The sequence below is a fragment of the Hyperoodon ampullatus genome, assembly GCF_949752795.1.
Source record: "Hyperoodon ampullatus genome assembly, chromosome: 3".
Classification (NCBI taxonomy): domain Eukaryota; kingdom Metazoa; phylum Chordata; class Mammalia; order Artiodactyla; family Ziphiidae; genus Hyperoodon; species Hyperoodon ampullatus.
This window is the reverse complement of record NC_136916.1, coordinates 60,927,509-60,999,597: the sequence shown is the minus strand read 5'-3', so window position 1 is coordinate 60,999,597 and position 72,089 is coordinate 60,927,509.

Below are 72,089 nucleotides of genomic sequence, written 5' to 3'. Positions count from 1 at the left end.
CAATTTGAGCCTAAAAATAAGGAATGATAGTAACAAATCATAAACCATTTCTCTTTTAGAGAAATCCATGTGTCCATACTGATATAAATAAATGACTGAATAAAGGAACAAATGGACATCATGTACCACTTGCTAGGATACAATAAGAACACACCATCCCTTCTGTGATTTTCCTGCTAAAAATGTACAGCCTGAATCTAATCATGAGAAATCTAATCTAATCTAATCATGAGACGAACCCAAACCGAGGGCCATCCTACATAATAAATGGCCTGCACTCTTCAAATATGTCAAGGCCCTGAAAGTCCAAGGAAGACTGAGAAATTATTCCAGATTGAAGGAGACCAAAGAGATAAAACAACTAAATATAACATGTGATTCTGAACTAGATGCTTTCGCTATGAGAATATTCTTGGGACAACTGATGAAATGTGAATGATGTTTGATGGCAGTAATATATCAATATCACTTTGCTGATTTTGATGGATTTACTGTGATTATGTCTGAGAATGTCTCTGTTTATAGGAAATACAGCATGCAGGGGTAATGGTGCATCCCGCTGGCAACTTACTTTCAAATAGTTCAGGAAAAAAATAATTCTGGATACAGGATTTGCATCTTTTCTGTAAATTTGAGACTGTTTCAACATAAAAAATAAAAATAAACCATGTTTATCTATTTGGAGTCCATGGACTGTAATGGGAACTCTTTGGAGACATCTCAGAAAGATGTTCTTCTCTAGCAAAAAGACAGAACAGTGTGCAGGAAATCTCTTCCCTTCCACCTAAGGTAGACATTTATGTGTTGATGCTGATGCCTGGAGCTGTGGCAGTCATCCTGCAAATAGGGAAAAGCCACTAGAAACTCAGAGAACCCATCCCAGAGACTGATGCTGTTGAGCTGCTAAATTAGCAAGCCCACAAACTAGCTACCTCCAGCTTTCTTATGTGTGATTTATTATCAAATTCAAAATTGTTTAAGTTAAAAAAAATCTGCCATTAGGTAGCATTAGCTCTTCTGTTTGAAGAAAGCAGTCCATCAAAGAGTTCAGGACTCTCTTCTTCTATAGGCCGCTCAGCTACCTTTGGCCCTGCATTATTGCCTTCTGTATTTCAGCTTCCCATTCTCCACCTCCTCTGGCCTGAGACTGGAGTTGCTAACATATGAAATACGCTTCCTATTGGCAGGCTGCTAGGGTACAACTCCTCCTTACTGGAAGTCAGTCCCTCCCTTCACCCTACACACACACACACACACACACACACACACACACACACACACACACACACAAAATGGCCCACTGAAACAGAACAAAAATGTACCTTACAGAAATGAGAAGTCACATATATATTTATAGCCAATGTCACAGACCCCATCTAGACTAAGGAAGGTCAAGGATAAAGACGAAGAAACCTGACAACGGTCTTCTTTTGGACTTAAGCCTCATGCTCTCCCCCTTGAATATTTCACCTAGTGCAATCTGCACCTCTCTTTCCACACTTTTCCCTTATGACTACATCCATACTCAGAATTCTTGGCTCTCTTTCCTGCCACCACACCTAAAGGGCATCTCCCACCTGGGTAGCTCTCACTGGTTGGAACTAAGAAATAGACGTTGATACCACACCATTTTCAAATCCTTCCCGTGACCCTGCAGATTCTGGTGAGCAAGGTCAATTTGTTGGGTTGACCTCGTACATGTGAACACAGAATCCACAGAGGCAAGCATGAGGAATCCTGTTGAATCCTTGCGATACAACCCAGTATTTCCATGGCTTTTTTTTTTTCTTTCGAGTGTGAAAATAATGCCCGTACCCTGAGCTCAGAGAAACTTTCACACTGTTTACTATTTTTCCTAAATTATCATGTCTGGCAAGAAACTAAAGATAAGCTTACAGCACAATGCTAGGTGTCAAGGAGAACACCACAAAGGATAAAGGAGGTGAGGTTTTTTAAGCAGACACCCAGCTAGCTAGCACCTCGCAGGTGTGCTTGGAGAGGCAGCTCACACGTGTTCTGGAGACACAGCCAATGTTTCTTGATAATCAGGAGGGAGTAGAGTGTTAAATAGTTGAGAGTGACTGCCCCCCCAACCCCCACAAAATAGATCCAAATCCTAACCCGGGAACCTGTGAATGTGATTTTATTTGGAAAAAGGGTTGTTACAGATGAAAGTAAGGATCCTGAAATAAGACCAGCCTGGATTTAGGGTAACCCTAAATCCAAAGGCAGGTGTCCTTATAAGAGGGAGGTAGAGGTAGATCAGAGTCACAGACACACCAAGAAGAATGCCATGTGAAGAAAGAGGCAGAGATTAGAGGGATGCATCTACAGGGTAAGGAGAGCCACGGATTATCAGCAGCCACCAGAAGCTAGGAGAGAGGCATGGAACAATTCTCCCGCAGGGCCTCCAGAAGGAACCAACCCTGTCAACACCTTGATTTCAGACTCTGCCCTCTGAAACCGTGAGAGAATACATTTCTCTTGTTTCAAACCATCAAGTCTGTGGTCGTTTGTTATAGCAGCCCTAGGACACTCATACAGTGCGCAAGGCAGGGCATTTAGGGGTGGGCTCTGTCCAGAGGAGAAATCATTTTCGCTCCTAGTTATGGTAAAATAAGAACAGCAGGCACAAAGGCTCTGGCATACGAATGAAATGGAACTTTTTAGGGTGTGGCAAAGGTTACTTCTCTGAAGATTCTTTTGGGTGCAGAAGTAGATGGTGAGATAGCAGAGAGCCTCAAACAAACTAGGATGGCAAACACCTTCTGAGACTCAGCACCAGACTTTCTCAGAGGGTCTAGGTGGGCCTGACATCAAAGATCCCAGGAGTTAAATTCACCATGAGGAAAGGGGCATCTAGTTGGTGTCCTGGGCCCCCATCTGTGATGCTGGGTGGGGAAGGCCGCTTCAGGTGCTGCTTACGACTGGGGCTGGGCTCCCTCCAACACAAGGACCTGGCACAGCGCTCATGTGTTGAGAGCAGAGAAAAGTACGTGAGAGTCAGCCAAAGAGGCTGCAACTGTGGGCTGCACCCAGGGGTCACTCTGCAGCCCTGCAGGGTCTGTCCCTGCCAGCATCTCAGGTCAGGGGCAGAAGGGACATGGGGAGCCAGGTGAGGGAGTCTAGAGAGCGGAAGAGGTTGTACCATGTGGAGGTCAGTTCAATGGGAGGTCGGAGAAGGAGAGACACTGATGCTGAGACTGCACTTCCGTTGTCTCTTCTCTCCTGTTCTCAGGCCGTCCCCTGACTCAGGGTCCTCCAGAGTGTCTGCAGCGAGAGGACCACAGGCCTGAGCCCAGGACACACCCCCACTTCTTTATCAGATTCATCGTGTACATGATGCATAGTTCACCCTTCCTACAACAGTCTCTGTAACACAAACGGCCTCTCCGTTCCAACTGCCCAAAGCATACTTTAAAACCTCATCAGGCATCAGGGACTTCCCTGGTGGCACAGTGGTTAAGAATCCGCCTGCCAATGCAGGGGACACGGGTTCATGCCCTGGTCCGGGAAGATCCCACATGCTGCGGAGCAACTAAGCCTGTGCACCATAGCTACTGAGCCTGTGCTCTAAAGCCCACGAGCCACAACTACTGAGCCCACGTGCCACAACTACTGAAGCCGGCGCACCTAGAGCCCGTGCTGCTCTACAAGAGAAGCCACTGCAATGAGAAGCCCGCACACCGCAACAAAGGGTAGCCCCTGAGCACAGCAGTGAAGACTCAATGCAGCCAAAAATAAACAAACAACTAACTAACTAACTAACTAAATTTATAAAAAACAAAAAAATCATCAGCTGCGTTATTTTTAAACTCTAGGAAGAAAATGGAACTGAGCAGATGTTGCTAAATAACATCTGCTGTCCCATTTTTATAAAAAGCATTTCAGTCAATCGATGTATTGGTTTCTCTATCAGGATATCCATCAACCAACCCACTCACCCATGCTTCTGTGTGTGTGTGTGTATGTGTGTGTGTGATGCATCAGTGATGCCTGGAGTTATGTTCACCTACTGTTAACAAGAATTAATTCTCAGTGGTGTAATCTGGAGTGATTTGTTTACTTTCTTCTTGGCTTTCATCTGTATTGTTTGAATTCTTTACATTGGACACGTTACTTTTAGAAAAAAAAATTAAGGCATTCAGGTCATTATTTTAAAAGAAATATAATAAAATTCCCATAAGTGGAAATAAATAGAAAGAAAGGAGGGAAGGAGAGGAAAGAGGAGAGAGGATAAAAAAAGAAAGGAAAGAAAGAAAAAAGAAAAGAAATGAAAAGAAACTGGAGACAGAATGAGACCCACTCAGAAGAAATGGTGACGTCATTATCTAGATACCCACACCTTAGAAACCCGGGTCCCAGTGTAGGCCCTCCTGTCCCATTTTCACAAGTGAACCCCCTTGGAAAGCTTATGGAAGAGTCTCTGCAGGCTCATTAAGGCCCAAACACCGGCCACCTCTCCTGCAAAGGAAAGACTGGGTGGTAGGGTAACGGGAGGCCACCACAGCCAAGGCCAGCCAGAGGGCGGGCAGCACAGTGAGCTTCCCATGCCGCGTGGAAAGGGCCACACGTCCTGGTTCCTCTAGCTCATCCCCTTGAGGATTTAGTTTGAGAGGCCAGAACCTTTCAACTTCAGGGTGGCTGACATTTTAGACTCTCTGGTTCAAGCTCTCACTTAGGGTTCCAGGACTTCTACCATATCTTGGACTTCAAAGTGTCCTTCCACAAGTCCCTTAACTTCTTGGAGCCTCAGGTTCCTCATCTATGAAGCAGGGATAGGAGACCCATCCTAGCAAAGGGTCAAATCCACCATGTACCTTAGCAGGCAGGTCACGCTGCCCTTCCTCAGCAAACCCAGGCTGGTCAGGACTCATAACACAAAGCAGATCAGCACACATCTACTGAGACCATGCTAAGCTCCGCAGCTGTAATGGAGCCTAGAGATCAGATCAACGACAACAATAATAAACAGAGAAACCACAACACTGAGCAATTATGTGCTTTATACATCTTTGCCATTTAATCCTCACAACATGCCTAGGAGGTGGGTTCGTTAATTGTTCCCATTTTATAAGTTAGGAAGTTGAGGCACAGGGAAGTTAAGAACGCGTCTCAAGTCACAAAGCTTGCAAACGGTAGTGCTGGGATTTTAATCTAAGTAATCCATCTCTTACATACTATACCTTATGCCTACTTGATAATAAATAATATATGGCTCTCATTTTTAATGAGGTTACATTTTTAGATAGGGACAAGGCACTTAAATATAAAATAATGCACCGTGATCAGTTTAACAGGACATGTGTGCTAACCCAGGGGGGAAATAATAAAATATCTGAGAAGGTCAAGGAAGATCTCCTAAGAGTGATGAAACTCAATCTGGGTTTTGAAGGATGAATGGAAGATTTTCTGGGTTAAAAAATAAAGAAATCAACAGGAGGCAGAAGCAAGAGTTTGGATAGGCAGAGGCAAAAGAAAAAAAGAAAAAAAAAAGCAAGAAACAGTACAGAACACTGAAAAAGTTTAAGGAGATGAAACATGCTAAGAATGCTAAAATGCTACGAAGAGCAGGGCACAGTGCACAGAGGGAGTGATATCTCAAGGGCTGAAAACAAGGCTGACAAAAAGATCCAGGATCCAGGATGAGATCAGGACAAGATGGCCTGGAAGGAGGCAAGCCTCAGAGACGGCCAGCGGCTGGAGCGACACAGGGTGACCGCCCTGCAAGAAGCTTATCCTATAAACACTGGCCACACAGGCCTAGGGGTGACCCCTAGGACAGACGGGTAGCCCCAGAACCCTGATCCTGGTTTCTAGACAGTGGCTGGACTCTGGCCTCAGCTCTGGCCACACCAAACTGGAGACTGCAGTCTTCGCCAGGCCCACTCTGGTGGTTCAGGTTGGACGTACTTTTCTATTTTGTCCCATTTATCTCTTCTCTTACCTCCCAAGAAGTGTCGGTTACTGCAAGAGGCTGGTTATGAGTGCCTTTTCCTTCTAATAATCTCAGTTTTCCATCACCGATTAAGCAAACCCGAACAATAGAATTTGCTCAGAAACAAAAAGCTGAACTCCAGCCCTTTTGAGCCAAAGGCACGTGCCTGTGTAACTCCTCAGTCAACGGCCTCCTAACCTCCCTGTCTTTCTCTAAAGAGACACCATAAAAGGAGAAATCAGAGCCGAAAGAACCTCACTGTGGAGGAGATCAGCGTATTAATTTATACAGTCCGCATACTCTTGGCATTACCTCACGGCCTGATTCTAGGTTCCACATGTGAGTAGGAACTGGAGTGGCATGAAGCTCCCTGATGTGCAAGGCTGGCTTAGACACAGGTCCAAAGAACACTGACCGTGCAGCGTGTGAGCAGACGACTTTTGGAGTCTCCCGCGCTACTGCAGAGAGCTCGGAGAGGTCAGGGCAGGAGGGCTGGAGCCACCACCAAGGAATCCTGACATGTCAAAGCACACCAAGATTGCAGGACTGGCTCAAGGTTGCTCAGCCAAGGAGGGAAGCTAGGATTCAAAGCCCAAACTTCTGATGCTTCAATGTTAAAAACCATACTTTGAACCCAGTTCTTGGGGAAATAAGGTGATAGCATTTGAGAAGGAGAGGATGGGGCAGTTTAAGAGCAGCACTGGGAAGGGAAATGTGGACAGCAGCCTTTGCTGGGTACCGCTGGGTGATAAACTGTGTTTACCACAGTTCTGTTAATCCTCACAATCCTTCAAGGAGGTCGTCAGTGCCCCCATTTATTTATCCAGGGAGGGAGCTGAGGTTGAGAAAGGCACAGAGACTGGACCACAGTCAGTTAGTGAATGAGAGTCCAGATTAGAACTCAGTCTGACCTTCAAATGAGCATTCTGCCTACATCACACCACATCCGGGAGTCACTTTACTAACCCTCAAGCCTTCCAGGCATGTCTCCAGGTGCCTCAGCCCTCCATCAGGTCCATGTGGGGCATCCAACACGCACAGCCTTATCTTCCAGCCTGGCTGGGGCCTCTCTGGCCTGGGGCCCAGGCTTCCGAGACCTCCAGGGTTGAACAGAGACTTGCTGCATGGATGGCCTGCCTGGGCAGAATGTCCGAGGGCTCTCTCACCCCATTCCTGGCTGGGAGACCCTTTTGCTATTTATCAGGCCAGACCAGTTTATCCAGTTCCTATTTAGGATGACTCTTTACCCGTTAACTAGTTGATTCTTGTAAGGTTTTGCTCACACGGCAAGTATTTGTGGTTTTGTTCCTGGGGCAACAGACACTGAATAACTGGGGCCAGGCCCTCCAGGGCCAGGTTTCCTCCCAGCTCCCTTGGGCTCAGCCGGCTCCTCCCTCTTAGGGCCACCAGGGGCCATGGGGCCTGGCTCTACTCGTCCACCTGGACCCTAACACAGCCGCCAGGTTCTCTGGGCCTCCAGGCTGGGTCCACTGTCCATTCCTCAGGCTTGGTAGCTTCAGGGACGACCACCCCCTACAGTTCTCTCTTGGGTTGGGAAATGGCCACTCAGCTTTGGAGCAGTTCTTATGGGTGCAACTAGAGAGCAACTGAGTGCTGTATCCAGTCGAGCCACGTCCATATCCACAGATGTCCTCTGCCTAGCCCAGGACTAGGTGGTCATTCCAGCCCTTCTCCTTCTTCCCCTCTTTCCCCTCCCCACCAGACAGACACGTATGCACACACAATCTGATCTGTCCTAAGATCTGGAAGGGCTGGGCAGATAACAAAAGGCCCTCAAGCAAACGGTACCCATGTAAATAACACCCTTGCTTCCCTAAGGCATATGCTTAAATAGGACCAAAGTCACCTCTAGGTGACCTTAATAAATAGCATTTTCCCTGATGGTGTGAACACCTCGCTCATTTTGACAGGTTTGACAGGTTTGACAGGTTTGTGCATCATTCTTAGAATTTCACCCACTTCCTACAGAAAAATTAGATTGCGGTTCAATCTGTTTGCTGCTTCAGAAACTGAACCTGAATGACCAAATAAGAGAAAATATGTTATGAATTTTTTTTTTTTTTTTGCGGTACACGGGCCCCTCACTGTTGTGGCCTCTCCCGTTGCACAGCACGGGCTCCAGACGCGCAGGCTCAGCAGCCATGGCTCACGGGCCTAGCCGCTCCGCGGCATGTGGGATCTTCCTGGACTGGGGCACGAACCCGTGTCCCCTGCATCGGCAGGCGGACTCTCAACCACTGCGCCACCAGGGAAGCCCTGTTATGCATTTAAAAAAATCTTTTGAGGAAGAGAAATGATGAGTTGCTAGATTAGGGTTTTGAACGCATGTCTTACAGAAATTTAATACTTTATGCCTTTTAAAAAAATCTAATTCTGTGAGATCTATTGTTTCTTTGCACATATGGTACTTTAAAACAAATGGAGACATGGTTCTATGTGGAATTTAATTAATGATTAGTGGTAACACCAACTGTTCCACGTACTGATCATCAACTTTAAGAAAAGCAATCACACCCAAATGACCACTTTACTTTCTTCCTTACATGTTAAAATGACGAAGTAAAGAATTCCTTGCTTCAGGGCTTCCCTGGTGGCGCAGTGGTTGAGGGTCCGCCTGCCGATGCAGGGGACACGGGTTCGTGCCCCGGTCCGGGAAGATCCCACATGCCGCGGAGCAGCTGGGCCCGTGAGCCATGGCCGCTGAGCCTGTGCGTCCGGAGCCTGTGCTCCGCAACGGGAGAGGCCACAACAGTGAGAGGCCCGCGTACCGCGAAAAAAAAAAAAAAAAAAAAAAAAAAAAAAAAAAAAAAAAAAAAGAATTCCTTGCTTCAAATATTGCTAATAGAAATTTTAACTTTTCGGTAACTTGAATTTGAATTTGTTTTATGTTTAAATGAATTTCAGATTCAACAAAATATTACAAACTTCTAATAAAAGGGTATTCATATATTTATTAGAGGCCTCTTCTTTCCATGCATCATGGAGAGATACACCACTCAGACTAAGGCTGTAATATTAAAAGTTGAAAAACTATTGCCCTAAATCATTTAACTGTTTAAATAGGTTCTAGAAGTGTGAGCATTTGTGGGAGAGAGAAAGAGAGAGTGCCTGCATGTCTCACACATAGGGGTATGGCAGCCGTCACTATAGTGCCCCTCCCTAATGAATTAAAATTGAAAAGCCATCCACTGAGGTGATTTCTCCCCAGTTTGAGAATTTTTAAAAATTCATTGTGCTTTGCTGCAGTCCAGCCCCTCAAGTTTGGCCTTCCACATCATTCCTTTACAACCCACCCCCGTGCCCTTCCAAGAAGAAGGATGACCTCAAGTGGGAAACAGTCTCCAGCATCTGCTTGGGGCTTTGATTTTGTAGGTTTATTTTACACATCCTAATTCTGCGGGAAACTCCCTGCAGATGTGGAGGAGCCCTCAATAACTGACCTCTTGTTAAAAGACAAACAGCCAGAAACCAGAAACATGACCGGGAAGACAAACAGCTGCTCAGGTCTCAGCTGTTTGCCAGAATGGCAACATCTTCAGAAATGAGCCTCATACTCATCTTGATGGAGGAGGTCAGGGCTTGAGGTTCCTTTGTTTGGTTAGAGATGGTAAAAGCATGGCACATATGCCCTTCCACCCCTCTCCCACACTCATGACAGACATCACTAATCAATCCCTATATCCTTTTCCTCTGAACCTGAAATCAACCCCAGAATTCTTCTCAAAACGGAGTACAGCCAGAATCCACGGTACCAGATTAATTCTATTTGCCATCCTGGAGTCTAGGTTCGAAAGGGTGAGGATTATACAAAAATCCTCATGAGGAAGGGGGTACTTCGTTCAATTCCTAAACTTCGTTCAATTTGTTCTGTTTCGTTGAAGTACCATCTCCGAACCCAACAATGCTGATTTAAGCAAAGAGCCTTCAGCTAAAAGATGCTGGTGCTGATGTGTTTGCATTTACTGAACGTGAGCTGTGTGCCAGGCATGTGTGTGCTGAGCACCTCACATGTACTGTCTCATTTAATTAATAAAAGATGATTCTGACGCTAACATGACCCAGGATCCAAGACTCATTTCTCAGATCCAACATGTTTCACAGATGAGTGTAGCACAAGTCACACAGGACAGCTGCATGCCAAGAGTGCTCTCAGCCTCCCAGGACCTAAGCTCCATTAATTCTGCTCAAGGAGGAGGGCCTTTCTAAAATCCAGCGCAGCCCTGGCGCATCTGTTCCAGTCTGTCACTTAGCCACATTATATTTCTGAATAAGCAGCTTCAGAAAGCAGCACACTTTGTAACACAGTCCACCTTTGCCCCAGATGAACAGCACAGCTTCCATGGAGAACATACATTTTCCTTCCTCCACCTACCATATCTGATGACATTTCTGAGAGCTGTGAGGCTGACAAACCTATCCAGCAATCAGATGATGTCAAAGGCTTCATCTCAAAGAACTGGAGACAGGAAAGCTGTTGTGTTTCTTCTCTTGGGCTTGGGTCAGACCCTGGCCTGCTGAGTCATTTGCCCTGATAGGATGGCATTTGGCCACAGACTTGGATCCTGGGTGACAGCCTTGCACCAGCTGCTCCCAGAGCTGTAGAGTGAGAAGATAAGAATGATGATGAAAGTAATAGTAAAAAATGAGAGCTACCAATTTTACTGGATGTTCAGTAAGCACCCTTGCAACGTACCAAATGCTTCACATATACACTCTCATGTTTAATGCCCCAACTCTCTCCTATGACCTATCCATGTAGAAAGGCTGCTAATGTTTATCTCTTGGAGAAACGGTTCTAGAGAAACCATGGATTGGTTTCAAAGCTAGGATTTTGAAGAGGGCCTTTAACTCTGTCTGCCCATTTGCAAGAAGGAGAGAATTCTCTTTGTTTTTCACATATTATATATGCTGAAGAAAAATGATCCACGTGAACATGCTTTGGATGATTTTGTGGAAAGGAGCTAAGTTCTCTGTTTATGACTGTTCTGGTTGTTGATATACTGCTCTGGCTCCCTGTTTGCTGGATGTATCTCATCACACAGTCCTCCATAATGTGAATTCTAAATCTTAAAAGTGGTCATTCTTTAAATACTTTCATTAACCAAACCAGCACCAAAAACAGCAGGCGGGGGGGAGGTTGTGAGTTTCTCGAGGGCAGAGATTGTGTCTTACTCATCTCTGAGTTCCACATATCTGGCATAAAAGAGTCAGGCTAGGGCTTCCCTGGTGGCGCAGTGGTTGAGAGTCCGCCTGCCGATGCAGGGGACACGGGTTTGTGTCCAGGTCCGGGAAGATCCCACAGGCCGCGGAACGGCTGGGCCCGTGAGCCATGGCCGCTGAGCCTGCGCATCCGGAGCCTGTGCTCCGCAACGGGAGAGGCCACAACAGTGAGAGGCCCGCGTACCTCAAAAAAAAAAAAAAAAAAAAAAAAAAAAGAGTCAGGCTAGAAATGTGACTTGAGGATAAAGGACTGGAGGGTAGGAGAGGGAAGGAAACCACAACCTTCGGTAGAATTATCTTGTCAACTAAAGTTCAGACTTTGTCCACAAGCATCTACCAAGCCCTGCAACAGAGAGAGGTTTGTTCATGCTTGGTACCCGCCTTAAAGATCAGATGTTTGACAAAAATGTTACCTCTAATGAGAGGGAAATAGCATTAAGTCAAGTATTAAGTAAAGACTTCATATGTGTCTCTAATGACAAGCACAGCCCCTAGTATCCTAGTCTGGTGGATTCTTGAGAGAATTAAAAGGCCCACCTGATGGCCTGGGATTGTCCTCTAATATCACTGCCCTTCTCAGTGTACCAGTTGCCAGCCACTCAAATCCATACTTTTCCTGTCCAAAATTGTAGATGCCAAAACAACAAGGCTCCTGGCCAAGAAAAAACAAAGGCTCAACCTAATTAGAGCATGTTGAGGGTGAGAAAGCTCAAATCTGAGAGGCCCACACATCAGAAATGGGAAATAAAATAGGCAGCTGTTTGGAGTCCTGATGGGCAATTCTCCACTTCCACGATACATTAACAGTCACAAGGGCAGCAACGAGGGGGCTTTAGGTGGGCTGGGACCCACTCCATAGAATGCATGCCTGATCTGAAAGCTGAACCTTCGTAAACTCCTCCTGACACAATTTCAGCCTGGAGATTCCAAAGGAAGGAAGCCCACTCTCTTGGGTTGAGTTGTTAAAGATTGCATTATACCCCTCTTCTTCAAGCAGAAAGCAGAAAGCACAATGCACAGCGGCTCTCTCCACCATGACCTTGCAGCCAGCAAAGAGGGAAGATGTCCTTCTCAGCCCAGCATCCCAGTCTTCCCATAGAAGCACCACAGTTAGGGAGGCCTAATGGGGGTGGGGTGCTCAAATGGAATCTGGATGAGCTAGATTGGACACCAAACTAACAGTCTGCAACCAATGGATTCATCACTCAAATATTTACTTGAGAGCCTTCTGTGTACCAAGCATGATTCCAGGTATTGATTACACAGCATGGACAAAACAGACAGACATAGCTGCCTTCAGGGATAACGAACCCTGCCTTAACCTTGTGACAGCCCCTGGGTCATAAAATGTTAACCTCGCAAGACTTGAACTGGGGTTCAAATCCCAGGCGTGCTGCATTCTACCTTTGCAACCTCAGGCACCCAGCTTCCCTGGGTTTGTGGGGATGATTAAATTAAGGCAGGAATTTGAAGGACCTAAAGTAGAGTCCTTGCCTCCCCACCGCCCCTGGTCTCCTGATTCCAAGCCTGACATTCTTCCCTCCATATCCTACAGCCAAGAATTGCCACACACACATGGACCCATGCATACAGATACATCATCCTTAAAATAAGATGTCCCATTCTCTACATCTTTGATCTCTTATCCTCCCAGCCACCTGCAGTGTAGGTATCTGTGGCGCCTCTGAGAACGATGTCCTTTGCAGACCTTCATCTACAGGGAGTGTAACAGACCAAGGGCCCCAGATGCTGGGCTCTGAAATTCATCATTGCAGCAGCACTGGCTCTGCAATGAGCTGTGCTTCCTAGAGGCAATGGCTGAACCCAGCAGGGGTACAGAGGCAAGTCTGTTCCTGGGAGACACGGATCCTCTGATAGCCAACTTTGACTCCAGGGCTCCCCGATATGGTCTTCCTTGGAAATCTAGGATCCTTCCCCACAACCTTCCCTCCCTGTCTCCTTCAATCGAGGACAGACTTGCATTGCTGTCTGACCATTCTCCTAGCCCACACGTTTCCCCTAATAAAACCTTTGCCCATTTAATCCTGTCTTGGTGTCTGCTTCTTGTAAGATCCTGACAAACAGAATCTCATTACCTCTGTATTACAGATGCGGAGGCTGAAGTTCAAGAAACAAGCACTGGCCCAGTGTCACAAAAGGGATGAGAAAAGAGCTGCAATTCGATATTAGCTATTTGGGAATCCAAATGACACAGACACCACCCAACCCTCCACAAAGAGCCCCAGAGACAGGGTCTAAGGTGTTTTCTGCAAAGCTGGATGCCTTTACCCCAAGTCCCACAACTGAGTAGTGGTGGGCCAAGACCAAAGCCTAGGTTTTCAGCATCTGAATCTGGGATCCCGCCTCCTGCCCCGCCGTGCTCCAGAGTCAGACCGCATCAGAGCCATCCCAGAGAGAACGCGCCTCTGCCGTTCACCCCGCCCCGTGGAGCCACAGCAGGTTTTTGCATTTAGTAAGTGTGTTTGGAGACAATCATTTCATAAAAGTTGATCGGCTCTGAGTCGGAGCCAGCTGAGACTGATAACTCCAAGTCTCCCCAGACATGGAGTTCAGATGCAAAGCCACATTTCGTCCCAGTGATCTGGCCACCTGAGACCTGACCGTCTTCAGATGAAACCAGGGGCTCATGTGTCCGCATCCAAATACCCTCGGCCTGCCCCAGTTGGAGGTTTCAAAGCTGCTTCTCCAACGCCAGGAGGAGCCTGAGGAAGGGCAGCCACCTCTCCGTCACCACTGCAGGCCAAACACCTAGGTGGCTGGGGGAGGCGCCCAAACACCACCACAGGAAAACCAATCAATGCTGTCTCGATGACTGTAGCAGAAGACTGGAAGGCGAGACAAACAGCTTTGCCAGCCAAAGGCCACTGAGGGGAGTGCAGAAGGGAGCTCAATTCTCTGTCTACGCCCCGGGAGACTCACAGGTGGGAGAGCAAATGAGCACGGCCCTCCTCCCCTCTCGCCAAGGCCAGCTTGCAGGGACAGCTGGTAAACAGGCTAATTAGCGTCCATGCCATTCACACCCCTGATGTGTCAACTGATGATGTCTGTTTTAAGTTACTCACGGAACTAGCCTCTCTCTTACTCTTGGCAGCCAACAGGGCAGTGGACCAGGGTCAGCCACAGCAGAGACAGAGAGAAAAAGTGAGAAAAAGTGAGCGGGTTTATAAAACAGTATGTTAAGTCAGAAGGAACACAGTGCCTGAGCACTACCTTCAATTGGGTCCCAGAAGAACTTAGGGCAGGAAGGAAAGGGTTAACGGTTATTGAGGGCTTTGCTGAGTGCCACACACTGTGCTAACCGATTTACGTGCATTATGTCGTCTAATCCTCACAGTAACTCTAGACAGTCAGTACTATCATTATTTCTACTTTACAGAAGAAGAAACTGAAGTTCAGAGTGGTGAAGCAATGTGCTCAAAGCCTCCCAGCTAATAATCGGTCAGGCCTGGGTTTTAACGTCAGTCTATCGTCGGAGCTTACTCTACCCGGCAAAACAATGCATGATTCCCTGTGTTTTCTGAATACCTACTGTGTACCTGGTGTTTTAATTACACGACCTCATGGAATCCTTACAGTAACCTTACAAAGTCCTTGTCTTACCCATTTCTGAGAAGTGAGAACAAAGACTCAGAAAGATGAATTTAGTAAAAGTCATATAGCTATAGTCACATAGGTGGGGTGGGGCACAGGTTGGAACTGAGTCTGACTGGCTCCATACACCCTAAGTCCTTCCCAGGGGCACCCAGGGGCAGCCACAGCCACTATTCACACGGCCCAGGAGGGCAGTATTACGCTAGCAATGATCCTGAATACTGACTGAGCATTAACAATGGGCTCACTATCAAACCAAGGACTTTGCACATATTAACTTCATGTGATTGTAACCACAGCCCTGCCAGGTAAGTGGCATGACCTCGATTTCACAATCCGACGCTCAGACAGGCAGGGCTGCACAAGTACTGGGAGCAGAGCTGCAGTTCTAACTCAGACCCACAATACTGCCTGCCAGCATGGCGTCTTCCAGGAGACAGATCAACGCAATCATCACCTTTCCACTGAGTTAAAATATGCTTTTTGGCTGGAGAATCCCTTTAAAGCAAGTTGTTAAGGAATCAGCAAAGGAAGTTTCGGGGTTTCATCCTGACCCTAAAAGAACCTTCTAGAAGTTATGGGCAGGGTGGGTCACCTGGACAACTGGCCACTTTTCTGTCCCATTGAACTTTCCTCGGGCCCGAGCCTCCGAGGTCTGCCTCTGACTTCCCAGGACACGGCTCTGGCCTTTCAAGTCAGAGAGATTCCAGCTGAGGCCTGAGCTCATACTCGTCTGGCCCCCTCCCTATCGCCAGGCAGCCAGCTCCTTGTTTTTCCTCCCATGATGATGGATATGACCTGTCAGGAAAGCTGGGAATATTTTAAGCTCCTAACTGATTTTTATCTAAATTTAACTTTGGGCCACAGCATCAGCAGAGTTTGGTCCAGAGGGCAGCCAGCGTTTTCATGGTGACACATCATAACGAAGGCTCGGTATTTCTCAGATGCCCTGGCTGGGCCTGAAGCTAAAAGATGGCAAACGGCTCTTTAGGAAAAAGATCTTGATTTTGTAGGACTAGAGTCATCAGACTGCAGATGGGAAGGGAACCATAGATACTATCCAACACTCCCTCCCGTTTAACAGATGGGGAACCTGAGGCCCAGTGAGCCTGAGTGACTAGAGCCACAAAGCTTGGTCTTGCTTTTTTTCTGTGACAGCGCATTGCCTCTAGGGAACACAGTGAACAAACCAGATGTGACATCCCCAAGGGCCATACTTTTTTATTTTATTTTATTATTATTATTTTTTTTGCGATACAACGGGCTTCTCACTGCTGTGGCCTCTCCCGTTGCGGAGCACAGGCTCCGGATGCGCAGGCTCAGCGGCCATGGCTCACGGGCCCAGCCGCTCCGCGGCACGTGGGATCCTCCCAGACCGGGGCACGAACCCGTGTCCCCTGCATCAGCAGGCGGACTCTCAACCACTGCGCCACCAGGGAAGCCCATACTTTTTTATTTTATAAATCATAAAATCAAATGCTCTGTGTCATGGAACTGAAGTCTGTTGAACCCTGATCTCTAGTCAGCAGCACTGACTGTCTGGTTCAGCATATTTAACGAGCCCATGGAAAGTGGACTTTTTCCAAGGGTTAGGGTTTCTAAAAAATTCCAATCAAAAAATGTCCGTGCCACACATTGTTTTCTCTCCCTTGCTAAAATGCTGGCTTCTGGAGAGCAGGGCATTATCAGTGTAATTCACTGTTCTACTTCCAAAGCCCAGAATAGCACCTGGCACTTGGTGGACAAAGGTTAAATATTTATTAAAAGGCAGACTGGCTGAATGAATGAACAAATGAGTAAATATAAGGAAGAGAATCATCAGGCCAAACTGACTCTTGGTAGGAAGGGGAGAGCAAAGCCACAAGTGAAATAACGTGAAATTACCCTTTTCCCTTCCTGCCACCAAGGTATGCAGCCACTGATAACTTTTAGGAGGATTAGATGAAAAGTTCTTGCATCGTCTTTCAATAAAAGGCAGATTGAAACACCCAAATGGTCACTATCATCCACACAGATGGCTAGATTATATGATTGAAGATTGAATTAAGAAGAAAAAGAAATAAACAGTATGGAGGTTCCTTAAAAAACTAAAAATAGAGCTACCATATGATCCAGCAATCCCACTCCTGGGCAAATATCCGGAAAAGATAAAAACCCTACATCGAAAAGATACAGGCACCCCAATGTTCATAGCAGCACTATTCACAAGAGCCAAGACATGGAAGCAACCTAAATGTCCATTGACAGGTGAAAGGATAAAGAAGATGTGGTGTATGTATATATACAAGGGAATATTGCTCGGCAATAAAAAAGAATGAAATATTGCCATTTGCAACAACATGGATGGACCTAGAGATTATCATACTAACTGAAGTAAGTCAGACAGAGAAAGACAAATGTCATATAATATCACGTACATGTGGAATCTAAAAAGAAAATACAAATGAATTTATTTACAAAACAGAAACAGACTCACAGACATAGAAAACAAACTTACGGTTACCAAAGGAGAAAGGAAGGGGGGAGGGATAAATTAGGAGTATGGGATTAACAGATACATACTACTATATATAAAATAGATAAGCAACAAGGATTTACTATATAGCACAGGAAACTATAGCAATATCTTGTAATATCTTGTAATGGAAAATCTGAAAAAAAAAATATATACATATACATATATATATATATCACTGAATCACTTTGTTATACTCCTGAAACTAACACAATTTTGAAAATCAACTATACTTCAATTTTAAAAAAGAAGAGAAAGAAATAGAAAGAAGAGAAATAAAGACAAGGACAAAAATACAGTGACACAGACTGCTAATAAGAGGGGTCACAGTGGATCCCACAGCCGGATGCAACATTAGTCCAGAGGCCTCTCCTCTGAGTCAGGGTTTTTAATACTTTTAGAGTCAGATCACCTCGGGGTTTGGGAACAGGGGACACACAGCCCAATCAGCAAGGCAGTGAAGAGAGTAGCTTTCTTTTTCATCCTATTCCTCACTTCAGTATCTTTGTGGGGAAAGATACCGGCCTTCGCTACAGTACACTTACTTAAATTAAGAAATTACCATTCTCGGGCTTCCCTGGTGGCGCAGTGGTTGAGAGTCCGCCTGCCGATGCAGGGGACACGGGTTCGTGCCCCGGTCCGGGAAGATCCCACATGCCGCGGAGCGGCTGGGCCCGTGAGCCATGGCCACTGGGCCTGCGCGTCTGTAGCCTGTGCTCCGCAACGCGAGAGACCACAACAGTGAGAGGCCCGCGTACCGCAAAAAAAAAAAAAAAAAAAAAAAAGAAATTACCATTCTCTCACCAACACGACTGAATTAATTAATATATTCTGAGGCTCAGATGGTATCAGGTGTCCCAGGCCCCACATGGTAACAGGTTTATTTTCACAAGCGGGTCACTAAATATATAAACATAAAAGGTTGCATTTGTGTATATTTGAAGGCACACGATACAGAGAGTGAAGTGAAGAAAAAGGACAAGAGAAGAAGCAGGATTTATAAAAAGAGATCCAAATACAGCTTTATTTATCGAATGCCCATTATCTGTTCAGCTCTGAATCATAATGAATTTTTAGGGGGAGGGAATCTGGATAAAAGAAAGCAGATGATATTCAAAAAATAAATATAACAGAGTTCCTGACTTCATAGAGTTTTAATTTGTTAGGGAGACAAAACAAACACATATATAAAATAAATATACATACTTAGCATAGTAAAGCATTAGTGAACTGTTTTATAAAATGCATGATCCAGAAGTCCCAAGAAAGGAAGCTCTAGGTGGGTCAGGTCAGTTAGGGAGGGCTTCCTGAGGGAGGTGACAACAATGTGGTAGATGGAGGCTAAGATTTAGACTGGCAGGAGCTGTTTGAAACAAATGTGGGTGGCAGGACAGTGTGAGCCCCTCCACAAGCATGGGAATTTATGCATTTCATAGGAGGAAAAAAGGCAACCATAAAACAATTAAAAAGAGGAAATGGAATAAAACGTGTGGTCCATTGGAGAGTTCGAATTGTTAATTGAATATCCTTTTCATGAACACAACTACCATTTACTGGGCCTGCCCACCACCAGCTGCTTTCACACATACTGTCTCCTTTGGTCATCACTACAACCTGAAGGGAAGGTCCTGTTCCCATTTCACAGGTGGACAATCGAGAATTACCGAGACTGAATGTCACAGAGCCTACAGAAGATTAGAGGTAAAATGCTGCTTGGTCTGTTGACCTCCCACACCTCTGTTCTTTCTACTCTTTCTCTCTTCTGAAATAGTTTCATTCTGTCCACCCCACCCCTCCTCCAAATTACTATTCTCTTTTCCTGACTCTGCACCTCAGCTATAGCTGCAATACAACCAGAAAATCCCTCCTGATTCATGTTAGCAATACATTTTTTCACTTTCCCATCATCACCACCACCACCACCACCATCACCATTGTCATTATCACTATCACCAAAAGTACCACCATCACCATCAACATCATCACCACCACCATCACCATCAACATCACCATCACCACTATCGTCACCACCACCACCATCATCACCACCACCACCATCACCATCACCACCACCATCATCACCATCATGACCATCACCATTATCATCACCACCATTATCATCACCTGCCATTTATTGAGTGTTCACACTGGACCAGATATCGGCTCTGGATCGGGTATTAACATTAAGCCCTTGACACACATTCACTCACAGAATCCTCACAACAACCCTGTATGGTATATATCATCTATTATCTCCACTTTGTGGATGAGGAAACTGAGGCTTGAAGAAGTTAAATCACCTGCCCCAGGTCACATCAGTGGCTGAATCTGGGTTCAAAATGCATCTTTCCTTTCTCCCACGCCATCTGCTTCATGCTATACCCAACTGACTAAATTCTACCCCGGCAGCTTTGCAGAGCAGTTCCATGAAATTATTAAGCAGATGTTCTTGCTCTACTAGAATGCAACATTTATTACTGAGGCGGAAATTGTTAGAGGATTTGCCATAATGTATTTTACATGCATGTCATTAGAATTACTCAGGGGTGAGAGGAAAAAAGTTCCCAGTAAAAAATTTTATTTCTTTCTGACTTTGATGTCATCAAAAACCCACAGTGGCCCCCTGGACAAACTATCCAGGGGAGATCCTTTTGTTTAATTTACGTCATACTCAGAAGTCAAATGGGCTCTAATTTAGCACTTCCTCGGACTCCTCTCTGATCTGGGCTTGGCATTTCAGAAGCTGAGCCCCAAATGCACAGGTTTGGGAAAAAAAATACCTGTGCAGTCAGTGTTGCTAGCTCACTGTACAGATGTGGAAATCAAGGTTTGCAACAATCACAAATCATGTGATCTTGTGCTCTGACTTGAGTACCAAGGAAGATGGGGGCTATGACATATCCTACATTTGAACCCCCTTAGACCATACTGAGGACCTCTTTTGGTATCAAAGCTCCCTGCCATCTTTTCATCCTCACATTTGCCTCCTTCCTTTCACATACAGAAATGGGCTCTCAGTCATCTGTCTCTCTCCAGTACCAGACTCAGGATGGGCTGGCAACAGCCTGGTACTCAGGGACTATTGCCCTGAGGAATGGAGAGAAAATTCATGGTCGTGAAATCAAAGGGAAAGGAGGCAATCGTCCTGGAGATTACAGATAAGAGTCTGACTCCTATGGATGAGAGAAACGATTCCTGGACATGTGTGAGGAGTTTGTTACAACATTGTGTATAACAAGTAAAACCTGGAAATAATCCCCACATTTTCAGTCATGGCGGATGGTTATATAAATTGTTGTACACTCATATAATGAAATAACATAAAGCTATATAAAATGTTGCTATAGTACATGCAGTGTCACAGGGGGCAAACGTTTGTTCTTGGGAGGTAAAAAAAAAAAACTTAGATATTGCAATTATTTGCAGCCCTCCCAAGAACCATAATATATAATCAGATATACAGTATATCTGTGGTATTAAATTTTCATGGTGGTATTAAAAGGACTCCTCAGTGAAGCAGTAATGAAAAGAAGGCCAAGAAACACTGCTGTAGAAGAATCATTCACGACAGAGGTTGACACTAAAGATGCTACACGAGAAAAGCAGGTAACAGTGGTGTGACACTGCTTTGGTAAAACATATACTCACTGATAGAGTGAGAAATTCACTATCACTGGAAAAAACAAAAGTCATAATTTCAGTAGTATTCTTAGAGTAGTGGGGTTACAGATTATTTTAATTTTCTTCTTGCTTACCTGCATTTTCTAAAGTTCCTATCATCAATATATTCTTTACGAGGAAAAGGGCTCTGTGTGTGTGTTTCTAAGAGTCAGATTCTTGTATTAAGCTTGTGCTAAACCAAAGGGAGCAGCAGAGCCACATAGGCAGCCCTTGATTTTTGCTACTTCATCCTTTTTCTTTTTTTTTTTTTGGCTGCATTGGGTTTTTGTTGCTGCGCGTGGGCTTTCTCTAGTTGTGGCGAGCAGGGGCTACTCTTCGTTGCTGTGCGTGGGCTTCTCATTTTGGTGGCTTCTCTTGCTGTGGAGCAAGGCCTCTAGGTGCGCAGGCTTCAGTAGTTGCAGCAAGTGGTCTCAGTAGTTGTGGTTCGTGGGCTTAGTTGCTCTGTGGCATGTTGGATCTCCCTGGACCAGGGATGGAACCCGTGTCCCCTGAATTGGCAGGTGGATTCTTAAACACTGTGCCACCGGGGAAGTCCAGCTGCTTCATCTTTTATCTTTCTTCCTATCAACCAACTTTTCTCTTGCAACCTTGGGACACTCATGCAACTTAACTGTAAGGAACTGCTACAGCGCCTAAAGCTTTCAGCTCAGGATGACCTTCTTGGAACCCAAACCAGTCAGAAGCTCTATAGCCAGTATTCAGGAAATCTGAGAAAACTGAATGGGCTCCACTCCCCACCCCTCTCCTGCTATGGTCCCCCTCAATTCCTCACTGGCTGTCTGAACAATCTCATCTTCTTTCCAACGGGCCTCACTGGGGTTTAGCTGACTCTTTCTCCTTTTAAGCTGCCACCATCTGTCCATCTCTTAGGCCTCCTGCTCCTGCAATGCTGGTCACAGGACAACAGGGGTTTCTCTACTCTCTTCATGATCTTTAATCCTTTGCTGTGGTAGTCAGCCTCCAAAAGGGCCCCCAAATGATCAATGCCTTCTGTGATTCACCACTCTGTGTAGTCTCCCCACACATGGATCAGGACCAGCCTGTGTAATCAACAGAGGATGACAAAGGTAAACAGTCTATGACTTCCATTACTAGGTCATTAAGGGTGTGGTACTTTACACTTTGCCTCTTTGATTGCCTGCTGTGAAGAAAGCCAGCAACCATGTCAGGAAGATTCTCAGCATCCCTGTGGAAAGGCCCAGGTGGAGAGGAACCGAGGCCTCCTGCCAACAGCCAGGGCCAAATCGCTAGCCCTGCAAGTGAGCTGCTTTGGACATTTATGCTCCCGCCCCAGTCAAGCCTTTAGATGACTTTAGCCCCAGACACCTCATGAGCAAACCAAACACAACCACCCAACCAAGCCACTTCTGAATCCCTGACCCACAGAAATTTTGTAAGATAATAAATATTTATCGTTGTTTTTAAGCCACTCAGTTTGGGGATACTTTGTTATGCAGCAATAGGCAGCTAATACATTTGTGTTTTTAGAATTCTACTACCGCCTCCCCCCCCAGCCAATACTGTGTGAAATAGACAGGGTTGAAAATTTTAAAATAGGAGGAAATCACAATGATTCAACAAACTCATTAAGTTATTCTGATCTTCTCCTTGGATTAAATTTCCTCACTTTTTTCTGACCCTTTTTCCCAGATGGTTCTGATAACCAAATATCCTCTAGCAAGGGCTGAGTTTGTCCAGTCAGCCTACCTATAATCTCAGCCTCCTAGTCTCTTTACCTCATGAAAATGCTCTTTTCCAGGAAGTGAGCCAGTAGGTATAAATCAGGCAGACTAGGGGAACATTTCTTCAAAGTTCCTAAAGAGTCACCTATCCCTTCCAGGCAGAATTCCACAACAATGTTTGGTCTGCAATGGATTTTTTAAAACTATTAGTAATTTTTAAAAACTATTAGTAGGTGCATTTCAATATACTCTGAGATTGATTTCAACTTAATTTGACCCATATTAAAACCCCCAAAAGAAAACTATGTTATCATTTTACTCAGTTCTAAATTTGCCCTTCAGTTCTCACGGATTTTGATTGTTATTAACATTTGCAATTGTTGACTCTGGCTTTTATTTGTTTTAGCTGCTTTTCAAGGTTTTAAGAAATATTTTTGGGCCCCTATTAAATTGACTATAATATTTTAAGATTCTTTTCAACTTTGCTCACATTAGCCCATTTGTTGTTTTAACAGGTCTTAAGTTGTTTCAGCTGTTTTTGGTTAAATAGTTTAACTTAGGGCTTCCCTGGTGGCGCAGTGGTTGAGAGTCTGCCTGCCGATGCAGGGGACGCGGGTTCGTGCCCTGGTCCGGGAGGATCCCACATGCTGCGGAGCGGCTAGGCCCGTGACCCATGGCCGCTGAGCCTGCGTGTCCGGAGCCTGTGCTCCGCAACGGGAGAAGCCACAACAGTGAGACGCCCACGTACAGGAAAAAAAAAAAAGTTTAACTTAAAATTATCATCTGATGTTACAGCATTTTAAGAATGCAATTACATTTATTTCAGTGCTTTTATATTCGTAACTACTTTTAATATTTTAAGACCTTATTTAGTTCTAGCCTATTCTTAGAATATGATTTCAAAATATTGTGGGGAGAGGAAAAATTATTTTAAGAGACTATTTTAACCTTATGTTTTAATACAAAGAGCTGATACAAAAGTTCTGATGAGGTGAGTTCCACCAAAGATCTTGGTCCCAGCTCTGGCTGTCCAGGCAAATAACTGAGTCAAAGTCATCTCACCTCTCCAAGTCTCAGTTTACTCATCTGTAAAATGATGAGGGTCAATTCATCAAGTGGGGTCAACTTCGGAAGGTGGCCTGGCAACTGTTATGACAGCAGTTCCTTCACAATTTTTGCCATCTCATGGACTAAAATTTCAAATTTTTAAAAATTAATTTTCAAAAGAAATTTCATCTTACCCTGTAAGTGGAAAATCCGGTCGCAAGAAAATAAATACAAAAGAAAGCCAAAAGAGGGCTTCCCTGGTGGCACAGTGGTTGAGAGTCCGCCTGCCGATGCAGGGGACACGGGTTCGTGCCCCGGTCCGGGAAGATCCCACATGCCGCGGAGCGGCTGGGCCCGTGAGCCATGGCTGCTGGGCCTGCGCGTCCGGAGTCTGTGCTCCGCAACGGGAGAGGCCACAACAATGAGAGGCCCACGTACCACCAAAAAAAAAAAAAAAAAAAAAAAGAAAGCCAAAAGATGTTATTAAATTTTGGGTGAATACTGTCAAAGGCTAGCTCAGTTTGAGAATTGCTGGAGATAACTAACACCCAACTGAGACATTTTTCTCAATGTTAAAGAAAAAAAAAAAAGATGTATCGTGGGGTTGAAAAAGAACTAAAAAAGGATGACTTTCTCATTCTATGATTCAATGTTAGGTAACTGGGTTTCTTGGTTCCACCTAAAGTCAAGGGATGTGCTACCACCAGCAGTGTGAGTCTCACACTTTCTGAAAAGCTGACGAAAGATACGTGGTGGAGCAAAACATTCAATGATATTCCAGGAATAGGTTTCCGTGGCTATTCAGATCTTCTCTTTTACGTGTTGTCTGTCTCTTTACTAATCTAAGATGGATCGCATTGTATTAAAAGGCCAGAAATGTGAGTTGACCTATTTTAAATCTTAGTAGTATCAGGGACCTTTGAGAAGGGGAATAATTTGTGATATAAAGGAGAGTCCCTTTTTCTAGAAGGCGGTATCCCCACGAAAAGAAGTAAAGGAAAGAGCATGGGAGAAGGGGAGTTGCTGTAATACAGAGACACTCAGCAAACAATTTTGAGGTTGTTTCAGTCTGGGTTAGCTGGTGGTCCTCAGTACCTTCCAAATATACAAAAGTGTTTTATGAACTTCAGTCTTATACCAAATGTAAGGCATTATGGAATTATCCCATTAGACTGTGATGTGGTTATTATGGGTGACAACAGAATGACCTCACCCAGTTTACCCTGATTTGGGACGATGACTCATTAAAAGGCCAGCTTGGGGGAACTGGGGCTCACTAGGGGTGACTCAGCAAACTCTGAGCTCAGCAAACATGAATCCTTAAGTCAGCATTTCCCAAAGCACTTTCTTAAGAATGTTAGTGTCGAGAGATTTCTGTTTAAAAAAAAGCCCAATTAAAAAAAAACTTCTGTGACCCTTTACCCTTTGGTAAAGCCTGGTTACTGCAACTTCCTTTTGAAAATTTATAATTCCCATAAGTAGAGTCAAAGCTTTGAGAAGTCCTATAATAATTTGCTTACCTTTGTTTAAGCACAAGTCTGTTACTTGTTTGCCAAATAAGCTTTCATTAATAGCTTAGCAGAATGCATGTTCAGGGCCACCCTAACTGATTTCTACCAGGGTGCCACCGACAGGGCACTCTGGGACCAGGACAAAGAAAAATGTTGAGGAAGAAATAGTGTTCTGTTTTCTTGAATGCTTTAAGGAAGAGTGTTTTCACTCTGGAATTAATGTAAAAGAGTATTTCCCAGAAATTTTAAGGACCTTGGGATATTTTAGAGATTTTGGAATCCTTGTTTCATGTCAGTGTTTTAGTGTTCCTTGTTTCCTTGATCAGACATAGCAAGAGTGTCCTAAAGAGACCAGTTAGGACCATGGTGTGCTGAAAACAGACTTGGACCAAATATCAACAAATATGATCACTTAAGAGAGGGTTTTGCAAGCACCAAAGTCAGGCACAAGCGCTGTGATCCCCCGAAGGTCTGGCTCTAATTCAGATTCTGCCACTAACTGACATTATGACCCAGGGCGTGGTCACGCCCGTTTTGCAGATGAGGAAACTGAGGCTGAGAAACAAAGCAGCTTGTCCGAGGCCATACACCAAGTTAGGATAGTTCCACTGGCATGTAGGGTACCAGCTCCCAGGTCAGCACTCTCTCCATGGGCTACACTTAGGCCCCTCTGCCTCCTGCTTCCCAGGTTCACACCTGACATCATCTGACCTTTTTCCAGTTAACCTGGATGTCTGTCTTCCTTCTGCCTTAAGTCTTAGATTCACTGTCCCTAGTATCTTGACCTTAGTGGCTTCTACCCCAGAATGAAATGATTCTGTGTGGTTCTGCCGTCTCTGGGGTCCTTCTGATACTGATGGGCTGAGCCCCAGCCTCAGCTACGGGCCCTTGACTCTGTGTTTGTGTTGGTCTGAATGACCTTAACGACTCTGGCCCCATCAGTGACTCTGTGGCCAAACCCTGAGTGCCTCCCAAGAGCTTTGGCCTTTCCCATCAGGATGATTATTCCAAGAGCCTTCATCTTGGACCAGGATTCCAACTCTTTATTAAGATTCTATCTCTCATTGTGGCTCAGGAACAAAAGGCCCAGGTGCAGAGGACACTGAACTAGCCCTGCTTCCAACCACCCTGCCTCCATCCCTCCCACCACTCCCTGACTCCCCCGTCTGTCTGCACACCTGATCTCCTCAGCCTTCATGCTGGTGGCCATTCACGGTGATTGTCCTACTCTATGTTGACCAGGAGGCTTGGCTGTTTCAAGTCCTTGCCTTTCCAAATTCACTGCTTTGTCTCTGGCTCATGGCATGCCTCCTGTGAAGGGCCTCTGTAACAACTTCCCCCATGGGAGGCCCAAGCAGATTAGGAACACATAACTCCACGCTTCCTGAAACTTTCCTCCCTCTACACCCCCCTAAAAGCCACTGGCAGGTGCATGTGGGTGCAAGAAGTACCCTACTCCTGGGTATATATGTTCTAAGCTCCACTGTTTCCTCTCTTGAAAATAACAATAGTGAGAGACACTAACATCTACTGAGCACTGACCAAATACGAGGCATTTTGCTAATTAAGCACTTTAGGTGGCTTGTCTCGTCTAACACCATAAGAACCCGATGAAGATAGGTACTGTGGTTACCCTCATGCTGTCTGATGAGGAAAAGTTCAAAGAGGTTGAGTAATTTGTCAGATATCAGTTTTTTTGTTTGTTTGCTTTGTTTTTGCGGTACGCGGGCCTCTCACTGTTGTGGCCTCTCCCGTTGTGGAGCACAGGCTCTGGACGCGCAGTCTCAGCAGCCATGGCTCACGGGCCTAGCCACTCCGCAGCATGTGGGATCTTCCCGGACCGGGGCACGAACTCGTGTCCCCTGCATCGGCAGGCGGACTCTCAACCACTGCGCCACCAGGGAAGCCCCAGATATCAGTTTTAAGTGGTGGATCCAGGATTTGAAACCAGGCCATCCCTAATCCTTAACTATTCTGCTACCCTCCTTCACAGGCAACCTCACCCTGGGAATCTTAAGGAAAAACAAATTTCCCCAATGGGAACACTTTACCATCTTCCAAAGAACTCCACCTGACGTACACAGAGATGGGTTCACGGGAGACAAACACCCTTTTTCCTTTTGTGGCTACTCCTCACTTTTAATTCTCTCAATCACAAATCTGTTTCACAGGTAAAGGGAATAGAGAGTTAGTCACTTTCATATCTACTATTTGAGACACCGAAATCCAACCCTGAAAATAATCCCTCGGCAGTTTATTCAAACTATTCTTTTCTTTTCTTTTCTTTTTAACATCTTTATTGGAGTATAATTGCTTTACAATGGTGTGTTAGTTTCTGCTTTATAACAAAGTGAATCAGCTATACATATATATATATATATATATATATATTCAGACTATTCTTACACAAAGCAAACACTTAAGCAATCTAATCTGTCTAAACATTTACATCTCACCCAATCCTTTTTAAACTTCGGGTTCTGCCAACACTTTCTGAGGGACCTTGGATGGCAGTTCCCATGGCTCATTTTGTGTTGCATGAAAATATAAACGTCAGAATTGGCAATGGTTTATTAGGTCTCACTGATAACTACAAAGTACAATGCTTTGCGTACTTTTCCGACATGGGCTTTCCCAGAACAGGCAGGAAAAATAGTCTTATATGAGGGTCTCCAGATTTTGGCCCTGACACCCATTACACTGTCTTCTGAGAACTGCACTGAGATGCTGGGAATATAAATCTTCCAGCCATCTCCTGCTGCTCCCTGGGGGCCCCGCATGCCCTAGGCCCAGGGAGCCCTGCTCTGCTCAGCAGCTGCACTGAAGAAGTTCATCTGCAGGATTGGTTCTACTCAGTCCTTTGGCCTCTAGGAGCCAAGCTCAGAACCATGCTGTGTCCCCATCCCTACCAGCAATGGGCTTAGATTGGGGTCTACTGCATTTAAAGAGCTAAATGATATCCAGGTCGCTGCAGAGTCACAGTTCTGTATCACTCACCCTCAATAAAGGTAGACCTGTGTTTGACCTATAGGTTCCACAAAGGCCTGGGACAATCACCTCAGTAATGCCTTGGGCTTCCCCATTCATTCATTCACTCTCTTGTCAACCTTCTCTCCTTTTTTCCATTCCTCCTTCCTTCCTTCGTTCCCTCCCCTTCCTCCTTCTTTCAGTCCCCTTTCTTTCTTCCTTTCTTCCTTTCTCCCTTCCTCCCTTCTTCCCTTTCTCCCTTTCTCCCTTTCTCTCTTTCTTTCTTTCTTGTTTTCATTGAACCCCTTCCATAAGCCAGGCACTGTGCTAGGTGCTAGGGAGACAGGGGAGTGCAATAAACATGGTCCTGCTCTCTTAATGAATCATTTCTGGATCTGAATGAAGGCGGGCTCCTATATTTATCCATGTCCACCTAATTTATTTCTTCTTCTTCCTAAATACATAGCTAGGCAGCATCTCCCAGGACCTCTCGTAGTCAGATGCAGCCACGTGACTTGACTGAGCTCTGGCCAATGGAGTATGGGTAGAAGCCATGTACACTACCTCCCATAAAACTCCACATGCTTTCTCTCTTCCATTACACACAATCCTGTGGCAGAGGACCCACTGAAGGTCCCCAAGGCCAAAAAGGGACATTGATCCATAAGGTGGAAGGAGCTAAAGTCCCTAAATAACTTTGTGGAACCAAGCACTCCCATCTACCCACCACCCACTCACACTGGTGTGTGATGTGAGCGAGAAATACATCCTAATTATGTTAAGTCACTGAGATTTGGGGGTTGCTTGCTATAGCAGTGAGCCTACCCTGACCAAGACTCAGGCATGAGATTGACTAATTACATCGTGTTTCTCTGGCAAGAATCCTAAGAAGGTATTTCTCCCAGGAATATTTAAATTTTGCCCAACTAGAAGGTCTCAAGCTGAGCTTAATTCTTCACAGGGGTAGCAATCAATACATAGCAGCTTACTGTTGCTTCTGCAGAATTTAACAAGGGTTATTTTTAAACAAATTGGTATATGACAGAGGCAGCTTGACAAATCAGTGAAGGAAAGATGGCCTATTCAACAAATGGCTAGGACAACCCCTCCATAGAAAGAAAATTAAAATTAGATTCATCGTTCACATCACACGAAAATAAATTCCAGGCCAATTGAAAACTTAAATATAAAATGCAAAACTTTAAAGCTTTCAGAGGTACAAATAGGACAAAGTATTTAATACAAAGAGAAGAGAAGAGTATCTTGAAAAGAACCCCAAAACAGAAACAAATAGGAAAAGATTGGGAAAAACCGACTGTATTCAAATAAAAATTCAGTAGCTTTCATAAAGTTGCAATAATCTAGAACAGGGGTCAGCAAACCATGACCCATGGGCCATCATCTGGCCCTCTGCCTGTTTTTTTGTGAATAAACTTTTATTGGAATACAGCCTTGCCCATTTGTTTATGCCTACAGCTGCTTTCACGCTGGAATGACAGAGTTGAGTAGTTGCCACAGAGATTCAGTGGGCCACAACGACTAAAGCATTTACTAACTGGCCCTATGCAGAGTTTGCTGATACCTGGCTTAGAAGAAAGTAATTGCAATACACATAGCCGGCAAAAGATTAGCGCACGCTCCTTTCACTCATGTGTATAAGGAGGCATTGTCTGCAGGGGTTAATAAATGAAAACAGCCTAAATGTCCATCGATGTGAGAATAGATTAAAAAATTGTGAAGTGCTTACTCACTAGAACATTATACAGCAGGAGTGAATTAGATCTGCATGTATCAACAAAAATAAATTTCAGCTAAAACTTGCAAAAGGTAAGATACAACATGGTACCATTTTAAAAACACACTGAAGAAATATTACATATTTTGTTTAGGTTCGTACATAAGTCACAAATCATAAAAACACGCAGAGAAGGATATTCATTGCCTTCGGTATATTAGCTTCTGCTAAGGAGATTAAGGAATAAGAAGAAATGATGAGATGTGTTTTAGTTATTTCTGTATCTTTAAAAATTTGTATCAAATATGGCAAAATGGTGGCATGTATTCAACACTAGTAGTGAATACACCATGTTTTATTACTTTCTACACCTTTCTCTACATTTGAAATTTTCTAATTTAAATAACAATAATATAAAATAAAAGCATAAAAAGCTCCTGATTACTACTACTGGATATGCCTTCTAAATACAGCTACCAAAGTACAAGGCAAAAACAGGTGTGTCCCCAAAACTTGGGGGCAGTGCAACTTTGTAATAACACCAGCTCTGCCAGTTAATAGCTGTCATTTCGACTCTCTAAGAGTCTCCTTTTCCTCACTCTAAGAATAAAGATAATATCTATCTCATAGATTTCTTTATAAGAATTAAATGAGATAATCCATGCAAAGCATTTTGCATAATGCAAACACATAATTGTTCAATAAATGATAGACATTATAATTACTATTTTTATTATTATAAGTATAGTACAGTACTATTTTTATTATTATAAGTACAGTCCTGAGCATAAATTGGTAGAACCAATACAAAAAGTAAGATCCACATTAATCATTAGTCACCTTAAAAGGCAGAAAGTTTGTCAAAACAGGTAAGAAAGACTTGGCTAGCTTTATTTTTTAAGGTGGTCTCTGAAAAGCAATTCATAATATGAAGAAGGACCACTTATTAGAAGGGGGTTGTCCGTCTGGATTCTCAAGAGGGTAAGTCCCTGGAGCGTGAAATATCTCCAGCTATATCCCAGGGACAGCTTGGCCTGGACAAATCAGATGAGTGTTTTATTTTTTGGACACATGCTTTCTGATCATGAAAAAGGAAGCATCAGACTCCAAGACTTTAAGCCCTCTTAGACTTCCTCTGCTCAAATTCAATGGTCAAGTGATCTTTAAATAAAAATACTATAATATCAGTAATTACCACGGTGCTTGGCACTTAAACGTTACATCATGTGATCCTCACAATTCAGTAGAATAAATGATTATTATTCTATTTCACAAGTAAGAAAACTAGGCTTCCACGAACTTAGTAAGATTACACAAAGTCACACACTGTAAGCCAGAGGGCTGAGTTAGCAACATATGTTCAAGTCACCCTTGTCCAGCCTAACAGCTCATGTTCATTACGTTACATCATGATACCTGCTCTTCATCTGGAATAATAAATGGCTTCCCCTATACATATTCCTCTAGGGAGAAGAATGTGAGAACCAGCTAACATGTCTCTACATCACCTGGTAGTTGCATTTATTACTCTTAATAATTTGAAGCTCATGTAATTCAAATCCCTAACACCTAATGTCTGATTCTGCAGGGGAGAACCAGACTATAATGTAGGGTTCAGACAAGCATCCCATCTTTAAGGGAGCTGCCAGAATGGCTACCCGTTTCCTCTCCTATTTTGACATTGCTATTGTTTCTCTGTTCAATTTCAGCATACTTATTACAAAATTAAGGCAACGGGAGAAAGAACACGGTTTACGCAGAAGAAGCTGGTCTCAGGAGGGAGTATGACTGATCATTATACAATACTATTATTCAGCCCAGTAAAGCATGTGACACGCCCTTAAACACTTCTGGATTACACTTGCAAGCCTGGCAGAAGCCTGACTCAGCAAACCAAAGAGATGCTGGCACAAATTATTTGGCACAAGTATTAAGAGGCACCTCTTATTTCTCCTTCAACAACTTCACAGGATAGCTATTGATAGAGTAAAAGTAGAAAGGTCCAATTCTGACACAGGCAATTTCTACCAGCCAAGGTGTTAAACAAAGACTTTTTCATGAGCTCACGTCTACTTATTCTTTACCCTGGTACCATAAGAAAAAGATAATTAAGCCCAGAAATTTTCAGTGGGCTCTCAAAAATCTCTCTCCTTCCTATGGCCCTTTATTCTTAAAAATCTACTTAAAAGCTATAATACAAACTCTGGGGTTATTACAAAAAAAGAGAATCTTTAAACACTAGATGTTCAAAAAACAAAGTAAATATGTGTCCCAAGATGCCCTATAAGCTTTGTAGTATATAAATATCAGCCAATCAATCAGGGCCAATCATGGAAATATTTAATCATGTATTTCAATAAAATCCTTTCTTGGAAAACTCATTCAGAGATAACAAGGGCTACAACATGATCACCAAAAATATGGCGCCACATTGAAATCATACAAGGTAATGCACAGGTATCATACAATTCCTGCTCTAAACGTTTTTCATAAGGATGCAGTGGCCTAAATTCCCCCATAGAACAGAAATGTGGTGCTGGGAAAGTAGAGAGGAATCCAACTTAAGAATGAAACTTAGAAGTGAACTTTCGAAATGAAAGCTGTTTTGAACACATCCCACAATGTTTCAGCCCTGGATAAAGGTTGGATTCCTTTAACTATAGCCATGTTCATAAGTGTTGTCAAACATTTCTAAAACATGAAGGACTCTTCCAAGACCTCATGATTAAAGTAGCGCAGTGGTTAAGAATCTGCCTGCCAATGCAAGGGACACGGGTTCGAGCCCTGGTCCAGGAAGATCCCACATGCCGCGGAGTAACTAAGCCCGTGCGCCACAACTACTGAGCCTGCGCTCTAGAGCCTGCGAGCCACAACTACTGAACCCGTGAGCCACAACGACTGAGCCCACGCTCCGCAACAAGAGAAGCCATCACAATGAGAAGCCCGCGCACGGCAACAAAGAGCAGCCCCCGCTCGCCGCAACTAGAGAAGAGCCCTCGTGCAGCAATGAAGACCTAACGCAGCCATAAATTAAAAATAACAAAACAAAACAAAAAAAACAGTGAAAATGTAACTTTTGTGTTGAGTTCATGTTTCTTTCTGCAGACTCACGGGCCATTTTCGAGCAGGGGATAGTCTGGAAAAGGGGACAAAACTCTCTGGGGACAACCAACAGTTTTCCACACCAGGCAGAAATCACCCTTGGTGGTACACAGCAAAAAATAACAAACATAAGTATTCATTGGTAAATCTTACCAGTACATTGCTAAAATTCTCAAGTCTAAAATTCAGCCTGTATGAGAATCTGCTTCCAAGACAGGGCCCCGGCCATAACTAAAGTCACACACCACCTGATTCTCCTACTGCAGTGATTTATCTCTATTGCCATTCCTGGCCTCGATCTTGCTCTTCATTCTCACTTTTCTAACTTCTGTTGAATGGCTCTCCCTTAATATCCCAACTTTATTTCCAATTAAGTACATTTAAAGCTAAACCCACCTTTTGAAAACAAATAAACACACAAATAAGTCCTCCTTGCTCCCTACCCAAAGGCAGACATTCAGTCTCTTTCTCGATAAACTTGACTCTTACCAAACCTTTCAAAAGAGCAATGATCGTATAACTAAAATGATCCTTTCTAACTCACCCAGAAACTTTCTTAGGGTCAATGTTCTCTAAAGACTGGGGAAAGCTGTAGGACTTTCAGCAGCTTTGTACCCAAAGCCCCTCCTGACAGAAGAATCCCGCAGGAAAACCCTCCATACATCTAGTCATCTGTATTAAGACATAAGAGCTCATTTAAAGGACAGCTTTCATTTGCTTTTGTTAGTAGAAGCCTGGACTGTGCTTTTTCTGACAACCTGAGTCCTAGTTCTAATAGAGAAAATTCGGCTAAAGAGATGATCATGTAGAAAAATGATACTAATAATGGCATGAAAGCCACAGCGACCTGGTGTCAGTACCAATCTTCTGAAATGAAGGGAGCCTTGTGTAGACAGATGACAGCCAAGACCTCAGCTGCATGGGGGCAGGGGTAACCACAATAAATCAAAAGTCAAAACCGACTTGCTTCTCCTGAGAAACTCTTCTCCAAAAGGTAAATGCTCTCTTCCCCTTAAAGCAGTATTTTTTAAAATTTTGAAATTATCCATATATTAAAACTAATTTTAACCTACATCTACTCATCCGTTCTAGTGAATATTTATTGAGCCCCACTATGCACCAGGCACTGTTCTAGTAAGTGGAGATACACAGTGAGCAAGACAGAGGAAGTCACAGCTCTCATGGAGTTTTCAAGCCTAAGCTGTGAGGAGAGGTCTTTCCTAGCAGGACAGGCCCTGTGGTTAGTAGCACATATAAGCATCACTGCTATTAGAGTCAATAGCTTTTCTGATACTCATATACTTCTCCTGGATGACCAGAGTCTCCATCCGTGGTAATGTCGTTATAAAGGTCGTGATAGCTACCACATCTTAGGCTCATCCTAGCTACTGGGCAGTTTGTAATAACAGCCTCATTAATCCTCCCAGCAACTCAGAGTTAACAAATAAAGAAAATGAACTCAGAGAGGTAGAGTACCTTTGAGGGTCACAAGACTGGAACCTATATGTGTCTGGCTCCAAAACCCTGTTAACCACTGCCCTCAACTATGAACACCATCCTCTCTCACAATGATGGGCCCCCTCTGCTTTCCAGCCTTGCAGTCAACCCCTGGGGGTGGTCTTGGGAAGACAGCTCACCATGTCAAGAACCTGGTGTTTAATGGTAATTGAATTTGTCTCCATCTTTCTGTCATTCCGTCCTGACACGGCAGATTGCAGGGGGTCCTCGAAGACTCAAGTCCGTCCTCTGGGGACTGGTACAGTCTTGGGGTGGAATTTGTGCTTTGATGAATAGAGAAAAATGTTTTGTCCCAGATTGGTAGATGACTGGCTATATGATTTTCATTTCCTTATCATCTATCAGCTCTGGGTCATGGGGAAAAGTCTCCGAGCACCTTAGGGTTTTCCCCAAGAATTCTTATCTGAAAACACTTGCCTACCTTTCACCAGCAGCAGAGCGGTTAGGGAAAGAGGTTAAAAGAATATGTGTAGGACCACTGGCGACTGATGGAAGAGAAGTGTTTCAAACAAATAAACTCGTGCGTTTATTGCCCAGGCCAAGGAGAGAAAATAGTCTTTACTGGACGCATGTATTTGATAGCATCTGGATCCATTTAGTAAGCATATTTATTTCATAACAACATGAGACCATGATGCCAGGATGACTAATGATCTTTTATATTCTACCACTCTTTTTGCATAAATCGACAAGTCTGTTAGGGAGATTAATTATCTGATATGGGGCAAATATGCATTTTGATTACTTCTTTTTAGCAGGGATCTCTTACATGGAATACCTTTTCCCATGGACAAGGTTGAAGAACATTGGAAAGCCCTTTAGGCATCTTCCAAATTAGGTGAACCTGAGTTCTTGGAAAATAATTTCAAGGTTCTTAGGTAATGCTCTTCTGTTATCCCGAGGGGAAACATTGATAGAATCCTCAGATTGGGCAAGAGACAGAAAGGAGGAAAGAGAACTTGGGCCAAAATTTTAGTGATACGACTGAAAATTTTACCGTCAAACATATTTTTTTTAATTGATTCACATTCTTGCATCTTTTTTTTTTGTCAAACATATTTTTAAATATGCAGGATAATACCGTACATTGTAACTATACTGGAAATATAATTAATTGGGATACACTGGAATAGAAGTGCTATGTTCTATGTGGCAAACTTCAGAATAAGTGATGTCTCTCCTGAACTCCAACCAGAGGATTTCTGGTCTGAAGTAACAACTGTCAAAGTACCATTCAACCTCTGAAGGAAGCACAAGGCTCCCCACTTCCCCTTCACAGCTCACCTGGTGAGGGGAGACCCGGACAGTCCCCACCAAAGGCCCTGCAGGTCACAGCCAGATGGGACAGGCTTTCTCACATTTCACAGAGTGAGAGGTCCCGGCCTTTGCATGATTCAGTCCTTTCAGTTTTCCTCCCAGGGCAAGTGCAACATCCTGGGTGGTTTCTGGGACGGGCTGCCACCTTGGGAGGCCCCCTACCCACAGCTGGAATAAATGCAACGGGCAGCTTGGGCCCACTCTGCTCTTCAACCCTTAGTGCCCTTCCTTGGGGACATGTCCTTCTCCACTTTTGCCCTCTGATCCTGAAGGTCACAACTAGGGCCAACCAGGGAAAGGGAACCAAAGGGGCCTGCTCTGGGTCCAGGCAAAGTGGTCCTTGTGAACCAAAGTGGAGCAGCCTGGGGTTTCTGGCATGCGGAGCGACTTAGAGGCGTCTTTAACACCCAGAGAGTTAAAGGACCTACGTATGCCTGGTGGTGTTCTCTAGGTAAACATTACCTGGAGTAACCACACCAGGCACAATGTCAGGCTAGGACCAACCTAGAACACCAGTAAAACGTCCTCCTCAAGGACTCCCAAAGGCCAGCACAGCACCCAGTTAGGAGGAAGTATCACCCAGACGAACGGCACTAAATGCAAGACTCCAGAGAAGGGGTATAATTAGTAATATGGGAAAACCTGAAAGGGAAGATTCTGGAAGAGGCAACACATTTGAGACCCACTACCCATTTCTATCAGGCCCACCACCTTGGTTCTTCCTACAAAATCAAAAACAAATAAGCAGAAACCTCATCTCAAATGTACTGCTTTACTCACAGAAGTGGCTTGTGTGAGGTCCACATTTATAAGCAAACACATATCACGTTATCCTTTACAACTTTAGAGCCCATTTATCATTTGTCTCCCCATTGCCTCTTCAGCCAGAGCAGACATCAGCATCTGCCAGAGATCTGTAAGAACTCAGACCATGCTGACTGCCCGCTTCCTGCCCTACAGCTCCCTAACTGGAGTCTATGTGGGCCTTGCCTGGAGGTTTGGCCACCATCCCAGCTGGCACAGGGAACATATAGGTACCCGAAGCTAGATGTACTGACTGCCAGAATCACGTGGGGAGCTTTTATAAACACAGATTCCGGGGTTTCTCCCAGACATGGCAAATCAGAGTCTCCTCCTGGGCGAGGGAGTTTTGGAATGAGAGTGGCGAAGGGTTTTGAGAGGCACACAATGCACAAATGCAGACGTTACATCAGAAGCTGGGAGACCTAGAGCTGCATGTAGTGTTCTCTGGATGCAGGCTGCCATTTCTAGGGGCCAAACCAAGGCTTCACAGGGACGGGCAGGCAGCCCCTGCACCCTGCAGAGTGGTAGGGGGAGAAGGGCTGAATGAGAAGCCAGAAGGCATAGAGCTTGGGGGGGGGCATGGTGCTGGAAGGAGTGAAAACGGGTACTATCTCCCCAGATGAGGGGAAGTGACTGACATCATTACATGCCCCTCTGCAGCAGCCAAGCAGACTTGCTGCTGGCCCAAAGAAGGGATGTGTCCACTGGGCTAAGTGTGGGTAGGAGTGTGTTTGCAGACAGGAGCCCCAAATCTTCATTACCTGCTGCCTTACTTACTCCCCATGGACACCCCCAAACCATCCCACTTGGATCTTGGATGTGAGCAGGCCCTTTTGCAGGTGGTGTGCACCATGCCGGAGATGGGACCCGCTCTCTGGATTAGACCAGAGCCTCTCTGTCGGATGGGATCTGCTGGCCCTGCTCTTCTCATCTCCCTGACTATGGCCTTCCCAGCTGTGTGTTCTGGCTGCAGTGCCTGTTTGCGGGCCCTGTGGTTCTGGTGACCTACTGGCCTTCCCTCTTGGGGTCATCAGAGTTTGGCTTCTCTATTTGGGTCTCAGGTCTGCTCTGCCAGCCCTCACCCTCTGCCACTTCTGGTGTTCTCTCCAACCTGGGGAAGAGAATCTCTGTGTAGCCCCAGGCCCATGAAATTCCACTAAACAAGGACTGAAAGCCCTGCCAGGGAAAGGAGACTCCGACAGCAATACTTGGCAGCTCACCTCTTACGTGCAGAAAGATTTTCCGGGTTTGAACCTACTACTTTAAACCTCGGTCTTCAGAAATATGTCCCCAAATAAACCAACCCTAACCTTGCTCCCACGGAGAGACCCTCCAGTCCCTGTCTGAGCACAAAATCAAAATGTCCTGTAGTTGGCTGTGGCACCAGCATGGGCATCAAGCAGCTGAGGTCAGACCCCAACGAGATCCTCTGGCAGGAGGAATCGAAAAGCACCCCATCTTTCTAATGTCATGTACTGAAAAGACTGAGTGATGTTTCCTTCCCTCCCAACAAGTTCCACTGGCTAGAAGAAGAGAGGATAGTTACCTGGCAAGTATCCAAGCAGAACACAAGTTCAACTACCTTGATGCACACACTCAAATTAGAAACTCGGAGTTGTAACTTGAAACTCAAATTACTGGAGAAGATCTTCAGATACCCTAGAGAAAATCATTATAAAAAAGATACTAAACTACTTCTCAAAAGAAAGCACAAGAATCACTCTAATGTTCATCTGGAAAAAGGACAGCCCAGAACAGCAAAGAGAATCTTGGAAAAAAGCAGAGTAAATAAAGGGGAATCAGGCCTTCTGGATATGAACACATATTACAAAGGAGTTAAAATGGAATCATATTAGTAGGATATAATAGACAGCTTAAAAATATATCTTAGGGCCTCCCTGGTGGCGCAGTGGTTGAGAGTCCGCCTGCCGATGCAGGGGATACGGGTTCGTGCCCCGGTCCGGGAGGATCCCATATGCCGCGGAGCGGCTGGGCCCGTGAGCCATGGCCGCTGAGCCTGCGCATCCGGAGCCTGTGCTCCGCAACGGGAGAGGCCACAACAGTGAGAGGCCCGCGTACCGCAAAAAAAAAATATATATATATACATATATCTTATAAAATATAAATATAAAATTAAAAAAATATATATATCATATCTTATAAGGTGCTGTAAGAGCTCTTCTCAGAGATGTTTTATGGCCCTTATTGATTACTTAACTAACAGATAAATATTGTCTAAATGATTTATATACAGTCACTCATTTAATCATCACAACAATCATATGCAGTAGGTACTATTTTATCATCCCCACTTATAGATGGGAAACTGAGGTCAAGAGAAGTTAAGCAACTTGCTCAAGGTCATACAGTCATAGAGTTAATAAGTCAAATCCAGACAGTCTAAAACCAGAGTCAGTGTTTGCATCCATTATACTCAGGGGCTTCTTTAGCAAAATCAACTGAAATGTTCTTTGTAGGATACATTTAAAATAGGTTATTGTCAATTAACTCAAAATAGTATTGTGTGGGCCTAAAATGATGGTTATTAAATAAAGAAGGAGTCTGGAAAACTGCTTGTGATGTAACATGAAACTTTTTAAAATGCAGAATAAAAGATGTACAGACACTCTGAGTGAAATAAATATATATATGGGACAAATTGGAAGGAAATATATATCTATGGAAGCAAGCTTGATGATTGATCTAGGCTAGAGCAGTGGTCCCACCCCATCCCAACCAAATCTATGTCTGGAACTGGGAACCAGGCTCCAACAGTTTTTAAAGATCCCCAGGAAATTGATTCCAGTGTTCCATCATGTTTAGGAAACTCTGGTCTAGAGTTCAGAGCCAGGTAAAAGAGTCCAAAGAGAACCAGGCTTTTCTTTTATCCCCTATAAATGAGGGCAAATAAAAGTTTTCTAGAAATCTAAAGAGAAGTTGTCATTAGCAAAAAACATCAAGAAACAATTCATAAAAGTAGAAATATAAATGGCCAGAAGACCTGGAAAAGTACTCAGAAAGAACTTAAGAGATATCATTTTTTTTTAGAACAGCAAAGATGGAAAAGAATGATTATCCCCAATACACAAAGGTATGTGTTCAAAGATATTTACTAAAGCATTGTTTCAAATAGTAGTATCCTACAAACAACTTGGATGGCAATCAATAGGTGGTTAATAAAATATATTATGATCCATCCATTACATAGGATACTTGAAGCCACTAAAAATCATGATCTAAGTCTCTCTTTGTTGGCCTAAAAAGCTGTTTACAATACATTTTTAAGTGCAGAAAGACAGGCTAAGCAATATTATGTAGAGTATGATCTCAGTTTTTGTTAAAAAGCTAAATAACATATAGAACAAATTATTTCTGAGTGATGGAATCAGAGCTGATGTTTTTCTCTTTTGCCTTCGGTCCTTATTTCTGTTTAAGAATGTACAAACAAAAACAACAAAAACTCCCAGCCTTTAATGAAGCAAGTTTTAGGTAATTAGAGGAAAATGCCCTTCGGGTAGAGAAGTTTCCCTTTTCTTGCAGGAAAGGCACAGATTATTTTAAATAAAACAAGCACTGTCCAGGTTTTATCTTCTCCTTTAGCAAATTCTTATGTCCTAAAAGGGATTTTTCCAATTAAACAGATATTGTTTTGGACAATGGTAAAATCTCAGAGCAAAAGAGTCCTCTGGCTGTGGTTTCAGAAGCTGGGAGTTGGTTCTTTGGGAAGAAGATGTTTATCAAGGCACTTTGATGCTCCCTTAGAACTTGCCAACACAATCTGTTTATTTTATTATGTAGCTTGTAATTTCTTAATTTGAAACTTAAGTTCTCATATACTGTTCTACTGCCAGACATTACATGAAGAGTTTAAAGCAGACAAAGCAATCAAAAAGAACACATTTTACTCTCTAGATATTTACTGATACTTTTAAACTCATAGACTAGTATCTTCATGGATAATTTTGGCAAATTGATAAGTGTTAGGGCTTTAAAAAGTCAAACTCTGCCTAGGATAGGACTCAGTGATTTAGTAGGAAAAGTGGTAAGAAACTTCTATGAATACAGCACCTGGTCCAGAAATAACAACTAAACCAATCCCTAATAATCAGCATTAATCAAACCATCCCAAGTTTCCAGCCATCCCTGTGCAGCTCTGAAAGCCTCTTCTAGACAAAGGTCCTTATCTTGGAGAGATGCTCCTCTGATTCCCAGTTAAAGGTACTGTTTATGTCCTTCTGTTAACTCAGGTAGTTTTTGAAAAAATAAATAAATAAAACATATAGGAGTGGTGTATCCTTGAGGACAGTGTAAAAAAAATAATATTTGAGAAAAAGCTGTTTTTAGGTATTCGGAGGGAACACATCTGTAGATAGAAAACTGTTCTTTATATGAAAGCTTGGCCCTCATTTTACAATAGGGATGCTAATTTATGAGGATGTTCCAGACTGAGGCGGTGTAAGAATATATTCCACACAAGTTTTTTAATAACCTTCAAAAGGCACATTTATGAAAATTCCATTCCTTATCCCTAGCAGTGTGAGAGTTGACCATTAGTTTAGGGCTTTCTGGGTCTAGAGAGTATGTATGCTCAGCAATTTTCTCTTACTGTACAATTCCCCCACCCCTACCCAGGGTCCTCAGCTACAGTGTTTTTCAGAACTTGCTTTCTAAGAGGTCAGGGTCTCTTCCAGTTCCAGATTAAGGGGCAGGCCAGCAGGGAAACTGCCAAGATGCCAAAATACAAGGAAAACCTAACTAGAGAAAGAAAATAGGATTTGCCAGAACTCCTTTCAAAGAGGGCTCTGTAAATGGTTGAAAGTCCTCTGATGAAGGGGCCTGTGGTAGTCATGACAACCGTAAGGGGTATGTATGCTTGAGTGACAGTAGGCGGTTACCAAAATGCTTTCTCAGGTAGGTGATTCCTGTTAAGCACATTGTTTTTATTTTGCTCAGTGATGCATGCAAGTTTGGGGCCAGAGGTGAAATGGCCAGGACAACAAAGGAGCTGCTGCCCCAGTGGTCCTCCTTCTCCCCATCACCCTGCACAGCTTCTCTAAATAGTGGAACAAATATTTCAAGAATATCAAAGCATCCACAATGCTTAGCTTGCCCCTATCAAGAAGCCAAGCATTTGAAAACAAAAACTACAAGATGACCTAAGTTTTAAAAACCTCAAAATATGGTAAAACATTTCAAACAGTTCCATAAAAGTCACCCAACTCTAGCTCTCCTCTTTTTAATTATCGTTCTGCTCTGTGTTTCTCAATTGCGCTGTCCAGCTCAGCAGGATGAAGTACAACTCAGACCAGAGACTCACAAAAGCCAGGGCAGAATCTGAGTGCACCAGGCTGGTGAAGAAGGAAGGGACAATGGAGATGTCTGGCACCAGACCGGGTGGTCCCCAAGTTGAAAGCCATCTGAGAAGGAATGCAATAATCTATGGGAATTTGAAAACTGCACACAATGGGAAACATCATTGTAAAGGACATTGGAGGCTTCGAAAGATATCCAGCACCTGTGTCAGGTACTGTGCTAGGTGGTTTTCATTCCTTATTTCATGTGATCTGAGTACTAATTCTGTAAAGTCAGAACTGCTATCCCCACTTCACAGATGAATAAGCTGAGGCTCAAAGGGTTTAAGAAGTGTGCCCAACTTCACATCATTATAGCAAGGGCCTGAGCTAGAATCAAATCTACATTTGTCTGAATTCAATATCCATGCTCTTCTCAAGAGACAGACAGAAAACACAGCCACCTAGGAAGAAGGCAGTGTCACTGGACTTGACATCAAGAGACAAGTGTTCTATCCTGGGTTTTAACTCTTCCCAATTGGGACAAGGCACCTAATCTCTTTGGGGGAGACGATATGCATGCTGATGAAATGGGAGGGTGCAAGAGTGATGACAGTAAAAATGACAATCCCTATTATAATAAAACCCAAGAGGCTCATTGAGATCTGATGCAGAGGTGCCCACTCTGGGCAAAGAGCACCAATATCAGGGCAGGTGAGGAAGGTAGAAGCTGCCAAGCTGGGTCTCAGACACACCAAGAGGGCTCCTGAGCTGAGCTGGATGGTCACAAGAAGAGAGCTGAGGTCTGAAGGGCATCCGGGGGACCCAACAACAAAAATTCTGCTTCTCCAACCATGGAGGGGATTAAAATAAAAGGTCAGCATTGGACCAGGGGCTTAAAGAGAAATTAGCCATAAAACTCCAGATTGAAGATAGAGGCAGTGCTAGCCACATTGAAGGAGGGAACATCTAGGTAAGCCTAGAAGAGAAGAAATGAAGCCTCATCAAGTGAAAAAAAAACAGTGAGGTCAGACATGTATAGGTGATTTTACAGTATACTTAGCTGATACCCTGGTCCAGTAGCAAAATAATGAATGTGTTTTAAGTGGCTAGTGCAGAACAGTAGGATGGCCAGTTCATAACGGAAGAGGGTCTTGAAAAAGAACAAAATTGGAGCACTCAAACTTCCCAATTTTAAAACTTGCTACAAAGCTACGATAACAAAGACAGTGTGGTATTATTGACATATAGATCAATGGACTAAAATTGAGAGTCCAAAAATAAACCTTTATGGATCGACTGTCAATTGATTTTTGGACAAGAGTACCAAGATCATTCAAAGAGGAAAGAATAGACTGACTGAATAAATGATGCTTGGACAACTGAATAGCCATACACAAGAGAATGAAGTTTGACCTCTACCTCATACTATACACAAAAATTAATTCAAAATGGATCAAAGACCTGGAATTTAAGAGCAAATTATAAAACGCTTAAAAGAAAACATAGGGGTAAATCTTTATGTCCCTGGATTTGGCAATGGATTCCTAGATATGACACCAAAATCATAAATCAAGATTGAGTCATGAGGAAATAGAAAGTCCTAATAGACCTATAACTAGCAAGGAGATTGAATCAGAATCAAAAACCTTCCAACAAAGAAAAGCCCAGGACCAGATGGCTTCACTGGTGAATTCTACCAAACATTTAAGGAAGAATTAACACTAATCCTTCTCAAACTCTTCCAACAACCTGAAGAGAAAAGAACATGTCCAAATATTTTATGAGGCCAAGATTACCCTGAAATCCAGAAAAAGATACTACAAGAATAGAAAATTATAGGCCAATAACTCTGATGAATATAGATGCAAAAATCCTCACCAAATAGTAGCAGTATTAAAAGAATCATACACCATGACCAAGTGCGATTTATCCTTGGGATGCAAGGATGGTTCAATATATGAAAATCAAATAATGTGATATACCACATTAACAAAATGAAGGATAAAAATCACATGTTCATCTCAATAGATGCAGAAAAAACATTTGACAAAATTCAACACCCTTTCATGATAAAAACTCTTAACAAACTAGTAATAGAAGGAACTCACCTCAACATAATAAAGGCTATATTTGGAAAGTGCACAGCCAATATCATACTCAATGGTAAAAAAACTGAAAGCTTTTCCTCTAAGATCAGGAACAAGGTAAGGATGCTCACTCTCACCACTTCTATTCAACATAGTGCTAGAAGTCCTAGCCAGAGCAATTAGGCAAGAAAAAGAAATAAAAAGCATCTTAATTGGAAAGGAAGAAGTAAAATTGTCTCTGTTAGCAAATGACATAATCTTACATATAGAAAACCCTAAAGATCCCACAAAATACTGTTAGAACTAATAAATAAATTTTATAAAATTTCAAGATACAAAATCAATATACAAAAATCAGTTGTATTTCCATACACTAACAACGAACTATCTGAAAAGGAAATTGGAAAACAATCTCATTTACAAGTGCACAATAAATAAAGAAATAAATAAAATACTTAGGAATAAACTTAACTAAGGAAGTGAAAAACTTATACACTGAAAACTACAAAACATTCATGAAATAAATTAAAGAAAACAAATGGAGAGAAATTCTGTGTTCATGGGTTAGAACACTTAATATCGTTAAAATGTCCACACTACTCTAAGAAATCTACAGATTCAATGCAATCCCTATGAAAATCCCAATGGCATTTTTTACAGGAATTTTTTAAAAGTACTAAAATTCATATGAAACCACAAAAGACCTCAATAGCCAAAATGGTTTTGAGAAAGAACAAACTGGAGGCATCACACTCCTGATTTCAAAATATATTACAGCTACTGTAATCAAAATAGTAGGATACAGGCTTAAAGATAGAAATATAGACTAAAGGAACAAAATAGAGAATCTGGAAATCAAACCACACATATATAGTCAACTGATCTTCAACAAGGGTGCCAAAAATACATAGTAGGGAAAAGATAGTCTCTTCAACAGTATTGGGAAAACTGAATATCCACGTTCAAAAAATGAAACTGGACCCTAATCTTACACCATACACAAAAATCAACTCAAAGTGAATTAAAAAGTTAAATGGAAGAACTGAAACTATAAAACTCCTAGAAGAAAACAGGAGGAAAGCTTCATGACATTGGTCCTGGCAATGATTTCATGGATATGATATCAAAAGCACAGACAATGAAAGCAAAAATAGAGTGGGACTACATCGAATGAAAAAGCTTATGTACAGCAATGGAAACAATAGAGTGAAAAGGCAACCTACAGAATGGGAGAAACATATTCACTAATCTTGTACCACATAAGGGATTGCTTTCCAAAATATGTAAGAAATTCTTACAACTCAATAGCAAAAAACCTAATAACCCAATTTAAAAATGGGCTAAAGACATGAATTGACACTTCTACAAAGAAGACAATACAGATAGCCAACAGGTACATGAAAATATGCTCAACACCACTAATCATCAGGGAAATGCAATTAAAACCACAATGAGATATCACTTCACAGCTGTTAGAATAGTCATTTTCTTTTCTTTTTTTTTTTTAATTTTATTGAAGTATTTGGACTTCCCTGGTGGTGCAGTGGTTAAGAATCCGCCTGCCAATGCAGGGGACACGGGTTTGAGCCCTGATCCAGGAAGATCCCACATGCTGCAGAGCAACTAAGCCCATGCGCCACAACTACTGAGCCTGCACTCTAGAGCCCACGAGCCACAACTACTGAGCCTGTGTGCCGCAACTACTGAAGCCCACGTGCCTAGAGCCCATGCTCCACAAGAGAAGCCACTGCAATGAGAAGCCCATGCACTGCAACGAAGAGTAGCCCCTGCTCACCACAACTAGAGAGAGCCCAGATGCAGCAACGAAGACCCAAGACAGCCAAAAATAAATTAATTAATTGATTAATTTAAAAAATTTATTGACGTATAATTGATTTACAATGTTGTGTTAGTTTCAGGTGTACAGCAAAGTGATTCAGTTAGACATACATATATATCTATTTTTTTCCAGATTATTTTCCCTTACAGGTTATTACAAAATTAGAATAGGTATTTTCAAAAAAAACCAAAAGACAACAAATGTTGGCAAGAATGTGAAGAAACTGGAACCCTTGCATGCTGTTGGAGTGAATGCAAAATAGTGTAGCCGCTATGGAAAACAATATGGAGATTCCACAAAAATTAAGATAGAACTACCATATGATCCAGCAATCCTACTTCTAGGAATGTATTCAAAAGAACTGAGATCAGGATCTTGAAAAGATATTAGCAATCCCATGTTCTTGGAGCACCATTCACAATAGCCAAAATGTAGAAACAACCTAAATGTCCACTGATGGACAAACAGATAAAGAAAATGTGGTAAATCATGGAATCGTACTCAGTCTTTTAAAAAAAAGAAGGAGGGCTTCCCTGGTGGCGCAGTGGTTGAGAGTCCGCCTGCTGATTCAGGGGACGTGGGTTCGTGCCCCTGTCCAGGAAGATCCCACATGCCGCGGAGCTGCTGGGCCTGTGAGCCATGGCCGCTGAGCCTGCGCGTCCGGAGCCTGCGCTCCGCGACGGGAGAGGCCACGGCGGTGAGGGGCCCGCGTACCGCAAAAAAAAAAAAAGAAAAAAAGAATCCTGCAATATGCGGTAACATGGATGAACGTTGAGGACATTATGTTAAGTAAGATAAACCAGTCACAGAAGGACAAATCCTGAGTGTTTGTGCTTATATGAGGTACCTAAACTAGTCAAACTCATAGAATCAGAGAGTAGAATGGTGGTTTCCAGGGGTTGGGGGAGTGGAAATGGGGAGTTACTAATCAATGGGCATAAAGTCTCAATTATGCAAGATGAATAAGTCCTAGAGATCTGCTGTACAACACTGTCTCTGTAATTAACAATAGTATATTGTATACATAAAATTTTGTTAAGAGGGTAGATCTCATGTTGTGTTTTGACTACAGTAAAATAAAAGTTTAAAGAAATAATGGGAGATATACAAGTGGCCAACAAGCACATGAAAATATGTATAATAATGAAACAGGGCACACGGCAAGAAAGAGGGAGAAAAGAGGACTAAGGCCCATCCTAGTTACATTTCATATTATCTCATTTAATCCTCACAAGAGACTCCATGATGTTAATATTATTAGTCCCATTCTGCAGACAAGGAAACAGAGGCTCAGGGCCATTAAGAAACCAGTGACAGTTAATAAATGGCAAGGTTGGGATGAAGCTTCTCAATAAGTTACTAAAATGGCAGCAACCAAGATTATAACTTAAAGAAAGAGGATGCTTTCAGAGGCACTGAAAACTGGACCCTTGATTTTATGGCACTTTTACAGTGTGATAACACATGAAAAGCTGTGATAAAATTTTATGTCTATGAAGCCAGGGACACAAAGCCTTGGCCTGTGTTGAGGATAATGAAGGACAGGTGCTGCACAGATTTATGCATACAACTTGGCCAACTCCCTCAACCCCGCCCTACATAACTGCTTCTCTGATCCAAAGACAAACACCAAGAAATAGTTGGCAGGAATATGCATCTTGCCCTAGAGGCACAAACTAATAGAAACAACTGGCCTCAGGGAGGCTTTGGAGACCACCTGGTCTTAGTGGGTCCAAACACACATCCACTCACCAGATGTATCTAGATCACCTGGGAAGCTTGTTAAATGTAAATTCCTGGGCCCCACTCCAGATCCCTTGGGAGTTAGGCCCAGAAATTAGAATTTTTTAAAAACTCCCCAGGGGAACCCTTATACATTGTTGATGCGAATGTAAAATGGAACAGTCACTTTAGAAAACAATTTGGCAGTTTTCTAAAAAGTTAAACAGAATTACCATATGACCCAGCAATTCCACTTCTAGGTATGTACCCAAGAAAAATGAAAACATACATTCCCACAAAAACTTCTACATGAATGTTCTTAGCAGCATTATTCACTACCTGCTAAGTCTATCACCTGGACCAAGTGTCCATAAACTGACGAACAGATAGACTAAATGTGGTATATCTGGACAATGGAATAATATTGAACAACAAAAAGGAACAAACTGTTGATACATAATACATTAATGAACCGCAAAGACATGTTAAGTAAAAGAGGTCAAGTGCAAGAGACCACATGTTGCATGATTCTATTCATATGAAATGTTCAGAAAAGATAAATCTACAGAGATAGAAAGTGCATGTATTCTATGTTCTAAGACTGATTTATGGTGATGGTTGCACAATCAGGTAAATTTACGAAAAATCATTGAATTTTTACACTTGAAATAGGTAAATTTTATATTTTATGATACATAAAATATGCCTTAATAGAGTTGTTTCTTAAAAAAAACAAAAACAAACAAAAAAAACCCCTCTCTGGATGACTTTGAAGCACCAGCAGATTTGAGAACCACTGAATTCCAATATACTTATCTTACGATGGAAACTGAAACCCAGAGAGGGAAATGATTCACCCAGTGTCACAAAGTGAATTTATACAGAGTCAGAATGCCTCTGATCTGTGACTACGGAAAAGGAAACAGAGAGCCGGGGATGACCTGGTAAAATGAACCAAAGGGAACATACAACCTTAATGATTCAGTCCCCACTAAACCCTTTTCCCCCTCAAAGAGCAGGAAGCTGGCTTGTTTTGCTTGAATGATCCAGGAAAGGGGCTCAGGAAGCAGCTGGAGGGCATAGACTTGGAGTCAGGAGGCTTGAGTTCAAATCCTGGCCCTGAGAGTTAATGGTGACCCTGGGCAGGTCATCCCACCTCCCTGAGTCTCATGGGGTTCATCCATCTGTAAACGGAGCTGATAACATCACGCTCCCAGGATCACCATGACCCCAGTAGGGAAGACATTGAATAATCCAGGAAAGAGATGACTCCAGATGATTTCCTTTCCTGCCTAACTGAAACCACAGATGTCCAGCCCAATCTGCTTATCTAAATGCCACAACTAGAGCATCCCTTCCAGCCTATAGGGCACTCACAGGCCCTTTCAAGTTCTCTGATGCAGGCACCACAAACCCACCCTGATCTTGGTCTTATCCTGACTTAATCCAAGTCACCAGGTGTCATAAAACTCTGGAAAGGGGGAAACAGGATTGTATTTCTTTACAGATATGACAGCCCCAGACTGAGAACAATATATATTAAAAAAATAACAACCTTCCGAGTGGCCACCAATGCATCAATACTGGACTGGGTGTGGTGTTATTACAAGACCAAGAGAATGTAAAACATCCTGTAATATATCTCAGTAGAAAATCTTTGCCAAGGGAAAGAAATCTGTCTTCTATCTAAAAGGAATGTTTGGTAATTGTTTGGGCCTTGGATAAACTCAGGCCATACGTTTTGGGGCCAGCCGTTTACATTATGGATAATCATAGAGCCCTGATGTGAATATAGACATCGCAGACCAAGAATAGTAAGGGACCGAGATGGTCATGGCAGCTTTGACACTTAGGGAGAGACGGGAAGCCTGTGTCAGGATGGGGAACATTTAGGTCAAGATGCTTTCTGAGAAGGAAAAATGTAAACCCTAGTACCTCCTGAACTGAACCCATCTCAGTGGATTCTGAGCTCTCAGCCTATGAGATCAGACAATCAGACAGGAACGTTGATGTGGCAGAGGCGAAGGTGAGAAGGGACCCCTTCAACTTGGCTTGCTTAGGCCACATTTTCTTTGCTTTATTAGCTCTAAGAGGAATCTGACTTCTTGGAGGAAACTGCTTGTGTCACTGACTAGTTGGCTCCTGGTAACTGAACTAGACAGAGATTAACAGGCATTCTTTCTAAAACGTCATTCGGGACAGACAAGAAGACAAAAGAAACAGCAGCTCCCCACTTACCACAGCAGAGCAGGCTCAGGCCGGGAGAAAGAAAGCCTAACCTGAGAGCATTTAGCTCACAGAGGTGTGAAAGACTTGTTGAAAATGTAAGCAGCAGTAGCAGCAGAACATAAACGTGCACAGGAGAGGCTAGAAGAGGGCGAGGACTAAGGCAGGATAAATAGGAAGAAAAGCAAAGGGTAGGATGACAAACATCTAAAATGGGGATGGCAAACACTTAGCACAGGGGCTGCAAATGCCCCCACCCCAGGATGCATGGTGGCCCCAGAATCCCCCGTGCAGTCCCCAGGCAGCCACTGGGAGGAACGGGGCTCCGCGGGCACTTCTCAGGTCTGAAGAGAAAGCCAAGATTTTCACATCCAGTTAAACATGGAGGAGTGACTATCAGCCTTCACTTCCTCTCCCTCCCAAAATCCTACTAAAGTGTCAGTAAAGCAATTAAAAGTACTGTAACCCACAAGGATAAAGGCAACAGAAAGAAAACATCAGCGAATCAAAGGTTTCAGCAAAGTTGGTAATAGAGTACACGTTTTAAACTCAGAATCCGCCGTGAAGGATCTGCTGAGATCAAAGCCAACCAGCCTGACAACCCCAGCAGCTCAGGCCTTGGAGGCATAAGTTCCATGAAAGATGGGCATCAGGGAAATGAAAAAAACAGCATTACTGTGACTTTATGAGGCCAGACCACTTTGTATTCTCCATCTCCCGCTCTGAGCAGGCAAGAGGTTTATTCTCGGGAGAAACTGAGGAGGGGCTGGAGACTCAGGAAGCAGACATGGTGGAGAACAGAAGAGAGGGATGAGGGACTCGCAGAACACCAGTCACACGTCCACCTCCCAGGGCAGGAGATGAAAGAATTCTTCCCTGGAGAAAATGAATAACCTCAGAGGAAAGACATCCATATACTGACATGTGTGTGTGAGGTTCCAACAAAAAGGCCAGCTCAAAAATCTGTTCTCCCCAGAGAAAGCTCATCAGCCAACTACCCAACCTGTGTAGGCAGAACTTTCACGTAGTTCTTAGTGACTTACTGTCAAATATAAAAACTCACTAAAGGGCTTCCCTGGTGGCGCAGTGGTTGAGAGTCCGCCTGCCGATGCAGGGGACACGGGTTCGTGCCCCGGTCTGGGAAGATCCCACATGCTGCGGAGCGGCTGGGCCTGTGAGCCATGGCCACTGAGCCTGTGCGTCTGGAGCCTGTGCTGCACGACGGGAGAGGCCACAACAGTGAGAGACCCGCGTACCGCAAAAAAAAAAAAAAAACTCACTAAAGGTCAGCAGATCTAACAGGAAAGGCAGAGTCAAAACAAACAGAAAAATAACTTGGAGGTGAGGGGAGATGCAGAGCAAATAAAAAGAACTTTGAAAAATCCTATTATATTCTTAGAAAGTGAATACATTAAGATATCACATCCATGAAACAAGAACAGGATGCTATGTTAAAGAAGTAATCAGAAAACAAGAAAGAGCTCTTAGAAATTACATGGTCATAAAATTTTAAAGTTCAACAGAGAATCTAGAAGACAGTCAAGCAAACTCCCCAAAAAGTAGAACCAAAAAAGCAAAACAATGGAAAACAGGAGAGGAAAGATAAGAACACTTGAGACTCAATCCAAAAAGGAGTTCCAGAAATTAAGAGAAAATACAATAAAACTTATCAAAGAAATATTAAAAGAAACTACCCAGGAATGCATTTCCAGCTTGAAAGGTCCATCATAGGGTATGCATATGATGCAATGGACACACACAAAGGTCCTCCCCAAGGCAACTCATGGTGAAGTATGGAGACACCAGAGATTAAGAGAAGACCCTAAAAGCTTCCAGAGGCAAAATTCACACCCCTTGCAAAGCAAGGAGCATCTGAATGGCATGAAAGTCTTCTCTCAAGCAGAATGCTGGAAGACAATGGTGAAAAACCTTCAGAATTCTCAGAGACAAAGGATTTCCAATATTGATTTCTAAAGCTAGTTTAATTATAAGTCAAGCATGGGGTGGAATAAACACATTTTTTTACATATGCAAAAACTAAAAATAAAATATTTCCCTTGCACCCTTCCTTAGGAAGCTGTTAGAGGATATGCTTCAGCCAAGCAAAAGAATAAACCAAGAAAGCAGAAGATATAGAACACAGTAGACAAGGGCCAACACAAGAGAGGATGCTAGCTACGCCCTCAGCCTAGAACACAACCAACCAGTCCAGATCGGACAGAGCAGGAGGGTGGAGAGATAAGGAGGGAAGATCTCCAAGAGAAAACAAAATATAAATGGTAGGTTGTTTTATGTATTTGAGCACTTGGAAAAATCGAGAGATGTCAGAAAGATATTGTTATAGTTAATTTTATGCATCAGCTCAGTGGGTCACAGGGTGCCCAGACATTTGGTCAAACGTTATTCTGGGTGTATCTGTAAGGATGTTTCTGGATGAGACTAACATTTGAATCAATAAACTGAGTAAAGCAGATTGTCCTCCCTAATGTGGGTGGGCCTCATCCAACCAGTTGAAGGCCTGAATAGAACAAAAAGGCTAACCCTCCCGTGATAAGAAGGAATTCCTCCTGTCTGACTGCCTTAAGCTGGGACATCAGGTTTTTCCTGCCTTTGGAGTCAAATGGAAATATCAGCTTTTCTTGGGCCTCAAGCCTATTGCCTTTCAGACTGGAACTACACCATTGGCTCTTCTGGGTCTCCAGCTTGCCAACTGCAGATCTTGGGACTTGCCAGCCTCCAAAAAGCATATGAACCAATTCCTTATAACAAATAAATAAGTAAATATATACATATATACACACATACATACATCCTATTGCTTCTGTTTCTCTGGAGAATTCTGACAAATACAGATGTATTGAACTATTTAGAAAGAAATAATGGTAACATATGAAAGAACTGTAGTGAACAGTATTTCCATGGTCATAATCATATGAACAATGACCATTTAAAAGTTCAGTTACAACTACACGGGGAAGGCTGGAGGAGGGGGGAGCGGGGGGAGGCAGAGGGAGGGGGCAGTAGTAGGGCTGGGAGTGATTGGTTTAAGAATGCTAAATCCAGTTACCTTACAAGAAGTCAAGAAGGAATATTCAAAATGGATAACTCACATTGTCTAGAAAAATGGAGGTAAATGCCAAAAGAAACAGCTCAAGAAGTTGAAGACAGTTGCCTCTGGGGAATGGATAGGATTTGGGGGGAATACTGTTTTTCATTATAAGCCTTTAAGGACTATCTGATTTTTAAATTATATGCATATGTTCATAAATAAAAGTTAATTTAAAAAAGGAAAAAGAAAGGAAACCAGATTTTCAAGATAGATCAATTAGGGTGTGATTATACATGTTAAAAGTAACTTAATTGGAATTGGCAGTAGAGACAAACCTTCCTGCCACCTGTAACACATGATGACAAGGTTACTTATTTGTAATCAACAGCTTTTTATGCAGTTGAGTGTTTCATGGCTTTTATAAACAAGATTCAAAGGTAACTAATTTATATAATATGACCAAAAGAGATATCTATACAATCAAAATATTTTTTAAATTAAGTACTAGTGAATGATGTATCTCTGCTCTTCTTAGTAATCAAAGCCTGAAATAAATCTAATTACCATGCATTCAGCTTCCTGGAAGCAAAGAACTTTTCCAAGTGTTGGATGTTATTGTAAACAAGCTCATTTTTGAAAGCAACCTAGTAAGTGGATAGTTGTGGAGGTCCCAAAGAGACACTAATAGGACAAAAGGGAAGAAAATCTAAACAACATACAAATGAAAGCTGGGATTTAGAATAAAATTTCCAATGACAGCATCGTTCATGGATTTTAAAAGTGCTCTATTGTGCTATCGCAAACACCAAACCCACCCTAGCTGGATTAAACAGAAAATATATTTAAAGGACATTAGGCAGCTCACAATCTCCATGAGAGCCAGCTTGGAAGCTACTCAGCCAGGAACAGAGGACATGCTGAACCAGCACCTGCCCCTAAGGCTACAGACCACATGGTCACCATGACCGACAGCTTGCACTATCAGTACTACCAAGAGGACATGGTACAGGGATCGAGGCATTGCCAGAGCAAAACTTCCAACACCCTTCTCCCTATCCCATCTATTGCGGGAAAGAAAGAACTGGTAAAAATTCTTTGGTGTTTGATGCATATCTGCTTTAGGAAAAGGTGGGTGAGGAGGTGTTTAGTATGTGTGGGTGCTCCCCCAATGCTCTGGCACCATCGTTTCATTCTGGATTATTCAGCAGGGAGGGATCATCCAGCTAGGAAAATAGGAAAGTGAATTCCAGTCATTTCTCCCCTGTCAGGAGGAAGCCAAAGCCATGTCCTGTGATAAATGATGAGCCCCAAACAACAGCTGAGAAGGTGTCAGGCTAAGGCAATATCAGGCAGTTTAACACTCTATCCATAATAATTAGATTACTGATTGGTCCACTTAATGTCCTCCATACTAACTTAACAGTTGCCTAACTAGTTCCTTTGAAAATTGGACCTCAAGAGGGAACCCACAAAGGCACGGCCTTGGTATCTATCTTAGTCTAATAGAAGCAGAGCTACTATTCTACTCAGGAGGAACGGTATGGGGCGTGAGGCAGGGAAGGACCCATCTCCCATTTTCAAAAAGTGGCATGGACATATATACACTACCAAACGTAAAATAGATAGCTTGTGGGAAGTAGCCGCATAGCACAGGGAGATCAGCTCGGTGCTTTGTGACCACCTAGAGGGGTGGGATAGGGAGGGTGGGAGGGAGGGAGACAAAAGAGGGAGGAGATATGGGAACATATGTATATGTATAACCGATTCACTTTGTTATAAAGCAGAAACTAACACACCATTGTAAAGCAATTATACTCCAATAAAGATGTAAAAAAAAAAAAAGCAGTACTAATAAATAGAAAACTCCACCAGTTGGGGGTTTGCCCACCAGAAGTGTTTTCTTTGTTTCTTTATGCAGAAATCCCCCATGCAGAAGACCACAGATCCCTGGAAGGTCCTGGTGTAACTGTGAGGGGAGCCTGAAGACAGAAACTGCACCAAGTATTGTCAGCAGATTGTGTAAATAATAAGTCTCACACATGTGCATAGGCGTCATTTCAAATGTATGTGGATGCTGTTGTGATGAGTAAGATACTGTGATTTACTGAATGAGCTGAATCAGCATTCATAAGGACATTCTTCACTATGGATGTGATCAATGTGTCATTCTCTGCCTGCCTTCCTTGACCCATTCTCTGCCTTTCTTTGACCTGCTCTGTGTCTCAGGAGGGAGTTCTTGCCCTTTGACTTCCAAGTGGACTTGACCAGGAGGAGATGGGATGATGAGAGGAGTCCAGGTATTTATTTTGACTCTCCATTCCAACCCTCACCTGCCCTTTGACCCAAGAAGGTCATTAGACACCTCCAGACCTCAGTTTCCCCATCTGTAGAATGGGGGAGTGACTCTGAGGTGTATTTCAGTGGCTGTCCCATGTTTTTACTTCTTGGAGCCTCAGAAAGAATAGTTATTCACATCGGCCAAATCAAATAGGTATTCATTCCAAGCTGATATTTCCTCGCTGAGGTCAGAATGCCTTCTTTCAAAAAGAGATCAAAACGACAGGATAAGAAAGTTTTTGTTTTGTCTTTATCTCTTTTCACATTAAATGTTCACTGAGGACTTTTACTTTTACTTTTACTTTTTACCATCTAAACGCAGGCTTGAATTCAGTAAATAACAAGCAAACAGTTATGTGGGACTGTAAGATTCATTTTTTTCTAAGCATTTTATATGTCTCATTGGGCATAAACTAGGGCATTTGCTGCAGGAAGTATCACCCAGAATCCTCTGCAGGTTGCCTCTCTGTACTAACAGGGCACGCTGCACATATTGTATAAAATTGCACAAATGTGAAAAGGAATTGTTTCCTTCCTCAAATTTTCCCCCAAGTATCATAGGAACTGTATTAGCCCTTAGCCACAGAAGTCATTCATTTTTAAATGAAGAAGGGTTAAAAATTCCTTCTTGAACTTGAAGTCTCCTAACACAGTTTATCAACCCAAGAAGAACTGTACCCGACTCCAGCGGCTCAGAATATCAAAAGCAAAATATGAAGCATGTGAAATATGCAAGTTCATCCTCTTGGCATTTGACCCCATGGTGGTCCTTGACTCCTGTGTGGCAGGAGGCTTGTCCTAGTTTCAAAATCGTGCAAGATTATTTTCCACAAAATATGTTTGTGGAACATATTATGTTGCCTCACTCAAAGCTGTTTTTAAAGTCTACATCTATCAGTTTCCCAGGAACATATTCCTATTTCTCTTCACCATGTGAAGTTTGATTGTTTTTTCGGGTAATGTCTGGAACTGCTCTGGATATAAAACATATAAATTTAAAAATATTCTCATGCATATCAAAGAAGAATGTAAGGACATTAATATTATCCCATAATGCTTATTACAGATAGTGCAATGGGTAAAAATCTAGGTCTGTAGGCTTATATAAAAACACTATGGGATAATAAGCATATTATTTTCAGTTTTTCTTGGATGCTATTACACTTTTCTAAATATTAAATATTAACACAGTATTCTGTAAGATGATGAACTTTCTTCCATTTCCTTCTGTAAATACAAGCATCTGACACTGCTGTATTCAACCACCCAAAAGGCTACTCTTGTACTTTCCCTTTGCTTCCTAAGTATTTCATTTTCTCTGGTATATTTTCCAGGTAGACACAATTTTTAGTGTTAATTTATTTGTGACTATGAGTTTAACTCAAGTATGATCCTTCCCAAACGGGAGTCAGCATACTGCTAGGAATGGTAACCATTTGTTAAAAAGTGGAAGTTTGAAGTATAAACTTTAAACAATCAAAAATGTGGAGAATAATAGGCAAAAGTCAAAATAATTTGAAATCAGCCCAAGTTTTGAAATTTCCTCACTATAAAACTGACAACAAGTAATGATAACAATAGCAAAACAACAACAATAATAATAGGATTACCCCAAACCCAACTTATAGCAAACTGGTCACAATCTGTCTAAAATGCATAGGATGCATTTATATGTAAATGTCAATTTTTAAAAATGCATTCTATGTATACATCAAAGAAAGAGTTTACCATTGTAGATATACAAATGAACCTAAACCTGACTTTTTTTATTATGGTGGAAAAAAAATCTGAGGATTAGCTGCATGAAAAAAGTTTCCTGCAATGATATTTATTAATAAATTATGCAAACTTTTGAAGAAAAACCACTAGGACCTTTTTCAATATACGAGAAAAGTTGGGATTTGGAACAATCCATTGGAAAACACAGTTAGTGAAGCCCTAAGTTGCTTGTAGGTTTGTTCAGGGTTAGTTTCAGAAACACCTTAGGAGAGAAAGTTCAGTCAAGAGAACATCTGGTGAAGCCCTGATATGTATACATGAATTTTTCTGGTTTGGATCAAAAAGAGATAGGCTAAAAAAATCAATACTACTACCAAACAACACACTTTAAACTATTCAACAGACACAAGTAAAGGAGCATCTAAGGAACTTTCCAGAAAGTTGAGATGTATTAGCTATTAGTCCACTTATGGCCTTTGCTGCTTCTGTTTATAATATTGTTGTAAAGGCTTGTTAATGTGCCAAATGTTTAGCTGTGAAATGTCTGATGAAGTAATTTGTAGTAAGGTATGATTATTCCATTCCATTCCACTCATAATCATAATGGTGCTCACATCTCTGAAAACGTACAGACAGTGGCTAAAATTGAGAATGACAGCCTGGATGGAGGCTGGTGAGTGCACTCAAAACTGCTGTAGCTTCAACAGAGAACACACCTTAAAAGGATAGGACAGTGTCTGACTACTAAACTCTTTAGACACATTGTAATAAAAAGTGCCTCCAAAAGCTTGCTCTATTACCTCCTTGAATACTGGCTGTTGCTGGAGGAAAGACTAGATCTCAGCTAATGTTCTTAAACTAACTATTGAATTGTTGTTTTTCTTAATGGAGGAGAAACTGTTCTCAAAATAAAGGGTAAAGACCTGGATACACTGAATTATTTTGATATTCACAAGTTGACTTCCTTGGGAAAGTTTTTTTTTCACGGCTGAAATCCCTCAACCCACCACTGCAAGGCAGGACTGACTGCTGCAATAAAAAAGTTTGACTTATATGAAGAGCACAGACCCCAGGAACTATATGTCTTTGAGACAGTTTATTTATATTAATGGCCAAAACAAAGAACACCAGTTTTTTTCATTACTGAAATCAAAAATGCTTTGGGTCCATCATATTACAGGAGTAACTTGGTCTCTCAGAGGAAGAAATACTTAGGGAAATTTTCAGGAGCCTGAAAATACAGCATGAAACCACTTCTTTGGCAACATTCTGGGCATCTTCCCACATACAATGCCCCAACACTTATTTGTATGAGTTTATGTTTTCAAAATATTATAACACCAGGAAAGAGGGAGAAGCTGTCTGGACCTAGAACGTATTATTATGTTGCATTAGTACTCTTTTACCAACCCAATTTTTTAAAATAACCAAACAACAGCACCTCACATTTTCCCTCAATGGTAAGCAATATAAATTAATTTTTCTACTAAGACAAATATGTATATGTTATAATGTACAATGAAAAACCTCGTGCATTTGTAAGAATGTACAGACATTCCTAGCCTTTCTTTGTGTTACTTGAGGCCACATACCCAGGGTTCTCACTTATCTGCTCTGGGATTAAATGCACTTGAGAGAAAAGGCATCAGAAGCACTGTACCTCTGGTTTAAGTAGAATATTATGGTACTGACATAATTCAATCCAACTAAAATGTGAAATTCTGGTAAGTGACCAATGGGCTGCTCTTTTCTAAGACAAAAGATCCAAACAGGACAGGAAGGTCTTTTTCTCCTGAAGTCTCCATTTAGAAGTCTCAATTTAAAAAGAAACAACACTAAAATAGATAACTACTGAGAACCTATTGTATAGCACAGGGAACTCTACTCAATGCTCTGTGGTGACCTAAATGGGAAGGAAATCCAAAAAAGAGGGGATATATGTATACGTATAGCTGATTCACTTTGCTGTACAGCAGAAACTAACACAACATTGTAAAGCAACCAAAAAAATTCATAAAAAAAGAAAGAAACAACACAAAAAATCTCCCATGGTAACAGCAATCTTTGTAATGAGTTAAAACTATTTGCTCCTTTTTTTTTTTTTTTTTTTTTTTTTTTGCGGTACGCAGGCCTCTCACTGTTGTGGCCTCTCCCGTTGCGGAGCACAGGCTCCGGACGCGCAGGCTCAGCGGCCATGGCTCACGGGCCCAGCCGCTCCGCGGCATGTGGGATCTTCCCGGACCGGGGCACGAACCTGTGTCCCCTGCATCGGCAGGTGGACTCTCAACCACTGTGCCACCAGGGAAGCCCTATTTACTACTTTTTTGATCTATCGGATCTTAGCAAATTGCTAAACCTCTCTGAACCTAGATTGAAACTAAACGTAATAATGGCACCCATATTATAGAAGCATTCTGAGGATTAAGTGAGATATTTCCTGTAAAGAAGCTCAGCATAATGCCTACCACACAGGAAGCAATTGCTAAATATGACTGTTATTAGGCACCAAGTCTTTAGTAAGTGCTGGATACAGTGCCAAGTGCTATTGAGAAGCTCAGGAGTAAAAGACATTTCCTCCCAACATCAAGATTTTACAGACTAGTTAAGGAGATGATACAAGAAACAAGTGGTATAAAACCATATTTGGGAAATAGGGCTGGTAGACTTAGTGAGTTCAAGTTATTGGTCTCACTGGCTGTATGAGTTTGACCAAGTAACCACGTACAGTAAGAGTTAAAAATATCCCATCTGCCTATCTCATAGGGGTGTTAGGAAAGTTACAGAAATAATGAAAGTGAAAAAGTTCTGGGGGCTAGAGAATTTTATGAGGGTTTTTAATTATTACTGTGATTTCCATTACAGTTGACCCTTGAACAACATGGGTTTGAATTGGGCGGGTCCACTTACACAGAGATTTTTCTTTTTCAAGAGTAAATACTACAGTGCTACAGGATCTGCGGTTGGTTGAATCTGTGGATGTGGAACCGCAGATATGGGATAGGGTCAAGGCTGAAAAGGATACACAAGTTGAATGAGGACGAAATCAGTGACGAGTAAGGCAGTCATGGAAGCCTTCATGGATCTGATAAGCACTGAGTGGGTCCCAGAGACTAGCTGGGATTTGGATAAACAAAAGGGAAGTGGAGGAGTCCTAGGCAGAGTCAATACATGAGCAAGTTCATGGGGATGTGCCTGGTTAGAATGGAAAGTGTGTGAACTGAAATGGTAGGGAAGCAAACGTGGGTTACTGTGGGTGTTTGACTATGTGGATCCTCCAAGCCAAGGTGCAGATATTAGATTGGCCATGTTGGAAGCAAGGCACCACTGCACAAGCAAGGGGATAGTGCTAGAAATAAGACCATGACAATAACTGGGATCAACAAAACATGCACATAAAAGTGACACCTCTCCCTCCCCCTCCCCCATCCTTTTCCCTCTTCCTCTTTTTTCCCCTTTCACTTCTTTCTTAGGCTATGGTACAGTTGGGTAGGGATATCATAAATTGATGAACTGTTAAAACACTTTAATCCAAGCACCAGATAAGGTAGGGTCTCCTGATACTGCTAAACACCAGTAGTTTAAGTTAGATGCCAAACTTCTTTTTTTTTTTTTTTTGGTGGTACGCGGGCCTCCCACCGCTATGGACTCCCCCGTTGCGGAGCACAGGCTCCGGATGTGCAGGCTCAGCGGCCATGGCTCGCAGGCTCAGCGGCCATGGCTCACAGGCCCAGCCGCTCTGCGGCATGTGGGATCCTCCTGGACCGGGGCACGAACCCGCGTGCCCTGCATCGGCAGGTGGACTCCCAACCACTGCGCCACCAGGGAAGCCCACATTTTCTCATTTTGTAAAATGTATAACAGTTTAGATACTGAATAAAAAACATTCATTTGGAAATAAAATACTGCTTAGCTGGAGTTAACTGATCTTGTTTTTGGGACTGGAAAAATAGTAATAACATAATAGCTTACATTTATTGAGCACTTACTAGGCACAAGGTGTATGAATTACTTCATTTAATGTTCTTCAAATACCTTTGAGGGGATACTACTATTATCCCCATTTGATTGATATAGAATCTGAGGCCTATGGTCAGCAGAGTCAGGTACACATCAGAGTTTTAAAGGCTATTTTATATGGGCGTAAACCAAAGGTTATTGAATACAATGATGACTGAGCATAACAAATAAGAACCTTTGTTATGAAGCAGCTTTGAAAATTAGAATCATTCATAATGCAAAATTCTTTGGGGTTAAAAAACAAATTGATGATTACTGAATGAGTACCTTTCATATATGTAAATTAATTTTTCAAGTGGAGAAATGATTATCTTAAAATTTCCTAATGCCATGAAAAGGGGATTCCACTTAACATATAATACATGTATTCAGAAACAGTTGTATAGGAGAGACCTTCAAGATGGCAGAGGAGTAAGACATGGAGATCACCTTCCTCCCCACAAATACATCAGAAATACATCTACATGTGGAACAACTCCTACAGAACACCCACTGAACACTGGCAGAAGACCTCAGACCCCAAAAGGCAAGAAACTCCCCACGTAGCTGGGCAGAGCAAAAGAAAAAACAGAGGCAAAAGAATAGGGAGGGGACCTGTGACTCTGGGAGGGAGCCGTGAAGGAGGAAAAGTTTCCACACACTAGGAAGCCCCTTCACTGGCAGAGACGGGTGGTGGAGGGGGGGAAGCTTCAGAGCCACGGAGGAGAGCACAGCAACAGGGGTGCAGAGGGCAAAGCAGAGAGATTCCCACACAGAGGATCGGTGCCGACGAGCACTCACCAGCCTGAGAGGCTCATCTGCTCACCCACTGGGACAGGTGGGGGCTGGGAGCTGAGGCTTGGGCTTCGGAGGTCAGATCCCAGGGAGAGGACTGGGGTTGGCTGTGTGAACACAGCCTGAAGGGGGCTAGTGCACCACAGCTAGCCGGGAGGGAGTCCGGGTAAAAGTCTGGACCTGCCTAAGAGGCAAGAGACCACTGTTTCAGGTTGCAAGGAGAGGGGATTCGGAGCACCGCCTAAAGGAGCTCCAGCGGCTACCAGCACCGACCCCAGAGACGGGCATGAGACGCTAAGGCTGCTGCTGCAGCCACCAAGAAGCCTGTGTGCAAGCACAGGTCACTATCCACACCTCCCCTCCCTGGAGCCTGTGCAGCCCGCCACTGCCAGGGTCGCGTGATCCAGGGACAACTTCCCCGGGAGAACACGCGACGCGCCTCAGGCTGGTGCAATGTCACGCCGGCCTTTGCCGCCGCAGGCTCGCCCTGCATTCTGTACCCCTCCCTCCCCCTGGTCTGAGTGAGCCAGAGCCCCTTAATCAGCTGCTCCTTTAACCCCATCCTGTCTGAGCGAAAACAGACGCACTCAGGCGACCTACACGCAGAGGTGGGGCCAATCCAAAGCTGAACCCCGGGAGTTGTGCGAACAAAGAAGAGAAACGGAAATTTCTTCCAGCAGCCTCAGGAGCAGCGGATTAAGTCTCCACAATCAACTTGATGTACCCTGCATCTGTGGAATACGTGAATAGACAACAAATCATCCTAAAATTCAGGTGGTGGACTTTGGGAGCAACTGTAAACTTGGGGTTTGCTTTCTACATCTAATTTGTTCCTGGTTTTATGTTTATCTTAGTTTAATATTTAGAGATTATTATCATTGGTAGATTTGTTTATTGATTTCATTGTTCTCTTCCTTTTATATATATATATATATATATTTATTTTCCTTTTTCTCTTTCTGTGGGTGTGTAGGTGTATGCTTCTTTGTGTGATTTTGACTGTAAAGCTTTGCTTTTACCATTTGTCCTAGGGTCCTGTCTGTCCATTTTTCTTTTCTTTGTACAGTTTTTAGTGCTTGTTATCATTGGTGGCTTTCTTTTTTGGTTTGGTTGCTCTCCTTTCTTTCTTTTTTTTCTTTTTATAATTACTATTTAATTTTTAAGAATTTTTAATTTTAATAACATTATTATTTTCTTTTTTTCTCCCTTTTCCTCTGAGCCGTGTGGCTGACAGGGTCTTGGTGCTCCGGCCAGATGTCAGACCTGTGCCTCTGAGGTGGGAGAGCTGAATTCAGGACATTGGTCCATGAGAGACCTCCTGGCTCCACGTAATATCAAATGGCAAAAATCTCCCAGAGATCTCCATCTCAATGCCAAGACCCAGCTCCACTCAACAACCAGCAAGATACTGTGCTGGAAACACTATGCCAAGCAACTAACAAGACAGGAACACAACCCCACCCATTAGCAGAGAGGCTGCCCAAATTCATAATAAGGTCAAAGACACCCCAAAAACACACCACCGGACGTGGTCACCCCACCAGCAAGAGAAGATCCAGCCTCATCCACCAGAACACAAGCACCAGTCCCCTCCACCAGGAAGCCTACACAACACACTGAACCAATATCAGCCACTGGGGGCAGATACCAAAAACAACAGGAACTATGATCCTGCAGCCTGCGAAAAGGAGGCCCCAAACACAGTAAGTTAAGCAAAATGAAAAGACAGAGAACTACGCAGCAGATGAAGGAGCAAGGTAAAACCCACCAGACCAAACAAATGAAGAGGAAATAGGCAGTCTACCTGAAAAAGAATTCAGAGTAATGATAGTAAAGATGATCCAAAATCTTGGAAATAGAATGGAGAAAATACAAGAAACGTTTAACAAGGACCTAGAAGAACTAAAGAGCAAACAAAAAATGATGAACAACACAATAAATGAAATTAAACATTCTCTAGAAGGAATCAATAGCAGAATAACTGAGGCAGAAGAACGGATAAGTGACCTGGAAGATAACATAGTGGAAATAACTACCGCAGAGCAGAATAAAGAAAAAGGAATGAAAAGAATTGAGGACAGTCTTAGAGACCTCTGGGACAACATTAAACACACCAACATTGAATTATAGGAGTCCCAGCAGAAGAAGAGAAAAAGAAAACGACTGAGAAAATATTTGAACAGCTCATAGTTGAAAACTTCCCTAATATGGGAAAGGAAATAGTCAATCAAGTCCAGGAAACTCAGAGAATCCCATACAGGACAAATCCAAGGAGAAACACGCCAAGACACATATTAATCAAACTATCAAAAATTAAATACAAAGAAAAAATATTAAAAGCAGAAAGGGAAAAACAACAAATAACATACAAGGGAACCCCCATAAGGTTAACAGCTGATCTTTCAGCAGAAACTCTGCAAGCCAGAAAGGAATGGCAGCACATAGGTAAAGTGATGAAAGGGAAAAACCTACAACCAAGATTCCTCTACCCAGCAAGGATCTCATTCAGATTCTGCAGAGAAATTAAAACCTTTACAGACAAGAAAGCCAAGAGAATTCAGCACCACAAAACCAGCTTTACAACAAATGCTAAAGGAACTTCTCTAGGCAGGAAACACAAGGGAAGGAAAAGACCTACAATAACCCAAAACAATTAAGAAAATGGTAACAGGAACATACATATTGATAACTACCTTAAATGTAAATGGATTAAATCCAACAACCAAAAGACACAGACTGGCTGAATGGATACAAACAAGACCAGTATATATGCTGTCTACAAGACACCCACTTCAGATATAGGGACACATACGGACTGAAAGTGAGGGGATGGAAAAAGATATTCCATGCAAACGGAAATAAAAAGAAAGATGGAATAGCAATTCTCGTATCAGACAAAATGGACTTTAAAATAAAGACTATTACAAGAGACAAAGAAGGACACTACATAATGATCAAGGGATCAATCCAAGAAGAAGATATAACAATTGTAAATATTTATGCACCCAACATAGGAGCACCTCAATACATAAGGTAAATGCTAACAGCCATAAAAGGGGAAATCGACAGTAACCCAATCACAGTAGGGGACGTTAACACCCCACTTTCACCAATGGACAGATCATCCAAAATGCAAATAAATAAGGAAACACAAGCTTTAAATAATACATTAAACAAGATGAACTTAATTGATATTACAGGACATTGCAACCAAAAATAACAGAATACACTTTCTTCTCAAGTGCTCATGGAACATTCTGCAGGATAGATCATATCTTGGGTCACAAATCAAGCCTTGGTAAATTAAAGAAAATTGAAATCATATCAAGTATCTTTTCTGACCACAACGCTATGAGACTGGATATCAATTACAGGAAAAAAATTGTAAAAAATACAAACACATGGAGGCTGAACAATACACTACTAAATAACCAAGAGATCACTGAAGAAATCAAAGAGGAAATCAAAAAATACCTAGAAACAAATGACAATGAAAACATGATGACCCAAAACCTATGGGATGCAGCAAAAGCAGTTCTAAGAGGGAAGTTTATAGCAATACAATCCTTCTTCAAGAAAGAAGAAACATCACAAATAAACAACCTAACCTTACATCTAAAGCAATTAGAGAAAGAACAAAAAAACCCCGAAGTTAGCAGAGGAAAGAAATCATAAAGACCAGATCAGAAATAAATGAAAAAGAAATGAAGGAAACAATAGCAAAGATCAATAAAACTTAAAGCTGGTTCTTTGAGAAGATAAAATTGATAAACCATTAGCCAGACGCATCAAGAAAAAGAGGGAGAAGACTCAAATCAATAGAATTAGAAATGAAAAAAGGAGAAGTAACAACTGACACTGCAGAAATACAAAGGATCATGAGAGATTACTACAAGCACCTCTATGCCAATAAAATGGACAATCTGGAAGAAATGGACACATTCTTAGAAATGCACAACTTTCCGAGACTGAACCAGGAAGAAACAAAAAATATAAACAGGGCTTCCCTGGTGGCGCAGTGGTTGAGAGTCCGCCTGCCGATGCAGGGGACACGGGTTCGTGCTCTGGTCTGGGAGGATCCCACATGCCGCGGAGCGGCTGGGCCCGTGAGCCATGGCCGTTGAGCCTGCGTGTCCGGAGCCTGTGCTCCGCAACGGGAGAGGCCACAATAGTGAGAGGCCCGCGTACCGCAAAAAAAAAAAAAAAAAAAAAATATATATATATATAAACAGACCAATCACAAGCACTGAAATTGAAACTGTGATTAAAAATCTCCCAACAAACAAAAGCTCTGGACCAGATGGCTTCACAGGCGAATTCTATGAAACATTTAGAGAAGTGCTAACACCTATCCTTCTCAAACTCTTCCAAAATATAGCGGAGGGGCGAACACTACCAAACTCATTCTAGGAGGCCACCATCACCCTAACACCAAAACCAGACAAAGATGTCACAAAGAAAGAAAACTACAGGTCAATATCACTGATGAACATAGATGCAAAAATCCTCAACAAAACACTAGCAAACAGCATCCAACAGCACATTAAAAGGATCATACACCATGATCAAGTGGGGTTTATCCCAGGAATGCAAGGATTCTTCAATATATGCAAATCAATCAATGTGATAAACCATACTAACAAATTGGAGAAAAACCATATGATCATCTCAATAGATGCAGAAAATGCTTTTGACAAAATTCAACACCCATTTATGATAAAAACCCTGCAGAAAGTAGGCATAGAGGGAACTTACCTCAATATAATAATGGCCATATATGACAAACCCATAGCCAACATCATTCTCAGTGGTGAAAAACTGACACCATTTCCTCTAAGATCAGAAACAAGACAAGGCTGTCCACTCTCACCACTATTATTCAACATAGTTTTGGAAGCTTTAGCCACAGCAATCAGAGAAGAAAAAGAAAAGGAATCTAAATCAGAAAAGAAAAAGGTAAGCTGTCACTGTTTGCAGATGACAGGATACTATACATAGAGAATCCTAAAGATCCTACCAGAAAACTACTAGAGCTAATCAATGAATTTGGTAAAGCAGCAGGATACAAAAGTAATGCACAGAAATCTCTTGCATTCCTATACACTAATGATGAAAAATCTGAAAGAGAAATTAAGGAAACACTCCCATTTACCATTGCAACAAAAAGAATAAAATACCTAGGAATAAACCTACCTAAGGAGACAAAATACCTGTATGCAGAAAACTGTAAGACACTGATGAAAGAAATTAAAGATGATATAAACAGATGGAGAGATATACCATGTTCATGGATTGGAAGAATGAACATTGTGAAAATGACTCTACTACCCAAAGCAATCTACAGATTCAGTGCAATCCCTATCAAACTACCCATTGGTAGTTTTTCACAGAACTAGACCAAGAAATTGCACAATTTGTATGGAAACAAACAAAAAAAAAAACCCCAAATAGCCAAATCAATCTTGAGAAAGAAAAACGGAGATGGAGGAATCAGGCTCCCTGACTTCAGACTATACTGCAAATCAACAGTAATCAAGACAGTATGATCCTGGCACAAAAACAGAAATATAGATCAATGGAACAGGATAGAAAGCCCTGAGATGCACATATGGTCACCTTATTTTTGATAAAGGAGGCAAGAAGATACAATGGAGAAAAGACAGCCTCTTCAATAAGTGGTGCGGGGAAAACTGGACAGCTACATGTAAAAGAATGAAATTAGAACACTCCCTAGCTCCATACACAAAAATAAACTCAACATGGATTAAAGACCTAAATGTAAGGCCAGACACTGTAAAACTCTCAGAGGAAAACATAGGCAGAACACTCTATGACATAAATCACAGCAAGATCCTTTTTGACCCACCTCCTAGAGCAATGGAAATAAGAGCAAAAATAAACAAATGGGACCTAATGAAACATAAAAGCTTTTGCACAGTAAAGGAAACCATAAACAAGATGAAAAGATATCCCTCAGAATGGGAGAAAATATTTGCAAATGAAGCAACTGACAAAGGATTAATCTCCAAAATTTACAAGCAACTCAATGTCAAAAAAAACAACCCAATCCAAAAATAGGCAGAAGATCTAAATAGACATTTCTCCCCAAGAAGATATACAGATTGCCAACAAACACATGAACAGTGCTCAACATCACTAATCATTAGAGAAATACAAATCAAAACTACAATGAGGTATCACTTCACACCAGTCAAAATGGCCATCATCAAAAAATATACAAACAATAAACGCTGGAGAGGGTGCGAAGAAAAGGGAACCCTCTTGCACTCTTGCTGGGAATGTAAATTGATACAGCCACTATGGAGAACAGTATGGAGGTTCCTTAAAAAACTAAAAATGGAACTACCATACAACCCTGCAATCCCACTACTGGGCATATACCCTGAGAAAACCATAATTCAAAAAGGGTCATGTACCACAATGTTCACTGCAGGTCTAGTTACAATAGCCAGGACATGGAATCAACCTAAGTGTCTATCGACAGATGAATGGATAAAGAAGATGTGGCACATATATACAATGGAATATTACTCAGCCTTAAAAAGAAATGAAATTGAGTTATTTGTAGTGAGGTGGATGGACCTAGAGTCTGTCATACAGAGTGAAGTAAGTCAGAAGGAGAAAAACAAATACCACATTCTAATACGTATATATATGGAATCTAAAAAGGAAAGGTTCTGAAGAACCTAGGGGCAGGACAGGAATAAAGACGCAGACATAGAGAATTGACCGAGGATAGGGGGAGGGGGAAGGGTAAGCTGGGACGAAGTGAGAGAGTGGCATGGACTTATGTGCATTACGAAATGTAAAACAGATAACTAGTGGGAAGCAGCCACATAGCACAGGGAGATCAGCTCGGTGCTTTGTGACCACCTAGAGGGGTGGGATAGGGAGGGTGGGAGGGAGATGCAAGAGGGAGGAGATATGGGGATATATGTATATGTATAGCTGATTCACTTTGTTATAAAGCAGAAACTAAGACACCATTGTAAAGCAATTATACTCCAATAAAGATGCTAAAAAGAAAAAAAAAGAAACAGTTGTATATATTGAATGTCTGTAAATAAAATACTAACTATATTTCCTTAAAGAACTTCTCTAGGGTAAATATGCAGAGTAAATATTTAATAAAATGAAAATTTGTTTTGCAATCTGAATAGTCATCCAATAATTTATCTGTTTTGTGAATTTGGATTTACAGCAGACTCTTGACATTCCTGAGACACATATCTGGAACCTTCTTGAGTTCCCAGATTCACAAACAGAAAAATATTTATAGAGGCTCCCAGCTTTTTCAGGAATCAAATATCCACGGAGAGTTTCCTGTTTATAGCCTTACACTACACACTACAAGTTAACCATACTTTCACATCTCATGATAGGTTTATATCTCACTTGACTGCCATTTTTCACAGAAACAAGCAAAAGTTTTCTAACTAATTAATGAGCATTGTTGCAAATGCACAAATAAGTGAAGAAAAATAAAGCTAAGTGACTCTTTTCCGGACACACATCTTGCAAAGCAGACTTTTCAGATTCCTATCTCAGTCAGGGGATCTCACACAGTGTCACAAACCTGCAAGTGAAATGCAGAAACACCTAGGGTCTAAACACATTTATCCAATTTGCTTGAGCAAAGGACAAGGGCCATACTGATAAAACCCATAGAAATGCCATTGTTATTGCTAACCCAAGCGTTACAGAAGTCGACTGAACCTTTTGGTGATGAGTCCAGAAAACTGGATTATAGAAACACTGTCCACATGAATTACAGGAATTTGCCTGCTCATTCAAAATACCTATATTTTGTATGGTCGGGGTTGGTGACAATCAAGGTTGGATGTTTGCGCTGCCTTCAGTAGTGGGACCCCGTCACAGCAGGCGCAGAGGCCCCAGAAGGCTGGACCTCCTGGAAGCACTGCGCTGGAAGCCTCAACCTCTGGCTCGGTTTTCACCCCCGTCAAAGCAACACCCACGATGAAAGGCAGACAGGAGAGAAGGAGTGACAGAGTGAATGAGCGAGAGAAAGAAACAAAGGAAGAGGGAGAGAGGGAGGGAACGCAGAAAAGAAAGAAAAGAGAGGGAATGAAAAAGGAATTTGGCTGTTGTGAGGGGAAAAAAAAAAGAACAAGAAAGATATTATCATTTCAAAATATATAGCATGTACATTTCAGAACGTATTTGAAAACACTCCTGCCAAATTTTCGAATTATTTATTTATTTATATCCCTTCTTGTTCCAAAGAGGTTTTGCAGCATTTTGCTGCCAGATTAATTTTCCTGAAGCTCAGCTCTGATCATGTTACTTCCCTGCTTTAAAAAACCCCAATACCTCCTCACTGCCTGTAAAATGAAGTCCAATTTCCTTAGCCTCCTATTTGAGGCCCTCCATAATCTGGCCCCAAACTTCCAGCCCAACCTTATCCTGCATTTCTTCCCTTTAAACACCCTTTGTTCCAACCAAAGGACACTCCCTGATTTCTCCTAATACACTCTGTATTTTCCACCCTTGCACCTTGGCTTGTGCTGTTCCCTCTGCCTGGAATGCCTTTCCCGACATCTGCATATGCCCCATACTATTCACCATTCCAGATTCCACCTGGAGGATGCAGGCACCTGGTCATCAATAGTGGAACTTACAACCTTTATACACATGCTACATACACATCATCTCACTGGATCTTCGCAACGGGAGGAAGCTATTTCTTACTGTGGTCCAAGGAAGCTGTGGCTGGTACCTCTGGGGTTGTGTCCTCTGTCCACTGTCCTTCCTGCTACCCCAAGGCTATCCCTCACACAGACCAAAAGGTGGCTGCCTGAATCAACACCAACATGTTGGAGCAATCTTTTTTTATCTTCACTTTTTAAGGAGAAAAAGTGCACCTTTCTATTCTGTGTGAACTTGAACTCACCTGTCCAGTCCTGAGGCACAGTTTCATTTGGCAGTCCCTGTGCAGCCTTTGCCAGGCTCCATCAGGTGGGACAGTACACTAGCTGATTCTGAAAGGCAGAGGCCTGGCAGGTCCAGCGAGCCAGGGTGGGAGCAGTTACCCCAGGGGCCCCTCCATGCTCCCTGCCTGTAATGCACGAGAACATACAGGGAAGAAGACTGATAACCATGGTAAATATCAGTGGGTCAAGTTCTACTCCTTCGAATCCTAAGAACATGCCAAGGGATTTTTTTTGAAGGTGCCACTGATCACTGGGAGTGGGACAGCAGGTTGCTAAAGCTATTTATACAACCTCCAAAGCCAGCTTAAACAAACAAGGCAACTGGGTGTGGGACAAGGCATCGTGACTGATGGATGGGGATCTATTAGGCATGCAAAGCTGCCAATATCTACATGCTCGTTGGACGAGGGCCAAAGCTATTACATGATGAGCAGTTACGTAACCTTAAGTACAAATGGAATTTGGGCTGTATGTATCAGATACGCTCCTCCTTTCTAATTTTTGGCATCAAGAGGTTACATGAACTGAATGGAGGGTCACAGCCCTCCCCTCCACTTTCTCCCTTTCCTAAAGACCAGCAGGCCTAATGCTCACAACAGACACATCTCTTAATAATGACTGCAAGTTTTTCCCCAAACCAAAAGCTCCACTGTCCTGTTTAAATCTGACCTATTTTTAATGTGCTGCTCAATATTTTTTTAAAAAACATCGTTTGCTGGAACATGACTTTAGACGAAAGCTGTTTCCAGGGATTAACCCAAACTTTAATCGCTCCCCTGAACAAAACTTGACTCAGCCCAATAAACTATGGCTCACTTGATAAAATCTTAAAGCAAAAATTAATTGGGTAACCATGTGAAATCTATGGTTTGCCCTGCCAGTCTCTTGCCCTATCTATTGGTGACTTCTGGCCTCACTAAGCTCATGACAAGGTTTGTCTGCCTGGCGGTTCTGACCCATGAAATGCCTGGCTCTCCACCCCCATAACCTGCTCTATTTCAGCCTCTCCCAATTGCAATCCCTTCCCAAACGAGGTCTACTCACCATTCTCCTCCGTGCCTCCACGATGAAAACCGTTTGCAACAAGGTTGAAAAGAAAAATATTAACTGAGTACAACATAGAATTTTGTTTTCCTAAACTTTTCTTGTCATTAGTTACTAAATAACAATCCTGAGTTGTAAAGTCTGTTGACCAGCTCCAAAGCTGCTAATCAATTATCAATCACTTACATTTGCAAAACCACTATCTAGTCTTTAGTTCAAAAGTAGAATTTATACGGGGCTTTTCCTTGTTTTACTTCTGAACTATTTAAACATATCCACACACGTGTTTGTCAACAAAGTTATACAGTGATTTCCTCACAGGGGGTTTTGGTGGTGGT